This window comes from Cinclus cinclus, chromosome 4 (genome assembly GCF_963662255.1).
Source record: "Cinclus cinclus chromosome 4, bCinCin1.1, whole genome shotgun sequence".
In the NCBI taxonomy this organism is placed as follows: domain Eukaryota; kingdom Metazoa; phylum Chordata; class Aves; order Passeriformes; family Cinclidae; genus Cinclus; species Cinclus cinclus.
In genome coordinates this window covers 27,209,576-27,281,297 of record NC_085049.1, presented here as the reverse complement: position 1 = coordinate 27,281,297, position 71,722 = coordinate 27,209,576, and the positions used below count along the sequence as shown (strand labels likewise).

The following is a 71,722-nucleotide window of genomic DNA, read 5'->3' as shown; positions in this document are numbered from 1 at the left end:
TCATTCTGGGATAAAAATCTGCAGAAGTGCAAGCACTGCAGTAAGTGGCAGTAGGAAACAGAACAAGAAAAGGTATGGGGTGTTATGCTCATTATTTTTCACACTGTGGAAAATAGTGTGTGTTTATTGAGTCCTCTCCTGCTTCAGAGTGACTCATTGATCTGCTGATGTAGATTGGGTGCAGGTAGGCTGGGTGGTGGGTTTGACAGCGTTGGCAGGCTGTCACTGTGGCAGGCATGCTGAGAGAGGAGTTCACTGAGGAGACATCCCAGCGGCCTGGGGACTGCCAGGGCAGCTTCCCACTTTCTGCTGATGACAAGTTACATGGCTAGGGTTGTTAAAAAAAGTCTGATGGAGATGGAAAAACACCATAATGGAATTTCTAGAGTTGTATTTTATATTCTTCTATTAAGGCTGGTACTGGTGGCAGGGTAGAGCAGGTCCAGCTGAGGCATGCATAACCCATAGAGCTTGGAGAAGACAATTTTGGTTTGCCACAGAGCCTGCTGGTGAGCTGGGAAGATCAGGGAAATAAGGCTGATATCCTGTTTTTTGGGTGCTGTAGCCTAGAGCAGGTGGAAGAGTGGGACTGGAAAATCAGACATAGCGGTTAGGGGGAATTTGTGCAGTGTTGTTGGAATAAGGATGGGTAGAGTCTTATAACAGTGAAGAAGAGTAAAAGAGAAGAAAATGAATGCTCTGTTGGGAGAAAAAGCAGATGATGATAATCTGTTATGGTTTAGGTGATCTTTTCATTCTCTAATTCCTCTACCAGTTCAGGAATGGGATAGCTTTAACAATTTCGTAGGGTCTCAGCAGGCGTTGTGTGAACAATTTGTGCCACTACATTTTCTTTTTATTTTTTTGGCCTCAAGAGGCCAGTAAGGCCTGGCTGCGGTAAGGGAGGTAATACAGGGATCATGCTTGAAGAGCTGTTGGTAGTTTCTTTAGATCGGTCTAGGTTATTATATTGTTAGGTATGTTTATAAGCACGAAGCCAAGCAAGGAAGGAAAAGCTAACATGTAGCTGAAAGCCCAATGCAATGCATCTTGCTGCAGAGCTGGACTGTGACTATGGACATTTACTAACAGCTTGCATTAGTAAGAGGGAACAGTTTATATAGAATATAAAGACAGACATTTTCTGAGGCAGTCCCTGAAACACAACCAGGAGACTCTCTCGTGGAGGTTCCTCAAGTTTGTTAATCTTGGTGACACTTATTTCAAACAGTCAATCAGATGCTCCTTCACATACATCATGTTTCCTTCAGACTGGGACCGTCCAGTGCTGCCTGAAATAGGATGTGAGGTAAATAAATATCTCCAGCACACTAGGTTGGGAAAAGCTGTAGTCTGTAACAGCTTGCATCAAATAAATCTAAAATATATGCCTGAGTCCGGGAACTGGTTTTGTTAGTTTGCAAAGATGTTACTCCAAAATCTGCAGCTACAAGAGGGACAAGGATGGTTGAGCAGAAGAACTTTGTAGGGGACACAGATTTGTCCATTGACACCATGGTACTGTGTATCTAAATGGCCAGTGCACAGAAATGTTTGTTTCTCCATTGTAACTTTAGTTTGACCTAAATGACAGCTGATTATGTGATCTGGAGGTTGAAGCCACAGTGCTCACTATTCACAGGACCTCTTCTCCTTTAAAATTCTGCTGTGCTCTTGAATTTCAAATCAAAGCATGAGCTTTGGGAGACTATCAACTCATTTAGTATTGCTATAATAAGGTTTAGGTCCTGTGTGTTTTTGAAACATCAGGCAGAGTGATTATAAATAAAGTTGCTTTGATGACTCACTACAGTAACACCAGGACTTGTCTATGAGGATGAGTCAGTGCACAAGAAAGATAAATGTGCACTTGATATAGAACAGCAATTTCACCTCTTTCCAGCTGGACACCTGTTCTGAAGTCCCAGTGTCATTGCACAGCTTTACTTCAGCTTGCTGAGGATTGCAGATGTTCTCTGGGCAGAAGGAAGGTGCTCTTCAGAGTCCAATAGCTCCTTGTATTAATGGACAAGTTCTCACAGGAGGTGTTTAGAGCATGCTGGGACAGGCGGGAGAGTGAGGGAAGGACCATGAAAAAGTGAGAGAGGGCTTTGAAAAATCCCAGGTCACAGTTGTACCCCCAGTGGGTGTTGGCCAGGTCCTCTGGGAGTGACCAGGGAGGTGTAACCAAAACTGTTGTAACACCTTAGTCTGCGTTGCATCAACTTGTTTTCCAGCCAGTAGCAAATAGAGGCAAATTGAAGGCCTACTTCAGCAGACAAGGATTACAGAATCCACAGGGTCTGGAGGGCTCAAAGCCTGACACTTTGGCAACATTTCCAGCTGTTTGTTTCCAGTTTACTTCATTCCCTTGGGTGGCAGAGGAGCCATTCCACACTGGCTGGGCCCCCGTGGTGTTTTTGCAGTGTGTGGGTGGTTCCCCCTTGGCAGAAGGCAAACCCTGTTCTGTGCAACCCCGCATCCCAGGCGCATTCCTCGGGAGCCAACCACTCCGGTTCCCTGAGTTACGATGGAAAAAGAACCAAATCCAAAAGTGGGAGGGGACATGAAAAAAAGGAGTTGGGGCCCCTGTGGAATTAGGTCTGGATTTATAGAAAATTTATGTCTTAATTAGGAAAACCCAGCAACTGGGAAGATTTTTATTATAATGATGGCTATTATAAACCTGGGGTTTATACTTGGGGTACATTCAAATTTTGTTTTGTAAGTCTGATTTTATATAAGCCATTTTTAAAACTATCAGATTCTATGACCTTTTTTAGGAAAAAAGCCCCAGCAAGCCATTTTAAGTTCAAGTTGTACATATCCTCCCTGTTGGTAGGACAACATGAGTTGGGGGAATGTTTTCTTTACTGTTTGGCTTCTTGCAACTCTAATGTTCTCATTCACAATGGAGAAGGCCAGAACTTTTTTTTTTAATTATTTTTTTTCCCCATGAAATCTGAGAGGTTGATTAACCACAGCTAGAGAAGTGAGTGGACTGTTTCCCCAGGGTATAGAAGACCAGCATTTAGTCCTATCCTTGAACAGAACCTAAAGCTGCCTGTTTTGGGTACCTACCACTATCATTTCACAAATGGAGAGAGAACAGGACAGGATCACTTGGACTCAAGGGAAGTAACCAGAGATGCCAGTCCAGATCTGAAGTTTTCTAAGGAAGAAAACAGCATCAAAACAGAATGTTCCTGGAAAAGAAGAAGTGGTTCCAGTTGGCACAAGTGTTTTCTACAAATTCAGAAAAAGCATTTAGTCAAAACCCTGGTGGGTTGGCTCTTTGTTTTGTAGGTGTAATGTGTAATTTTGCACATTTTCTTGTGCCTAACTTGGTCACAATTGAACAGAGCATGAGAAATTAGTAGATAGGTTTGATTTAAAGGTGGGATAGGTATAACTGGTTAAATTAGTTTTACCCCTCTGATAGAGAGAGGAACTGAAAATGTTTCAATATATCTGAACAAGTGACCCTTCCAGTTCTTCTCTGAGAAAAGATATACTGCATTTGTAGAACATGTGGTCTGCTTGCTGGCCAGTGTTTTGTCAGAAAAAGCACTGTGGTCTGAGACCAAAACTTAGCATTATTGTTACTGAGAACTAGAGTTCAGGGCTGCAGAAGAGCATGAGACAGCAATATTTAACCTGTAATCTATTTTATTTATCCCCAGATGAGATGTGATTCGCATCTAGCATATTCTTTCAATTCTCTTCTTCCACATCAAGACAATCTTGTATTTATGCATTTGGTCCTGTTGTACTGGCAAAATTTATTTTAAATATATCTGAAGCACAGTGTTTTCATGTAGGTAGAAAGAGCACATGGTAAAGAGAATCCTGGGCAGGAGGTGAATGAGTGGCTCCTGTTCCACAGTATGAATCCATCTGATATGCCTGCTGTCTGTAAGCAGAATTTTGACTGAAGGATCTCTGTGAGACTCATGGGAGTCTATGGAAAAGCTACAAGGGCATGTGCTGTGTCTGCATCAAAATTCTTGGGGGTTGCCAGAATGCAGGGAAAATGCTGTGCTTCCTACTGTGTGGGTCTGATCCTAGATCTTCTGTAAGCAGTAAAGCAATAAAAATCAATGATGAAATCTGCTAGATCAGCTCCATATGCTGATGCCTTAAAACAAACTCAAGTAGAAGCAGCTGGCAAGGATGGTTTTGGAGCTACCTGGGAAGGAAAGAGAAGAAGGTGCTTGTTAAGGAGTTGGATATTTGTTACTTTGGTGAGGCACTTTCTTACCCATGTTTTTTAATGATTCTTAGGAAGCTGCTTTGCTTGAGATGCCAGTTGTTTCCATCAATGCTGTACATCCAGCACAGACCACCACAGCATGTTTGCAAGTGAAGTTCTTGTTGGAGATTTTTTTCAGGGAAACCATGACTACTATTACCTTCCAACCAGACCTGAAATTTCAAACAGGTTTTTGAATAGCTATGTAGATAATGAAGCAAATCCTTCCATCTTTGCCATCTTTGAGAAGTGCCAGATTTACCTGGTCTATATCTTGGAGGATACACATTCACCCTGATAAAGATGATGTTGCGGGTAACAATGTCTTGCCTGGAAATACAATTTCAATGTTCACCTTTTTTGAACGCTATGTTGCATATGAGAATCTCATATCTGACATTCAGCTATACTGCAGCTGTTTCACTTACAGGAAGGAAACTTGAATCTAACCTATGGAATGGCTGGGTCCACTATGAGAGTTGTTTTCTTTCTAAACAAGCTGGTAGCATTTAAATCATAATAAATAATATAACCACCAGAACGTGGTGATGATTTGGATACAAGTGCAATATAGATTTAAATGTGCCTTGTGGTTAATTTCTAAAACTAATTGCTTCCATGTAAAGTATGATACATAAGTAGATGTTTTTTAGGACATTCTTGGGGAAATGAATATAGAAATGGGGAAAATGGAGTATAAAAAGCATGTTTGAGGGGTGACTCTCTGGACTTGTTTTTCCATGGAGAGAAATCATCAGCATCTTGTCAGTGTAAGAAAAGCAGACAATAGGCTCTGAGCTGTTTTTGTCCTGTGGTTTGGCTGCTTTGAATTTTGTGGCAAGAAAAGGCTTTTAGATCATATCCTAAAGGACTGTTACATCATGTTCCCTAATTTCTCTGCTGGTCCCATTTGGTTATCTTGCAATAAGAATCATAAGGGCTTCAATTCAGATGGAAAAAAAAAATTCCTGGATAACAAAGAAGGAAATGGCTCATTGATATTCCTCAGTTTGCCTTGTCTATTGATTGTGTTCTGAAGCCAGAATGAGACCCATCTTCACATAACCTGTCTGTGAGAATGGGGAGATGCCAGAGCCTGTACTGCAGCCCAGTCATACCACAAATCAAAACAACTGTAATCTCCTGCTCTTCTAGAAAAGAGCAAAGTTGTTATTTTGAGCTGTCAACTGCAGGCTGGGCTGGGATCTTACCTTAAGGTGCTTAGACAACCTCCCTCCCAAAACGTGAAGGATGACTGCAAAACCTTCCTTGGTTTCACAGCGGGATACTGTAGTGGAGTTCTGTCAGGTGTTGCCACACAGGTGTGCAGCAGCCTGCTGTGTGCCTGGCCCTCCCATGCAATGGGCAGTGTTTGGATATTAAAATGGATCTGCTGGGGAGCAGTGGCCATGCCATTGCAGGAAACTGCTGTTCAGCTTTTGCTCACAGTGAGGGAATAGCAAGTAATTTAGGACTGAGGTCACAGTGAGCTCTCCTGTAACTTGCCTTAGGGTTGGTCATGGGTCAGCTGGAAGCAGCTCCCTTAAGTTCTGCCCTGGTGCCAGCCTGTACACTCAGCTATCCCCATGGGCAGCCCTGGCCCCTGTGGGTGTAGGAGCACTTCAGCAGGGCACCACAGCTTCTGTGAGTCATGTTCACTCTGCTGGGAATGAGGTCTTCCACTCTTGCTGGGAGCTGAATTTGGGGTCATAATGTTGGAAACACCTGAGTGTTGGAGGCCCCATTGTGACTGACTGCTGGGAAACACTGTGAGGCGTTCTGCAGCCTCTGCCGGTGGGAAACCCTGGGAATGTAGGAAACTGATACTAGAAAATGTTGTGGGAAGCCTATAATTAATGGGGGTGGAATTTGCTTTGTTCCGTGTTTGCTCTCAGGACTTCTCACCCTGTTTTTTTGTGTGAAGTCTTCCTGTTCCACTGGTGACACTCAGTCCCAGACCAGAGCTTCCCTGGGCTTAGGTGAAGAAAAGGAGGGATATGGCAGCTGCTGAGGTTAGGTCCCCACCATACCACGGCACCAGCAGTGAGGAAGTCCATGGTGAGCTGAATAATGGCACACAGCAGTGTCCCACCAGCACTGTGGAGCCAGCAGCAGTGAGCAGTGAGACACAGAGGCTTGGTGAGGGCTGGCTGCTGGCACAGCCACCTCCTTCCCACCGTGCAGGCTGACACTGGTGCTGGCTGTTTTGGATCATCCTGCTGCTGCCTGGCACTTCTCTGGGGGGACAGAGAAGTGCCCCACTGATATGTGCTGCAGTTCGGGTGGATGAAAGATTGTTCTGCCATCTAAACGTTCAGCTTTTTTCATGTTTTCTGTAGGAAATCCCCAAAGTAAATTAGCCCCTGGACTGGACTGTTGCATTTGGTTTAATTCCACCGTCTTTGCCATGTCTAAGCACAGGGTTTTTTTGAAATCAGGAGGTAAAGATGCATTGGAAGGGGTGGTATTTACTAGACAACTCTTCCAGTTGTTGATAAGATTGTTCTTTTAACTTTCCAGTAATCGGCGTGCCAAATCCAAATCTGTTCTTGCTTCTCTAGCCCACCTGTCCTGCTAGGTGATGTTGGGGGTTTGCTGGGGTGTAGGGGCTTTGTGTTGCACTGTTATCAAACCTCATGTTCCTCCCCCTGAAGTGTGCCTGCCTGTTAGGATAGCCAAGATTTCAGTTCTGTGCAGTGACAGCCTGAGGACCCCGTTTCACTGATTGAGTAGTTTCTGACCGAGGGCTAGAGGTGCATGTGCGGGTGTCTGAGATGGACTCGTGCCATTACTGGGTACAAATATTTTCTCTGCAATGCAGAACACCCCTAAGGGTTTTAGTTAACTGCTTCCTGTCACTGGCTGCACACACATAAACACACACACACACACACACACACACACACGTGCACATGAGAGTCTGCTGTTAAGTTTTTTATGGAAGTTGCTTTTCAGATTCCCAGTTTAACAAAAACACCCTGCTTTGGCAGTCTCATAACAGAGCAAACACTGTTAGTGAACAGACATGTATGCAAACAGCTCCCTTCCTTCCTGCTCTGTTGTTAAACCTGGTAGCTCAAAATCCAGCCACCTCATTTCACGTTTTTCTGAAGATGAGGAGGGAGGTGACTGTACTTAAATTTCACAAAATGCTATTGTGTAGAGCATTTTGTGTCTTTGCTAATGCAGTATTGGAGGACTGAATGTAATATCTTGCTGTTTGCATCTTCCTTGCTATCTGGCAAGCTTTCATATGTGGGCTATCACACCATTAGAGCACACTGTCCCTTCACATGGTCAAGTCTCAAGGCAACTATTATAAATTTACTGTAATATATTGATTCAATTATTGTGTGACAAAGATAAGAAGTGAATTCTGTTCTTTGTGGTGGAGAAGGAAGTGAAGGAGGTAGAGTTTGATCATTACTGGGGAATGAATATCTGCTGGGCACGCATAGATGGCACAGCTGGCTGCAGCGTATTTACTGAAAGAGGATTTGGTGTCTGACAAGTAGGTAAGATGTTTAACTACCAGGAAAGCTCCATGTATCCTAAAATGATTACTTATTTACCCACCCTGCAAATAACTCACTGTGTCCCTATACACAAAGAAATTACATCAATAAATGTAACTCTTTTCACTGCATGGGATTTATACTCTCATGGGCAAAAAAACCAGCTTTTGGTTCCTGTAGGTCTAGGTAAGCTTTCTGCAGGTTTAGGTAAGGTTCATAAAAAATGCTCCAGTTTAGTATTGGGTTCTCATATCATGATGCATCTTTTCTAGCACCAAGTGCAGGTTGGAAGTTCAAAAACCACCTTAGAATAATTAAAATTTCCTTTGAAATACTTCTGGGGGAAAAAAAAAGAAAATAAAAGAAAGATACTTGAAGAACCAGAAAGCAAAGCAGAAAAATAAAGAGAACCGGTGGCCTTTATGCAGATTTCAGAATCCCCTTTTCACTCTTTGAATTGTCTTTTTTTTTTTTTTTTTTTTTGTAAAACATGCTTCGATCCCAAAGCCACACAATCAACAGTCAAGATTAAGATTAAGGTAGTTTAATATTATCCCTTTTTAATTTAATTGCTATTCATTATCAAATATTCTGTTGTTTAAAACAATTGCAGCTCTGATCCACATTTTTCTCTTGGAGGGAGTTAACTGATCAAGGTGAAATTAAGCTCCACCAGTCAAGTTTTGTACTTTAGATTAAAACAGGAAAGAGGAACACTAAATCCCCTCAAACCTTTGCCCTCTCAAAATTGCTAGCTGGTTGGAAAGCTGACTCAAATGTTGGGTTTGACCCAGAAAGCTGACTCAGGTGGAATTGCTGAAGGTCAAAGCCTTTGCCAGGATGCCACCTGCATGAACAGCACCAATTAGATGTTCTGTCTTGTGTGAATTACTCAACTCATTTGCTGGTATTAAAATGTAGGTGTTGAGATGGCTATCACTGATACCACCAGTGTGAGAAGTTCTTTGAATATAAAGGCTGGATCTGAAAAGCTGAAATTTACAGCAGCAAATTTTAGATTTCCAACTACCCTCCTTAGTTTTCAAGAAAGAAGGAATCAAGTTTTTAAAAGCTGAAATTGACTAGGAAAAAATTCTCATGAGACAGGCAGAAGCATTTATTTGCGTGGTTCCTTGATACTTATTACTTATGGCTGGTCCCCTCCAAAGCACCCTGGAGACAGCAGATATCTAAATGTGAGCTGGACTCTGAGGTACATCATCAAGCACATTCATAATTATGTCATTGTGGCTGTTTTATATGAGTTTGCTTTGCCATCAGATACTGCAATATGAGCACAAAACACCGCCTGTTTTCAGAAGGTACAGGGCACCTAAGATAAGGAAGACAATCTAAATGTCAGTAATTAGAAAATGCATCTCCATCAAATACACCAAAATAATATTGTTCTTTCAAGTGCACCCCTCAGTCTCTACTGTTGTTCAGGTTGGTTCATTGTTCAGAAATCCTTGAATATTCCATAGACCAGAGGCTGAGATTCAACTGACCATTGCACAGAAAGGAGTGCAGGGTCAAATAAATCTCAAATGCTTTTAATATATCAAGGATCTAATAATGCCTTGTTTCCTCTGGTACATACTTAAAATTTTCTTTCTTCTCCCACTGGTTCCAGTAAGCTTCTCTGTTGTTGGTGTGAATATTCTCTGTACTGTGTTTATTTCTTGTACAGGTTACAAATGTGTTGCCTTCATGCAACTTTTACTGCATCAGAGTTATTATTGGAAGGAAAGGGAAGGATATTTCAACACACACTAAAATAAGGGTTGGAGTTTTTTTTCCAAATTTGAACTGCAATTTACTAAATTACTATGAGTTAATTCTAAGCAATTTTTATTTGAATAAATTCTGGAACTACTTTAGTTTTAGCATATTATGAACACTAAGTACATAAGCATGTGGAATTCTTCAGGCCTAACAGGACAACCCTTTCAGCTGAAGAAACTGATCACTCAATTTTTAATTTTTTCCCTATTCTTCTTACCAGGCATTTAACAAAATGCAGACCTTAATAAATGACAGAGACAAACATCTGTCCTTAAATAGAAGCAATTTCTTCTGCCAATAAAATTGGTTTTCTTTCCCTGCATTGAGCCATGAGTTAGCAACACAAAGGCTGGGCACACAGAGAGACCCCCATTTATTGAGACTGGGGACTACCATCTGGTTTTCTGCTCTTGTACAAAATGAGTCCAATAATAGGTGTGTGGGGGGGTGGTGTGTGCTCAAAACACAGAAAGAACAAAACATCCTTTCTCTAGCTGATCAGGTCTTATAATTTTTTTTTTTAAAGTAGTATTTTAAAATACTCTATTCCTTTTTAGGAGGATGCATGTTCTTTGCCTCTTTAATTGCTCCTATTTTGCAAAGTTGAGTGAGAACAAGTCCCGTGGCTTAGGTTGCACTCATCTGGATATTATTTCCTAATGCTTCTGACAAATTAGTGAGTGGCCTCTAGTGAAAGAATTCACGAGGATTCCCAGTTCACTATGCATTTATTGAACTGGTGGCTATGTTTTCTTTGGCTTTCTTAGTTCGGGTAAGACCTTCAGAAGTGATACCACTGATCTGAATTCTGTGTACCACTGGAATGATGGCTCTGGTCACTTCACTTACCAGTTGTTTCAGCTGTTTAGCAGCTGTGACGATGGTCCATCAGATCCTCAGTGTCTCTGAAGGGTTTTGAAAACTTAGTGGTTCATGTCTGCCAGCCATACCACACATGCTTTAGTACCTGCTGGTCTTTCTAGTTGCAAAATCCTTTAACAGAAAACAAGAGGTTATCTTTGTGTTTCAAAAAGCCTAGCCTGTAGTGCACCTAATCTATCTTCCACAGGCATGTTTCAGATTTTAACATCTTAGCACAGAGCTCTTCCTTTTATTTGAGCTCCTCTCTAATCTCTGGAATTAGGCACTTTCTTTTCTCTTGTCCTTCCTCCCTTCCACTCACCATGGTTTTATTTTCTATATTTTCTGACCACTAAAATATTAATTTTATTAGATTAATTCTAAGATTTTGTATGTAATGATAGGTACTTTTCTTTCTGAACAGTTTTGAGTAAACTTGTATTAGGTAAGTACACATATAATGTGAAATTTAGTTTATATTAACACAAACTTTTCTCCAAATGAAGCCTGATCAAATTTGATTTGCAGTTTTATTAGTGAAAAATGCAATTACTGATACACTGTTAGGATTTTATTTTTCTGTATGAATGAACCTGAGAGTACATGAGAACTTAGGATAAATCTTGAGTGCAGAGCATATTTCCTTTAAAGGCTAGGTGTGGATGAATATCCTAACATGAGTAAGGGGACTGTGACATACTTGGCCTGGTTTGGGAAAAGAAGGTTTTTGCTTGTAGCTCAAGATCATCAAAAGCATATTTTCCACCCAGGGCCTTCTTGTGCTCCTTCATCTTTGCCAGAGAATGGTGAGGAAGAAATTTGCATTTGTAACTGTGGACCAGCTCCCACAACGCTGCCACATCATTTAATTTTCCTGATCAAAGCCAGAACCAAACCCATTGTCTCTTCCTCAGTGGAGCAGGAACTTTGTCTGCTGCCATCCCTGTCTATAGCAGTCTGGTAGTAGCCACACTTTTCTGGGGAAAACTCTGTGGTGCAAGCAGGGCTGTCCCAGTGGAAACAAGGCTGCTCAGCCATGAGGTGTGGAGCTGGGTGCAGGGAACCAACTCTTCAGGCCTGGGTGCTGTATTAATGAAATAGCCAAGGAGGGCATACAGAAAACACCTTCCTCAATGCTGGTTTCTGTACAAGTCCCCAGGGTTGGTGTCCTGGAAGCAGCAGTAAAGAGTACACCAGGGGCTTGTCCTGCTGTAGTGTAGTTTAGTAGGAAAAGAAGGATAAGACAAAACAGACTACAATAATTGCAAAATATCCCTGCTCTGAAATGAGGCAAACTGCCAGAGAGCTCTTACAAAAAAAAAAAAAAAAAAAAGAAAAAAATTTTGGAGATTCAGCTCTCCCACATAAACAGCTTCCTTTCAAAGTCAGAGTCCAAGGCAAACAGGCACACAATTCATACACATTCTGCTCCTTGCTGCTCTTGCCCAGCAGGATTTAGATATCAAATATGTGCTGCCCAATCAGTGTCAGCGTCATTGCTGTCATAGCCACCACCAAATAGTGTGAGCTTGAAATTTAGCAGAATTTAGCACAATATGTTTGGTTTGAGTAGCTAGTTAATCTTCCCCAGTTCTGTCTTCCCATGCAGGAGGAAAGGAATTGTTATCAGGAGGTGATGCTTGCCAGAACACAGGGTGCCTGCTGACAAGCAGGACTTCAGCTCCATTAAACATCCCCACACCCTCTGAACAGAAAACTCAGTGTTCTGTATTCTTATGGCTTGGAACAAGCAAATATTTCCTCACAAGCAAATATTTCTTCCTGTACATTTCTAAAGTGATCTCTCTTGCACAACAGCCATATGCATTCAGGCAGGTCACTCTAATTATCGCTTTGTAACATTTTGCATCTACTTCTGTTGAGTCACTGAAGTTGCTAGTATGTTTTCTTGAGTAGTTTTATTTTTAAATACCTTGTTTCTGTGTCTGTCTGTCAACAGCTGCACTCTTCATTCTATGCATTTTGAATGCATTTTCTAATGTGTCTTGATACTGCAGCTCAGCTCCAAACTGGAACCCACAGCAATTCTTTGACAGGCTGTCTGTTATTCTTTCAGGTCATCCCTAATTTCAGGTTTTCTTCCAGATTCATATAATTGGTTCTTGAATAACAAATAATAAAATTTAAGCCCTCACAGAAGTGTAACAACTGCTAGTGGAATTTTTACAGGGTTTTCTCAGTGTGCCAAAAAGCTCTCCAGCTGCAGCCAAAAGCAGGCTGGAACACGTGGGTGAGATGTTTGAATCCTTGGAGTTAGCTGGTGTCACCCACTCCATCAAGGTGAGGGTCAGTCTATTTTCCCAGGTAATAAGGCGTAGCATTAGAGGAAAGGACCAGAAGTTGTACCGGGGAGTTCTGAATTGTATATTAGGAAACATTTCTTCCCTGAAGGGTTGTCAAGCACTGCAGCAGGCTGCCTGGGGAAGTGGAGGCATTTAAGAGTTGCGTAGATGTGGCACTTAGGGGCATGGTTTAGTGGTGGACTTAGCACTGCTGCTGTAATATTTGGACTCAATGATCTCAGGGGTTGTTTCCAGTCTTAATGATTCTGCTGTGGGTTCCATCTAATTTGTAGTAAAATAATGGAAATCCAAAAATCCCACAGTATAAAAATATAGTACTTTATTTTTATAGTTGCAAATTAAATGCATTTTCTATGAAATGTTTCAATCATTTAAAAAAATAAGAGTTGTATCCAATGGAAAAACTATTGTTTAATATGTCTCTGAGGCAATCTCTCTTGAAAACAGTCTACTGCAAAATTTCTGATGTTTGTGTTCCTAGATCTTGTCCTGATTTCTTTCTGTGGTTCATCAGCGCATTTTTTTAAAGTGTGAATTTGTTAGATTTAGTAGATTCTTTCCTTTCCAAGTTGTCCCCGTAATGATCTCAGATAGTGCTACACTGCCACAAACCCAGGCAGACTGGCATGCAGTAACAGTGGCGTGCTGAGACTGGTTGAGGTGCTCAAATGGATGAGGACACCTGTACACTCCATTATTCTTCTGTTGATGTTTGAGAACATTCAAGTCACTAATTAAGCAATTAGATACATATCAGTATTTCCTTGGTCTTATCTTCCTGAAAAAATATCTGGGCAGTACCAGTTTGGACAAAACTCAGGGATTAAGTTGGTATAACTGAAGCAGTAGCACATGTTGCTCTGTGTGACAGTGTTATTGCCAATGGCAGCAGCCAGCCCTGTTACAGTGCTCTTAACAGTAAGGACACTTACTAACTAAGCAAAACTCCAGTGATGTTACTGTGCTTCGTGACTTTCAAACACAAACAGGACACAGGCACCTCAGTTTTAAGATTCAGGTTTGGCAAAGTATGAGTTTGAGACTGCTCAGCATTAAAAAAGGTGTGAGTTGCCATGTATTGGTGGGATTCCATGCTGCTCATGACCGGGGAGTGACAAAGCCTGCCCTGTCCTTGACAGGTGGTGTGTCCAGAAGGCTGAGACCAGCCATATCTCTGGGGCAGAGAGGGTTAAGCCACTTTTGAACAAGGGCTTGATTAGTGTCTTTTCTTCCTCGAAGGGAATGAGAGAAAGAAACAAAATTAAGATACAGAAAAAGCTGTTGTGAAACAAGCCCATTGCTGTTCTCTGAAAAACAAGTATGTGAGGATTCATTTTTAGAGGCGTGCTGAAGCAGCGGGGCACCAGAGGGTGGCCACAGCCACTCTTCCTCCCGGGGCTGTCACTGCCCTGCCTGTGCCAAGGACTAAAATTGTCTGGCTTCTTAGAAAAGGACGTGGTCCTGACTGTGTGCCACAAAAAAAATGTCTGCTGTACAAAACCACAAAAGCTATTTCCCACTTCAGAGGAAAATGTTTAATCGTAGCAGTTCTTGCAGTAATTGAGGGATGGCTGCTGTGGGAAGAGGACTTCTTTCTGTCAGCATATTGAGGGCTGGGGGGTGTCTGCCATCTCAGACAGGTGTTTGTGTAAATGAACATTCTTTTCATGGCCAAATGAAATGTCAATTTTCAGCTGACAATTGAAAAGTTAAAATAAGCAAGTGCATCTATGAAAAACAGCTGCTAATAAGTTTCTATGGTTCATAGCAATGTTGACAAATTTTACCACAGAGAACGAGTCTATTGATTCTGCACTCCTTGACCATCAAGAAAGTAATCATTACAGAAATTTCTGGCATTGATTATTAAAGAGTGGTTATTTAGTATTTGGACATCCAGAAAAGCAAGGAGCTGCAAGGGGCTGCACTTCTTGAGGCTGGAGGAATGGTATGAATCTGCAGTGTATTGCTCTCACATGGTTGCCAGTGTGTGCATCTTAGCATGCAGTTCCAGCAGTTTCTTGCAAGTGCACCAGAATGCTAAATCAAAGTCCAGAAATAGTAATTACAGATTTCAAATAGTCCCAGGTAAGACCACAAAAGAATTTGGAATGTAGGGAGCTGTGGACTTTTATGTTTCCTTGTATATACGTATATGTATGTATTTTGAAAGCTATTAAACGAAATCACACTCCATTGGGCAAATTCTCTGAGAACACAGAATATATAAATCTTTTACAAAATATGTTTGTGAGCTTGCTACATCACAGCTTTTAAAATTACTTTTATTCTGAAAGTGCTAAACCCCATAAACTTTAAATGAGACTTTTCAAAACAGGATTCGACCTTTTCAATCCAATTGCAACATGTTTTATTTGAATGCACACACTGAAACATAAAATGATGACAACAATTATTCCTGGAAGGTATTAAAAAGTTGATCTGTATGCATAAATTGAATTATGGCTCTGGCAAATGCGCACTATAAGCAAACAGACAAAGTATAAACACTTCATACTGCTCTAACATCTGCTGCCAAGGTCCTCTAATAATTTAAAATCAGTTCATACTGTTGCTGTGAGATAGCCTGCCTGTACTTGATTACATATGCACAAAAATAGGAAGATTAAAGAAACTGTCACGGGGACAAAAGAGATTTCTTGAAAAACTTAGCGAGAGAAGGCCAGAAGCGAAGGTAGTGAAGATGGCACCAGCTGCAGTCTCAAGGACTGACTGTTCAAATTCCTGAGTGACACAGAGAAACCATAGGGGAGCCCAGCTGCCAAGAACTCTAAAGGCATTTCAACAGCACATTTGTGAAGTGCAATTTTGCAAAAGACTTATAAACTGACCACATTGGGCAGGTTTTCCTGGGATTAGCAAAAGACATGGTCTTGCCATGAAAACTGCTGCTCTGCCAGACCTGATGTTCTGTTACAAAGCATAGTTTTCCTCAGGGAATAGATGTTATAACGTTCCTTGGATATTAGTGTTGTTAAATAACAACAATTACCACAAGGAAGCATCTCTCCAACATGGAAAATTTCAATATTTGCACAGAGCAAGACTTGCTGCAGTGAAAATCAATGTTAGAATACCAGGGATGAAGCAACCCAGCAAGTGTGTGTTGTGTATTCCAGCCACCCTAGGGACAGAGGAGTGTGTGTTTTGTTGTTATGCCAGCTAAAATTCAGCACTGAAAACTCACTGCCCATCTACAACTGTGTGCTTCTAGAAAGTAATGACAATTTAAAAAAACTAATGGGAAGGTGTATCATAAAGTGGGGGTGCTGTTTTGACCCAGATGTGCTCTTGAGGTAAATGCATTCAAGACTTGGAGATACATCCATCTTGCAGTAATGAGGAACCACCAAACCTAGTGGCCTGGACTGTCAAAGGCTCTTTGCTTCTGTAAAAGTTACAGTGTCATGTAGCTCGATGTTGATCTTGTTACTGGACTCCAGGACTTGATCAGAAAATAGAGAATATCACCTAGACATTTAATTTTAATAACCTTATGGTTAGTTTGTGAAGAATAAGGCAAATTACCTAATACAACTTTTTACCCTCAGTCTGTATGAAGCTTACCCAGGGTCCAATGTGCTGTTGGCAGCAAATGTAGGATGCACTGTGAAGGTCCAGAGCTGGACCTTTAGCTCCATTTTCTCCTATGTCTTTGGAGCCTTTCTCACTAGGACATCTTTCACAAAACATGCCCAGAGTGCCAGCTATTTGAAAAAGAAGGGAGATCCTTGGAAACTGTATGCAGATGGCCTGAACCAAGCTAAAAGTGGAGAGATAGGACAGACAACCTATGTAGGTGATGAAGCATATGTTCTACAAATCCAGACTGCCTTAAGCTAAAGCAAACAAAGCAAGCTGGGGAAAGTTACAATGGTTTAGATTTCCAAAGAACAACAATTTTTATTTTATTTTGAAACAATTTTCCCTTAAGGCATGGCCTTTCATTTTAAGTTGGAGAAGGCTGACAACTCATCCTATGAAATTTTTTTCATTTTGCTGGAAAGAATTAATTCTTTTTTTTTACTAATCTGAAACATTATTTTCCTCTCTCATATTCATCACCCACTTTTCAGTATGACTCTCTCACTATTTCAGCCCACTACTTGCTGGTTATTTAGAAAAAAAATAGATTTTCTCTAATTGTTCTCTTATTGATTTTGCTAAATAAACTGATCTGATGTGGCAGTTTGTTTGCTTTAGAATTGTAACTTTCTCAGGTGCTCAGATGAGGTGGAAATAATGCCCAACTTAAGTTGCTCAGTGCCAAAACACAGGAAGGAGAATGGGCATCTCCTTGAGACTCATCCCCCTGTGTTAGTAAACTGTAAATGTCCAGTTCAAAAGTTTGCACTTCAACAGCTAAGGAAGCTTCCCAACGGCCCCAAGAAAACCTGGAGGTCTGTGGTAAAAGACCTGGCATCTTTGTGTGTTATTTGATGGGAAGAGGAGAGAGTGAGGGCATCCTGACCAGGAAGGTTGTGTGTCTGTTGCTCAGAGCAAGAGGCAGAGACTGGGATGGGCAGTAAAAGAAGATTTTAGGTAAAATGTTTTGTACCAATAAGGACAATTCAGCCCTGCTACAGAGTGCTGGGGAGTGAGGATCCCATTCAGGAAAGTTTTTATGATTACCCATCAAAATGGTATGGTTGTTTCATCCTGGAGTTGGATGTCCTTCTCTGGTCCTGTCCAGAATCTTCTCTGTATTTTTTTCTATGATTCATAAAATATTTGTTAGCTGTTCTATCCTCTTCTGCCATGACTTATCTAAAAGTGGTAAAATACAGACTCACTTCTGAAGCAGCTTTCCACCATTTCCTCTGACACAGCATTCCCCAACTGTTAGCACTCTTAGCTTCTAATCAGAGGGAAAAAAATAACAGCTGGAAGATCATCAGTCTAAGAGCATATCTACAGGCAGAGGAAATCCTCAGAAATTATAAGGACCCTGGGCACCTGAAGCTATGGCTTTCAAAGAGTTTAGCAGGATCATGCCTTCACACCTCATCTTTGTAACCATCCCAAATTAGCCTATGTGCCACCTTTTCCACTTCTGGGAGCACATCTGCTCCAGCTATGCTCAAACCTATCCCACTATCCACACACTGTCTCCAAAACCTTGCATTGATTAGCAGTTCTCATGAAGGTGGAAACTCTCTGTGATGCTTGATCCAGGAATTTGCTGGTGGGCACAGGGACTTATGAGTGCCAATGACACACAAGTGATTCCAGGAGGGTTTAGGCAAGCACATGGTGGTGGAGGTCAGTGGAAGCAGGGCAGTGATGTTGGCTGCAGCCCTGAGAGAAGCATTGGAGTATTTTGCTCTTCTGCCACCAGCAAAATGAATCACTGTAGTAAAGTTTGAGATCCATTTGTGCCTATTGCTGGGAACAGGAAGGGGAGCAAGTAAATAAGGCTGGATGTGTTATGGCTAGCTGTCTTTTGTTCTGTTTGATCACTTGACAAGACAGATGACTGCTTACTTTAGGCTATTAGGCATGTTTGTTATACATAAGGATTCATGGTTTTTCAGTTATGCTTAAAAAAAAACCAAAACAACTTCCTAGAATTTTAGTTGAGTATTAATTAAAATTCTGTGACTGCTCTGAATGAAGATAGCAGTAAGTATTTAGGCACTGGGTAAAAGCACTGCTCTCTATATTGTGCTAGTATAATGTTTCCTGATATTAAAGGACAACACAAACTCACAGAAGAGAAATGTGGGTAAATAATGTGTTAATTAGTGACAAATTTAAGCATAGACACATACATAAATAAAATCCTAATTTTATAATAATTTATTACCAAAGCCAAAATATTTCCAGAGGAGTAGTTTTCCACTGGAGGAGAAAATTCTGTGAAGCTAAAACAACATAGTAACAATTTTACCCATTGTTTGGAAAAGAAAAGTTGTATTAAAACATGAAAGGCCAAGTAATTTTATTTTGTGAATTACTGGAAATCCAGAAAACAATTAACTGTGGGCAAATCCTAAGAAATTACTTGTCTCAGAACTTGTTCAGAGATAGTTATTCACAGAAAGTTCACTTTGAGCATCACACTCAGTAACCAGCAAAATACATTTGCAGCGATGATCACTTATGGCATAGAAAAAGAAACTCGTAGGACAAAAAAAAAAAAAAAAAAGGGATGTTGCTTTGTTGCTTTGAATATAAATCTATTTTGTGTTGCTCCTTCTGTCAAAACTTTTGTGGGGCGACTGACCCCAGCAGGAAAGCAATCTTCTGGAAATTACAGCAAAGTGGAATGTTTCCCAGATGGGTGGAAAGCCCCATCTTAATGCCTGGTAGTAGTTACAAATAGGTGAGAGCTTGTAGGATCCTGGGAATGCTCTTTGGGTTTCCTGCTATAAACAGGCATAAAGACCAGCAAAGTTTAACTTTCCTGATAAACTGAAGCACTGAACTCAGTTGCTCAGAAGGCTGCAAGAGTTTTCTGGCAGAGGCTGTTTTGATTTGTCTGAACTGTATAAACTGAAAAAGCTGTGGAAGCACAAAACTCCTGAAATCTTGTGCTGGGACACATCCTCCAAAAATGTCAAGGAGAACAGATATTTTAAGGTTAAAAAAGGGTGGAAACTGAGATGTTCTTAGTATTGTTTTAATTCCCTACTCTTCTTACTGACTGGAGAAGTGATTTGGTTAAAAGGTAGTGGAATTTTTTTGTTCTTCTCACTGAATTTCTGAAAGGTCAAATACGTAGCCTGTGGATTTTTAGAGGGAGAACCTTCATGTTTTTCTTAAGAGGCAAGGTAAATTGGAAATAGGAGCCTTCCTGCAACCAAAACATGAATGTTTAATTCACTCTAAAAGTAGGCTGAGCCTCACGACTCTCTGAACTTTCTTCTGACAGCTGTGCCTCTTGGGGATTCTCTGAAGTCCTGCTGCCCACCACAGCCCCAGATGCAATCTTAGAGTCTCAAAATCTGTGGGATCAAATGTCAGCTCTGCAGTGGTTGGTACTACAACATCCAAGGCCCTCACCCTGCAAATCGAGGTTGTAACAGATCTCCTTCCACCTACATCTCTCCTACACTGGGGAGGATAACTCAAATTGTATGTGAATGGCCCAGTGCAGAGCATGGATTTAAGTCCCCTGGACACACATGTAGGAGGAATTTAGTGTTAAATGTAATTTATCTTAAGCTTCTCTTTTTGCTTTTTCTTACCTGCCTACTTTAATTTTCAAGGTCTAAGGGAACTACAAATACAGAGATCCCAGCCCCAGAGGCAGGGGCTGTGTAGGAGGTGCTCCTGTAACTGTGCAGTTCTTACAGGATGAATTCTCCCGCTGTCTCCTGGTTCTGTGTGGACATATCCAACCCCTGCCCAGGTGGTGGAGGTGCCACAGCCCATGAGCACGAGCTGCTCCCAAAGGCAGGAGCAGCAGAGCTGTGCACAGGTTGCTTTCCTGCAAAGCTGCCAGGTGAGCCAGTCGCTGACCCAGGCACGCTCACTGCTCTGAGCTTCAGCTTCCTGGACTTGGGAAATACAAGAAAGGCAAGGGGGAGGGAGTCACTTTACAGCAATTCCTGCAAAGGCTGTGATTCATTTATTTGTTCTTCTAAGAACGCCCTAGCCAGATGACTAAGGCAGATCTGCAAGCTGAAGACCCAGAAACAGTAGAGCTAAGTTTCACATGTGGTGGAAAGGAAAAGTAAGTTAAAACCATATACAGACTGCTATCTTCCTACTTTCAGTGGTTTACCTCCCAGTACAAGCCCTGGCCTACACCAAAATTATAGCCCAGAGATTTGCTCAGGGGCTTTTCTCTTTTCTTCTACCTTTTCCTCATGTCAGGATGGGGTATCTGAGATTACCTACACCTGTGACGTTTGAAATTAGCAGCACATGAACTCACCACAGCTGCTGGGTCTCTCAGGTGGAAGGGTTGGGGTGGCCTATTTCCTTTTCTTGTTGAAGTTCAAGCTGCTGAGTTGGAGGCTGCTGGGTTTACTGTACCTTTTCTTTCCCTCAGGTAAGACATTTTTCCTTGCAGGGCAGATGGAAAGGAAAAGGAGGAGTGTAAAAGTGTAATAAATCTGTTTTGGTAGCTTGTGCTACCGAGCTCCCATTGGGGAGGCAGGATCCTGTCTCTACCTTTGTCAGAGGATGAGTCTCTGAGATGGCTGCAGTAACTTCTGAGGAATTGAAGATAGACTGGATAAATGTAGGGGGAAAAGTGATTCTTGTTGCTTCAGGTCTGTTTGTGAAAGACTTCTCTTTGAACAGAAAGCACCAAGCTACACTGCCAAGTGGGTGTGAAACAATCTACTGCAAACTAACTGGTTAAACCGTGCCTAATGTCAGCCTGGTGCTAAAATAATGCAAAGGCCTTTAGTATTGTGTTTGAATTTTTAAATTTATGTTGACTGCAGTGGTATTCCCTGGGAAGTTGTCTGTGGTGCCACTGCTGGATTTGGGCTGCTGGGTTGCTCTCAGCCTTATGATTCCTTATTGCCAGTGAAGCATTGTACTTCTTAGGGTGCTCTGGGTGCCTATGGAGCCTGATGTTCCTTATTCCAACACCTGCTTGTGGAAACATGTGGCAGGACTCTGTAGAGGGCAGGATTCTGAGCCTGTGTGTGTGTGTGTGCATACCTGTAGGAGCCTGCAATCATAAATACACTCAGCTTCTTGGCTGAAAATCTCCAAATATCTCTGTTTTCTGATCTTCCTTTTGGAACGCTAGCATTTTTTTTAAGGTGCTTTTATGAAATACAACTTGAAAGCATTAAGCCTTCAAGCAGCACATGACCCTAGCACTGCAAAAATCACTTCAGAGTCCTCAGTCATGTAATCCTGTGTGCAGCATGCTGGGCAAGATGGGAAAGTTTTTCTTATCAGGTTCCTCTGTCCAGGTGACCAGGCAATATCTGACAGGCAAGTGTTGTGCACTGGCCATTACAGGAGCCACTGCCTTCAAACCCCAATTCCCTTGTTTGACCCTTTAATAAGTGTAGCCATGATTTCCAGAAAGCAGCCCTGCATAGTTTAACATTTATACAAAGATCGATATTATGCTCTTTGATTTATTCAATTTTTAAGAAATATTTTCTCAAATATATTAATGTTTTCTCATTCCTGTACCGTTATATAGGCTGTAAATGTGGAGGCTAGTGAAGGTCCCTTATTATATAATTTGCAGTAGGAGAATATTAGCTCCTCTCCGTACCACACTAAACAGGTCACTCTCCATAATCCATCAGCTGGCTTCCTCACCACCATTTTTACCCTTTTCCAATGTGGATTCTGCTAGAGAATGAATTCTGTGGGCCACATCAGGCCTTTACTCCACACAAAGTTCTTAAACCTTCACAGGGTCAAGAATACTAAAAAGCAGTAATTTTGCCTGTGCTTTTTAGTGCTTTCTCTCTTCTAATTAGTTTTGGTTTGTAATTTCTCATTATTAGCTCAGTGTATACACATTTTCATCATAAATGCTACTGGAAAGAGGTACTTCACATTTAATACTATTTTTAAATGCTGGGTTTTCCAGAGCTTTCCCTGGAGGTGGGCCATGTCAAGGCCACTTTCCTCAATGAATAAGAGGAATCCAGAAAAATTAAGGCAAGCATCCAAGTAATCTTTGCAGAGAGTGAGAATGTGTGAAGGGAACCCTCACTCAGCAGTCAAATTTGATTTAGTTTTTCATACATGTGGCAAAAAGAAACTTGGGAGAGAGGAAAGAGCAAGAATGGATGTGATTAGCTGCAAAGAGGGTCAAGGAATAAGATTTGGAGAAGACAAAGAAAGTCACAGAAGGTCAATCACTGATGTCTGTGGAGTGCTGGAACTATTGGGTGAAGAAGAGGTACAAATCAATGTGTTAATTCAGTTGTTTCTGTAGTATCTCTGTGCAGCCTGCTAGGGAGCATGTTTGCTTGAGGGATGATGCAGGACTTGCTGTCACTGTAGTAATAAATGCCAGAAATGAAGTGAAATTCACATTTACTCATATTGTGTTGGATTTGATTCTTATCCTTTCCAACTCAGACATTCAGTTTCTCTGATAACATAACTGGTTTTGTGTCCAAAAGAAACAGCAAAGGGAGCAACTCACATAGCACTGGGATGAGCCATAGTACAAAGGGGGAAAGGTTTGTTTCCCTGTTCTGTTGTTTTCCCATCACCAATGATCAGAGTGAGGTCTGGACTGCAAGTGCCCTCTTTCCCAAGAAAGTACATTATGTTTCTCAGCTATTTCCCCCTTTTGCCTTGATGAGTGGCTCATGCAAAATTGAAAAGTTCGGTGTAGTGGATGGAGCCAGATGCTTTCCATGAGACTGCAGGGCTTGCTAACTGGATAAGGTGAGGTATATAGGTTAAAACCCCCATAAAGGTTTGAACCTGACTTCCTGCATCACTTCTTGGTGCTCTGAGTGCTGAGGAAAGGGAACTACAATGCCCCCCTTCCTCCTGCCGAGCACTCTGAAATTGCTTTTATGGCCTCAAACTCTTGCACACCCAAAGACCAATTCTGGAAACACAGGGCTGTGAGCCAAGTAACTTGGTGGTCTTGGGCCTGGAGAGGTGTAGATTGCCAAGAAAATTCATGGCTCCTGGTGTGCTCTAAATGCCATGACTAGAAAAAAATTAGTAGAAATCCTAAATTGGTGCTTAACCTTTCAGCTTTGTTGTTTCTCCTACTCTGTTCTAGAACAGTACTTCACAGGGGACCAGAGAGACAGCATGTTGAATGAAGGTTGTGGCTTTTTTATTTATGACTTAGAAGAACCTTTTTGAATGTTGGAGATCTGAATTGCCTCAAGTCCACATCAATATAGCTAATAGCATGTAAAGGCAATCTCCTCATAATCTTGTAGGAAAAAAAAAAAAAGAAAGCAGGACTGCAGTCCCACCATAGTGAAAAAGCAGTGATTGACTGCAAATTATGCTGCCAAACAGCTGTTCTGGACTTCTGGGTCCATCGCTGCTGAACATGTGGGATCACTTTTCTGGGAAACCTCCCTGTTTCACACACAGGGCAAGGTGTCACCCTGTAGGTGGAAGCTGAGGCAGTGGCATGAGGAGCAAAGCAGTTTTCCTAAGAGGTCACAAAGGCAAAATACCCTTGGCTAGCTTTCCCAAGGGTCTTTCCTGGCTTGGGAGAACAACACTGGTCAGGTTAACTGGGGGAAGAGGAAACTTGGGATGAGTTTCCTTGCAGTGAGGGCATGGGGCCTCCAGTTTGTGCTTCTGTACCTTGTGTCAGCAGAGTCACTCCTGATTTTTGTGTGCTGAAATGTCAGCAGGATCCTACCCAATGCCCTCAGCATCCTGCCCTTGCACAGACTTTCATTATGTGTGAGGTTTCTCTGAGGCGTCTTCACAAGCTCTCATTTATCTTTTAATTGAGTGCAAATTTGTCCTGGTGCAGAATCTTGCCTTTGCGGTGTTCAGTGACCTTGGACTGATCTGAGACCTCCACCCAGGTAGCTCTGCAGTCTACAGAGAAAAAACTGAGCAGCTTCCTCCAGTGGAGCCTCTGGTGTCCATGTGTAAGTGTTTATACACACGTGTTTTCTTCCTTTCCAGCTCCTTCTTTCTGTCCTCTTTTCCCATTTGGTTCTGCTTTGCATTTTATTTGCAATGTGTTGTCCTGTTGTGAGTATTGCTCATGCATGTTGAGTTAGGGTTCCCCAAGGAGTCTGTCTGGCACTGGAAAATTAAGGTTTTTTGGCTTTTGCACTCTCCAAGCCCTTTATTATAAACTGGGATTTTTGCTCCAGGGTAGTAGGATGTTGGGAAGAGCTGAAATATGGCACTGCTGAGAATCAATTAGTGTAAAAACTGCACAGTACCCAACTACGTGCTGATTACTCTGCCCCCAAAGGCAAATGTGTTTGCAGTTTAGGTCACAAGTGAAATAAGCCTGCTGAATCTCATTGTAACATGTCACTCTCTTATGGACTTTCTTCTCCACCCCAGCACTTATCTCTAGACATGTGAATTTACTTGTTGAGAGCTGGGAAAAGTGTTTTCGAGCAGCAAATCCCTCCCTTCCTCTCCTCCCAAAAATAAGGAAATACTCTTGCAAATACCAAACTGATTTATTTCAAAGTGTTTTGATTTAGCAGAGAGCAACAAGGAGACTGTGGTTTTACTCACGGTAGAAAGGCGGTATCTCGTCTTAAATCTTCAAATTTGACTTACTGTATGCAAGAGATCTGAGTTTTTCCTCTCTACTTGCTGTGGAGATTTGAGAAATGTCTTGCACATCTCAGGCATGTAATTTCTTTTCCTTTAAAAGTCCGTATAAAACTGACTTTACTTCCACACTTAAATGATTCACACACTAAATTGAAAAATCAACTTTGATTCCAGTTTCAAGATGACCTTAATTAGTTAAGGAATGTATCAACCTCTCTACTGTTGAATAACTTTGCACCTCCCAAGAATGTGGTAATGGTTAAATATTCTGCCAGTTTGCTGGTTAGCAGCTTTTGGGCTTTGTTGGATTCCAGAAAAAAATGAAATTAAGAAGTGTCATTAAATGAGGATCCTGCTGCCTGCAGCCAAAGGCATTGCCTTTTGTGGTCACCTATCCTCTCTGACTGTTTGCAAAACTCACTATCAGCCATCAGTTATCATTACATTTTGACCAGGAGAAGAGATGTAATTTTTGCACCCAGGACTTACTGGCAGGCAATGGGTAAAAACTACAGGAGGACTTTGTTCCTTTACCTGTGTCCATTTCTGTCTATCCAAAATTGCATCCTAATTCTGGTTCATGGCTTGATATCCATACTCTTGTAAAGTCTCTTGGCAGCTCTGTGGTACGAAAATGTGACATAAATCCAAAGGGCATTCTTCAATGTAGGACTGTAAAAATGTACACAATGTCCATCCCATTTTGTCTCTCGGTATTTTTCCTATTTCTCTTGCACAGCATTAAGGAAAATTGGATGCATGTCCTTTCTGAAATAGCTTCCTATTCCAGATGCTTAATTTGGGGAAGAGGAAGCTCTGCCTCCCCATGGGGGAACAGATTCATCTCCCCATGCAGTGCAAGATGGCGTGATCACTGTGCCAGTGTTTTCCTGTTGCTTCACCAGCGAAACATGAGTGTGCGCATGCCCAAGGCTGCTGTGCTCCTAAGCCCTGTGATCTGCCCTGAAATTTTGTGTAACAAAATTGTGTAATAACAGGGAATACCAGGTAAGCCCAAGCTCTAATGAACTGCTGTGGCAACTGCTGTGCTTCTGGGGATGTTAGCACATCACCTGGGTTTCTGCTCACCAGACCAGCTCTTAGTCTGCTAAGAGAATCTAAAGTGCTGCATCGTTTGTTCTCCTTGCTGTGAAGTAACCTGTGCCTAGCTGAAGCAAGCATCTTCAGTCTGGATTTCACTTCATTGCAGTTATACAAAGAGTCACAAACAATTCAGGTTATTTACCATGAAAGTGAGTAAATGTTCCAGTATATTCTTGTCGTGTGTGAGTGTCATGTCAGAGCAGGAGGTGCTGGAGTCTGCTTTGCACTTGCCTGGCCCATCCAGTTGGAGCATTCCAAGTGATGTGTTTCACACCAGCCAGTGAGGCCAGTAAGACTCTGAAATACGTTAGATGGAAGCAAATCATGCTTGGGGTTGTGGTTTGGACTTTTCTCTCTCCTTTTACATCTGCTGGTAGAATGGGTTTCCCTAGCTCCCACCTCCAGGCCTGTTTATATCCCCCATCTAAACCTTTTCTTTGTAGGGCAAGCTGGAGAACAATGGGGAACAATGGTCTGAAACTGAGCAGAGTGAGGGGTAAAAGTAGGCTATGTGTTAGTAGCAGTTTCATAACTGGTGGAAACTAGTATGGGAGCATTTGCCCCTGGGAAGAGGCTGAATCTGTTCTCATCAGATACAAATGAGGCAATGCAAAAGAGGAGGAGGAGGATTCTATTAAAATTAGTGGGGGGAGGAATTTGATGGCGTGACTAGGGCAGGAGGAACTCTGTCTTGTGTTATTTAATCAGTATAGGTTGAAGATTTTATTTTATGGTATTCCCTGTTAGAGATGGTTCAGCATATTGTCTTCCTTACTCACATGTACAAGGTCACCTACTTTATTAGAATCTCCAGTGCTGTCTGACCTCGGGGAGGGGATGCCTGGAAAGAGCAGTGACCTGTGAAACTGGCTGGTGTGAGCATTTAGCTAAGCTCTAGTTGACATTTGCAGTTGTAGACAGCAAGAGCTTTGCCAAACCTGGCCTGAATGTTGGCTGTGACTGGAGAATTGCCCCTGGTCAAGTTACAGTGCAAAAATTTGTACGGTGCTACTGTTAAGCAGTTGAGCCTTGTGAGCTCTATTTAGGGCTTGTACTTATGAAGCAACTGGAATAACATGTTGGGTATGGTGGTGACTCCTCCTCTCTGGTGCTTGAATTTAGACTTGGATTTTATTTAGTTTTTTGACCAGGACCTCAAACCAGCTGTTTGCAAAGGGGCAAAGCAGGACTTGTGATAGTGGTTCTGAATCACCCCTGGGCACAGAGTTCTACCTGACCTTGGGATTTTCCTTAGGTCTACACCAGGAGGTTTCTAATATATCTGAGGAGAAAGAAGACATATATGCCCCACTTTTGTTTTTTATATCCCCCTCTGCTATAAGTGGGTAATAGAATAAAATAGGAATTGCCCTTGGGTAACCTCCAGGAAACAGAATTCTTCTTTGTTGGCATAGGTTTAGGAATGGATTTATAAATTCTATGTGAAGGCCACCCCTGCTGAAGGGGCCTGATTTCCACAGTGGTGCTCACTGAGCTCATCCAGGGATGCATTTGCACTTGACCCTATTGGGAGCCTTCCCTGCTGCTCCTGTGGTCATCCCTGTCCCTTTTTTGTCTCAGCTCTGAGGAACACACCATGACCATACAGAAGAGTTTCTGTGAACTGTACGCTCTGGCATTTTCCAGTCACTCCAGGGATAAAAAATAGCAATAGTAATAAATAAAAGCAGATGCTATAGACTGAAGCTTATGTATGACACATTTTCCAATGTACATATATTCTAGTACATTAAGTACTTCTCTCTCAGTGGGTATGGTTTAGTTTCTTCTCTGATACCTTTCCAGTGTACTCCTACATTGTTGGGAATCTGTGGTCCTTGGGTTCAGGAGGAAGGCAAAATAGCCTTCTGCAGATGTGGGTATGGGCAGATGCAGCTATAGGCTGCAAACAAATGGTCTGAAAAAGAAGTTCATGATGAAGGAGTCAGTCTTCCTTATCCTGGTGTACATGCCACTGCCTTCATGTTTATAAGAATTTTTAAGTGAACAGACATTTTCTTGGGTTAATATCAGTTAGTGGAGCATGAGAGAAGTTTAAGGGATTTTTAATCTCATGAGATGAAGACGTCCCTAGTTGTAGCTGCAGGTTGTGTATGCAATGCTAGTTAATACCACCCTTGAATAACAAGTACAATGTAATACAAGTGTCATACACTGTCCTGTGTTTTACTGAGGTCCTCAGCTGAGGGGTGTGTGTGTGTGTGTGGGAATATGAACACGCTTTTAATGCTTTAGGGCTTTAACTACTTCCATGTGGAGCCATCTGGGATGTACCTATGGAACAAAGCTCATGTGTGCAGCTGCAGAACACTCTGGTCAGTGTTAAATGGCCTTCACTGCATGAAGCAGTGCACATACCTAGTCCATACCAGCAAAAGTATGTGCATATATTTCATATTCAATTAGTTCACCACACTTGACTTTTTCTTACTTGAGCTGCAAAAGACAATGGTACTGGTTTGGACCACGTGACGCCTCTGTGGTCTCTTTGAACTTTGCCCGTGCCATGATTCTGATTCTGCCTCACACTTGCTGAAGTGGAAGGTTTTGTTTCAGATTAAGTGAAGAATATTCCATTAAGTGAAATCGATTTGGCTTGAACTAGTGAACTTGTTTTTGGGAGAAATCTTCAGTTTTATCAGCAGTCAGTCTTAAACAGCCAGTGTTCAGCATTAAAGCCTGCTAAGCCAAAACCAGAAAGTCAATGAATTAAATAGATTTGGTCATCAATAACAAGAAGAGACTGACAAGACAAAAAGAAGTAAATGTCGTGTTTTTAATGATGATGATTTGAACAGCCTTATGTGAAGACAAAGCACCAAACATCGAGTCTCTCTCAGCAAAGCCTAATAGCACAGGCTGGCTGTCCAGACCCACCTCTTTTTCAGTATTCATCACTGAAGGGATACTCTGGATGGTCACGCCACCTGTGGAAAGGTCAGATTGGACGAGTGAGCTCCTTGGGTGAAGCAAGACATCAAATGACTGCAGTCATCCTGTGCCCAGCAAACCTCTTCCTTGCAATATATATATGGCCTTCATGGTAGGCTCTTCTACTTATTCAGAAGCTGTTCTGCTTTGAGTAACTGCCCCTGAACAGTTGAAAGCAAGCCTGTGTATTTGAGGAGAGGACAGTGAAGGACCATTTCTCAGGCCTACAGACTGCATATCTTAAGGAGAGATGGGGAAAATCAATAGGATTCTGGATGTCAACTATTTTCATTATTTAACTCAGGTGAGGAGAAATGTTTTAGCAAAGGTGGATGGCTTCACCATGTGTGCACTGTAGAAGGGGAAAACTTTGTTCAGATGTCTAGAAAGACCCCTAGAAATAAGGGCTTTGTGTGAAGAAGAGGTGGAGACACCAAGCTGTTCTATTTGTTTTATGCACTTAGAGCTGGTGTGAACAGGTGAGTCTAGGGTGGTGCTTTCCCCAAGCAGCTGCCATACCTAAACTTTGTCTGACTGTCCTCTAGCTCAGCCTACATGTAGATACTCTGCCAGCCTCTACAGTGGCAGAAAATTTAAAAAAAAAAAAAATCTTTAAGATGACCCAGTTCAGGGGAGAAAGGGATGGTCATGCGTGCTTCCTAACAAAGACAGAGATATTTCAGGCTTTGTTTTAGAAACTGCATGCTCTGGGAAAATGCATAATCCAGGATCATTATAAAAGGTAAGAAGAAAATTCCAAGGGTCAACTTGAGGTGAAAAAATAACACACTGCCCATTATTGGCAGACTTAAGAGAGAGGTAGCTGTTTTCTGTTGTGGGTTTTCTTGTTTGTTTGAGATGATGCTAAATCACAAGCCCTGGCTTGACAAACACTTTCCATTAGCTAAATGAAAAATTTCTGAAGAGCATTCTCAGGTGCACCATGGCAGCTGGCTGCCTTGCCTTACAGCACAGCACAACAAATACTGGCATTTATCCAGCTGTGAATCGTTCCAGTCTGGGAAGGACACATTTCACAATATTGAAGGTAACTAACTGGAAGGCATCAAACATTTTGAATTGGTTGTGTCAAAACATTTCATTCCAATATTCAGCCAAGATCAAGTGTTTACACATTAACAGATTGAGTTGGTTGGAAAAAAAAAACCCAAAAAACAAAGCAAGCCACAACACTTTGGCTTGTTTGACTTCAGTATAATTTGATAATGTCTGAGTTGCCAGTGTCATTATCTCTACTTTTCATCTATTGAGCATGCTTGCTAATCAGATCTCACATATTCAAAAGTCTGAGTCCTTTGAGTGAAAGCGATTCACTTGAGGGATTCAGTGCAGCTTGGCATAACTAGTAAGGAAAAATACCCATAGCAGAGAATGGGAGCATAAATCAAGCAGATATATTAATGTAAAACTTGCCCTGCACAAGGCTTCTAGATTTCTCCAAGCGGAGAAGAAACAATTTCAGATTAAGATTTCCTGAAGTACTCATATTTTTATAAAACCTCCATTTCCTTCTCTGATGCTTAACTTGCTAATTCATTCCACTGATTGCATTATCCTATTTGTATGGGCTTACTCATACCATCAGAACAACAGGCTTGCACACAGTACCCTTATGGTAGCTGATAAAGGGAAGAACCAGAGCAAAGGTGGATTTTTCCATTCCTGCTGGCATGTGCATCACGGCAGTCAAAGCAGTCAATTTTTCAGGAAATTGATTCACCAAAAGTCTTTCTGTATTGCGGTTTGACTTTTTCAGATACAGATTGCTGGATGAAGTAAGAAATGTGTTTAGGCTGGTAATTTGTCTGATGCAGTGTCAATTCCAGACACTTCATTGTGGTAACACAGAATAGGCATATATATCTATATATATAAATCTATATATCTGCTCCTTACATGGCAGCATCTCTTTTCTGATGAGGCTTTTTTTCATAGCTGAGGTAAATTCATACTCAAACATTTTTCCCCAAACATGGAGCTCTTGTTAAAATTAGAGCTGCCAATGCCCATCTTATGCATCCTATTTTCCTTATCCTTGGTGGTTTCCTGAGACCAAATTCAGTCTAATAAAGCAAAGCATTTAACTTACTAGTTTTTTAGATTGGTAGCTTATAAAGTTCTTCCCCTGTGGGCATTTGCAGCCTTTAACTTTGCTTCTGGGAAAGGCTCTTGCATTTGCACCAAGGTTACATTTCAAGTATATAATATTGAAAATTTAAATGATGCCATAACTCAATTTTGCTATATAAAACCAAACTGTGTCAGATACCAAAACACACTTAAGAATCTCCTAGGCCATTTGTGAGAAGCCTTCTGGAACTAAGTACTGCTAATTGATGCAAGGCTATTTTAAGTTTTAAGAAACTAAAGCTTCAGAGCACCTGGCTGAGCTTAAATGTAAAAAATTAGCTCCATTATGATGCTTTTAACTTAGTGCATATTTTCGATCATATTTATGCAGCACAGTAAGTGGTTTGTTTGTTTCTTTGCAACATTTCCCTGTATCTTTTGAGAAATGATCCACATTTTAGAGTGCTATTGATGCTGTTTGATGCTGTTATCAATGTTTTTCATTTCATGTGCAGTTTAGCAGGAACAGATAATCTAAGGTAAAAAGAGAAATGCATGGAAGTTAATCTCTAGCATTTGGCTACTTATTGAGTGACCTGAAAAGGGGAAAACAAAGTTTGGCCATAAGCTGTAGATACTTTTGAGCTGAAGGAAAAACAAACAGCCTCATCCTTTGGATGAGGGGATGTTGAGTAGTTCTGAGCTTTCAAGTGAAGTGAAACTATATTGGGTGATAAGGTTTAGGTGACAAGCAGCAAGAGATCAAACCTTGTTAGGTCTCAGAAGAGATAATTAGGAAGTGGCCTATCAGTCAAAGAAGCTTCCAGTTCTTCTGTTTTTCTTAGAAGAAGGTGCAACTCAATTTTATTTGAAATTCAGCTTTAATAGCCACTCTTCTAGACAGGGATGATGCTATGCCTTATCAGTGTCTGAGACCACCATTCCCATATAGCAGAAGAAATTTAAAGAAATGGAGTAGAGATGGAATAGCAAGATACAGTCACTTTGTGCTAGGTGGGCTTTGAGAACCAGAGCTGCAGGCATATATTGTACACTTATTTTTGCAATGGGTCCAGGAGCATATTCAGGCTACATTAACAGTCTCTCATGTTTAAGGCTTACCTTAGAATAAGGTTGCTTATGCAAAAGTTAATGTTAAATGAAGTGATTTTTTTTCTTTTTTAATGCTCTGAAAGAAAATGAATGCTCGATGAGGATGTAGGATTTCTCCTGTACTTACATTAACAGTTCCACATAACGAACATTTTTGTTCAGGGCTTCAATTTCTTTCATCTCTTTCTCAGTGAGGGAGAAGTCAAAGATCTAATAGAGGAGATGTTAGGAATGCGTTAGCATTTCTTGTCATAGTCAACCTTCGTATTTTCCAGATTCCACAAGTACAATCCCTCTTCTCCCTGTATCTCTCCCACAAACCCACCCTTACTTGCATTTGCAGGAGTCTCGAGGGCATGAATAAGCCCAGTCATATTTGCCTGCACTTTTTTTGCAAGAAGGGGAAGGCAGTCTGGCAATACTGAGCCACCAGCTTTGAAAGCAATGCATTTCCGGGGAAAGTAAGGAGCAGTGTGAGTACTGAGTGCTGCAAAGGATTCAGGAACAGAATCACCTTTTCTTTGGGTGGTAGTCAAACCAAATATTTTCTGGTGGCGTAGTTGTGAACCTTACTGTCACACTTGTGTGCAGCAGCCCTTCCCTAGCACAGCTGTCCCATACCTGAAGACAGGGCAGAACAATCAGTCATTCCTGAGCTCCTGCAGCCTTGGGCTGCTGAGCTACTAAGTTACCTGTCTCAGTTGTGCTGCTCACTGCAGCAGCTGGTGCTCTGGGACCCACCACCAGCTGGAGCTTTAGCTGTTCCAGAGGGTTAAAAGACACCAACATTTCCTCTGTATATTGCTCTATTATTGTTATACCTTGCTACCATTTAGTGGTGGGGACAAAAAGCAACAAATGTGGCAAAGTTTGCCCTTGCTCAAGTCTTACATATATCTACAGAAAAAATGGGAAAAATTACCTTCTGTAGGGGCTAAGCCAATGTAAGTGGATTTGTCCATGTACTACTGGGGTATGCATTTACCTGGAAATTCTCTCTGATGCGTTGTGGATTGAAGCTTTTTGGGATCACCACCACCCCTCGCTGGACATTGAAACGCAAAGCAATCTGTGCCGCAGTCTTGTTGTACTTCTTGCCGATGGCATTCAGCACAGGATCCTTCAGTAAAGGAGGGGAGGACACATTTACCCTGGAAAAAAAGTGGGAAGAAAAAGGTAAAAAAACCCTCCTCATCTTTAATGTCAAAACATAGGGGCATCTACTTCTTTGTGGACAGAACACTGTACCTTTTTGACAAGTAGGGTGAAAGACAGGAGAAAAGCTTTGGCTCTTAGGTTGGTGGGTTGTCAAAGGCAACTTCCTGTGTGAAGCCTCACAAGTTCCCTATTCCAAACCCTTGCCTTCTGTGAGAGGAGACCTAAGACAACCTCCTATGCAGACACCTGGCATTCTTTGATGACAGTGTGCAGCAGGAGTGTTGAAAGTTTACACTCACAACAGTAATATTTAGACACTGAAGTTCAAAACCACTTCAAAAAATGGGGGCAGAGGTATTTTGCATGAAGGCCCAGCAGTGGAGAACTATGTTTCCCTGGATATTGTCCTCATATTAGAAAGTAATGGGGACTTACCATGATTCATCTCTTGAGGTTCCTAATGGGCTGTACCCAACAATAACAATGTCATGTTGTCTGCAAAATTCTAGGAGTTTGGGTTGGGTGAAGTAGGGATGGCATTCTACCTACAAGAGTAACATAGAGTGATTAATCAACAGGACCAGACACAGAAGCAGAAGATGTCTATAGCTCTCACAAATATTTGGATAAGGTGATGCTTTTGGGAATGGATAGATGTAAATTAGGGAATAGGGAAACTTCATCTGTGTTTATTATTCTAATTGTACATTGCTGGGTGATTTTGTTTGTTTGTTTGTGTTTTGGTTTTTTGTTTTGTTTGGGTTTTTTTGTTGGACAGCAGATCAACATCTGCAACTATAATTTGGCTGCAAGGAACATTTATTGACCTGCAGTAGAAAGGTGGCAATAAGTGGAGATTATGGAGGTGAGGCAAGCTCACTAGACAAGTAGACTGAGAAGGCGACCCATTTCATGTGGGTCAGCTCTCCATTTCTCTGCCTCTTGCTTTCAGGATGACTAATCTGATGTTGTTTTTAGGGAAGCATTGGCATAAACTGTCCCAGTTAGAAAGGCAAGGGGAGGGCGTATAAAGAAGGTGAGATTATGACCTTGTTATGAGCTCTGCCCTCCCACGTTGCAAACGCTGTTCCTTCACAGGCATGGGTTTTCTGGCTGTGATCTCAGACTCTGGGAAATGAATGTCTAAAAGGTGACAGAACAACCACTGTTTGCAGTGGTTGCTATCTGGCAAGTCTGAAGCTATCTGGCACATCTGTGCTTGCTGGTCAGCTGCCCTACACTGGGCTTAATCTTTTGCCTGGTTTTCCTCGACCCCAGTAAGCATCACCAATGCTCAGCGCAGTCTTAGGGGCACGCCAGAAACAGCAATTGCATTTTGCACCCGCTAGGCATGTTAATACCAGGGAAGGGTGCTGGAATTTCCTATTCTCTCGCCAGCCTTTCCCTCCAGGCCAACTACAGAAATGAAATCTGTGGCCAGCTTCCTTGCCCTGCCTCATGGCCATTCTAGCCCTCCAGGCCACGTGCTGGGAGCGGGAAGTTGGTCCTAGTTGGTCCCTGGCCTTTTCTGCTAACGTGGATATTTGTTTGTGCCAGATGAGTCAGAAGAGCTTCCCAGAGATTTCTAGGAAATGCAGTGACCTGCCAAATGCCAGAGCCAAAGGTACTGGACACTCAGATGGGTCACTGCCACTTGTCGCCTTCTCAGAGCCCCGCTGCTGTAATTTAACTCAGACGTGCCTGTCATCCTCACAGGATTGCTCAGCTCAGGCCAGTCACATAACAGGTCTCCTTTAACTGAGCATTTTCTCTCTCTTTTACAAAGCTCTTTTAGGAAAATTACAAGAAAGCAAGTACAGGAAGTTCAGGAATTGCTTCTAATGGCTTTCACACTTGAGAAGCCTGGAGTGACTCAGGATCTGTAGGGTTGGGCTGGTGTCAACTAAGGTAGGCATGGCTTCGTTGAGGACTGGTTACCTCTGAATGGCTTTCTTGGGGATTTTTGGACTTGAAATAAGGTACATGGCAGAGATCTAAGATCTGCTTTGACTCAGCATTCAGTCTTGTTATGGAGCTTTGGCAGAGGCACCCATTTTATAGTCCTGGAGCAGAAACTGAGGAAAGCAATTGCTCCAGAGCCTTCAAATATTGATCTTTTGCCTGGATAGGAAGAGTAATATTTTCAAGCTAGAAATGGAAGTATGGAGGGCAGCATCTGTGGCAAAGTACGCATCACCTTTCTGTACATGGTGACTTAGGCTGTTTGTTTGCATTCCCCAAAGAGCAGTGGCACCATGGCAGGCACTGCCCTTGGCTTGCAGTCGTACCTGGTTGCTGACAGGTTTGTACTTAAGTCCTGGCTTGTTCATGATCATCTCCAGTTGCCTGCGGTTGAAATTGGATACTCCAATAGACTTTGCCAAGCCTGCATCTTTACATGCCTCCAGTGCCTGCAAAGAAAGCAAAGACAAGAGGAGTCCCACGTGTTGCCTTGATTTCTTGGAGCATGCATTTTAGAGCGAGGTGGAAGATAGACCATTATTGAGACCCTTTGCTGCAGCAGAACTAACTGCTCTATTAGCATGAGGGCTGGTGTTGTCCAGACAAACCAAACTCTATTCCTGTGTCAACCTGCTTTCCAGACAAACCCCTAATGTTTTTTACCTTCTGTGAAGGTAGAATTTGTCTGGAGAGCAGAGAGATTTAACCTGAGATAGAGTTACTTAAATGCCAGGCAACCACTTTTAAAGAGTTTTGCTTTCTTTATGCTGCTTTAACAGTGCCTCAAAGCTGGAGCAGGAAAAGTGAACAAAACAGATTGCTTTCCTGATAAGTCAATTCACTCCTTTTGATTGTAAGACAGCTTTTCATATCAAGTCTTTATCCAGTGAAATCCCCTAAATATCTGGCAAGGCGCATCAAAAATCCTGTACTAAAACCTTCAGTACTGTTTTTCAGCAGGAAAAAAAAAAGGTGGATAGAAGAGAGGCATTCTAGATATTTTGCACTTTAGACAGATCCTAGTAGCTGAGAAACTCTTATGGATACTGGATATGAATATGTTCCCTGGTCTTAACAACCCAGCAGATGAAGGTAACAAAGGGGAAAGGGAGTCCTTTCCTGTGGTCTTCCCCTTTTCTGCCCAAAACTCTGCACACAAATGATTCAGTGACTGTTTGAGGCAGAGCAGACCCCACCATGGAGCTGGATGCCCTTCCAGGCTTTGTTATTATTTCTGTCTCACAGGAGCTGAAAGCAGGGAGGTAAGAAGCACTGTGTGTTTGATGACCTCTAGTTGGCCTCATATGCCTTCTATCACTCAGTGACAAGTCAGCAAATACAGTCATCTGGATTAATTTTTGCCGGCTAGCACCACACTGAGAGAGTGAAATTATCTGGATTGAGTTGAGTCATTTTAATTTAGATTAATGTTGCTATTTGCAGGCACTTCCCACCACCTATTTTTCTCTTGGCTTATTAGCTGAAAAGAGTGGCCTGCTATAGAATAACCTTTACATTAAACACCAGCTTAAAGACAAAAATATAGCAGTGTTGGGATAACTATTGCTTTCAACATCTGAGTAACCGTTTTGTGAAGAAAGTGAAATGAACTGCATCAGCCAAATTCACATGTAACATAAACAGCTAACGTGGAAGTCCCCCTTCCCCCTGTGACCCAGCCTGGATAGCTCAGCTGCCAAGGGAAAGTTCAGGACCCCCTCTGGGCTCTCTCCCCCTTCAAAACTTCACTCAGAATTTCACCATTCTTCATCTTTATCTGCTGTAACTCAAGTAGAGCTAAACTGGGATGTTACTATCCAGATCTGGACGGTTCAAGCTGAAGTGGAGCACATAGTAGTACCTTTTATCTCTCTTGGTGTGAACTGGATTTAGTTAGTGATGTTATTTCATCAGGCCTGGTGCAGAAGGAGAACTGAGTAGCTCTGGGCATAAACTAAAGAGGTGTCCATGGCTTTGAAAGGCAGAAATGTGAGGAGGTTGCTAGTCTCACTTTCTGCCTCACCCGAGGTCCTGAAGCCAAGTGACATTAGGCTTAATGAGACATCTGCCTAAAGGACTGGAGCACATCACAAATAAATGTAGGGTGCAATCTTTCAGGCAAATGCTACTTCCCTCCAACTTTTCTTACCAGAAAAGTCTCGTGTTCCCATCTGATAAGTAAATTTGGAAGTGAGTGAACTTGTTCTAATGGCAAGTGATGGCAAGGTCTTGGGCTTTGTTTTTCTGGGGTTATGAGTGGGAAGATGTTGCTTTTTTTTTATGGAGGGGTGGTTTTTAATAGGGTTTTTTTGGTTGATTGGGGCTTGTTTTATGGTGAGCTTTAGGGCAAAATCTGTTGGTTTTTTTCTGCAAGTTCGAAGATTTAATTTTTTTTCAAGATGACCTAGTCTCTTCTGAGGGCTCCAACTTTCTCGATCTGTGAAGATCTGATAAAGGGGAAGGATTGGTAAAAACCTAATGATAAAAGCTTCAAGTAGTAAATGTAGAGTGCACCCTCTTAAAGAGGGAATATGGATGTCTGATGTTTCAACAATGTTTTGTTATTAAAATAATTAAATGACAACAAAAATAAACAAGCTTAAGCATAGAAGTAAAATTTATCCATGGAGCTTGTAGAATTAGATCAATTTACCTTGGCAATTTGCTTCAGTTATGTTTATGAAAACCACAAGTAAAAATGAGAATTAGTATCTGTGGGTTGAAAGCATATATGGATGGATGTTGTGCTTGCTTACCTCCCAAGTGGCACATAAGTCTGTCTCATGGTAGATAAATTTTCCATTTTCATCTTTTGGGTAGAGTGCATCTCCAGGCTGAAAAGTAAAACCATACTGCTGTGCTTAAAAAAAAATCTTTGACTCCTTAGAGCAAAAATTTTTTCACAGACTCTGTTTCTACTAATAAACAACAACAACAAAAAAATGAATAGTTTTCTGAAACACCCTAAGTTCAGCAGGTCATTCATGCTGGGCTTACCACATCCTCGTCTGCTAGATCGTCCTTGGATACACTCTTGAGTTGTCACATGAAAGTACACTCAGGTCTTCCTCGATGGCCTTGTTTTTCAGTAAACTTTTGACCTTTATGTTATGGCATCCAAAATACTCAACTCCTTCCAAAGGGCTGGGTTAGAGTACCAGCCTATATTCTCTTCCACTTCTTCCCTCTTCTTTTGGGCCCTTCCCTTGCCTCCTGCTTGTGTCCTAGGCACTTGGGAGTTGGACTAAGCTGGTACTCTCCCCAACAGCTGGAGAGTCCAAGAGCTACTAGCAGTAAAGGGCTATGGGCATAGCTAACTTCATAAGTACATTATCCATCTATCTGTGGGCACTAGAAACTCTTTCTTCCAATCTCTATACTCTGTAGGATTCAGAGATGATTTATGAGCTGTTATCTCACAAGCACAGCTTTCTTTTATTTGCTGGTCAGTTCACTGCTGTTGCAGGCAATACATTAACACCTCTCTCCCTTGAGCCTGATCAGAATTTCACTTTTGTGTTTTGCTGTGGTTTGGTTTTTCTTTTTCTTTTTTTTTTTTTTTTTTTTTTGAGCAAAAACTCTTCAGTGATGTTTGACATTTGATCTGACTTCAAACTGCTACATTTCAAAGGCCTGGGTACAAGATGTTGATGTGGTAACTCCTTGGGAACATGCAGCTGTGACTAATATGATCAGTAACTATCACCTCCCAATTCAGACGAGTTCAAATCCAAGGCATTTAATGGGAAAAGTGAGCCTAAGGAAAACACACCCTCAGATTTCAGAGGGCCAAGGTCTCAGTTACAGGCATAAGCCTCTCTCCTCCAAATGTGCTGATTTTCCTCAGAGAATTCCACAAAAACAACTTGTTGCTTTTGTTGCTCTGTCTTTCTGGAACAAATATCTTGACTAGAAGGAGGTAGGTGGCTGTTGGGTACATTTTTTTTTCTATTAGAAGGCAAAGTGTTTGCCATCATAATGTGAGGTGGGAAAGCTTTATTTGTAAAACCATCCCCATGGTATTTTGGAACAAACCATTCATCCCATGATGCCCCAGCAGACTTTCCAAGGACTGCAAGTTCAACATATTAAACAGTTGGATGTGTTTAATTTTAGCAAATGGATCTGAATTCAGGACGTTTTTACTCTGTCTCATTTCTAATTCACTAACTTCTATTCAACTTTTTCTTTACAGTAGTCAACAGGCAGCAATTATATCAGCTAATTTACCATCCTCCCATTTTCCTCTTCATTTGTGTTTTAAAAATTAACCAAGTCAGGATGAAGGTGATTGAAGATGAACTTTTCTTGACTGAGATGTGGTGCAAACTACTGTGGATTTCTACAGTAATCAATTCTTTTTCCTACCTGCAGAGAACCTGCAAGGTGTTGAAGTGCAGTTGTCTCTGCTCAATAGTCTCCAGACAAAACTTTCTCTGTTTAAAACTTTTTAGTAACTTTAAAACTTTCTCTACCAAGCTATCTTTTTATGAAAGGGAATCTGAATGGAAGAACTGCTTGTAGATGAATAAAGTGCTGAAAGAAAGGCAGTGTATTGGTGGTGACAGAGTGATGGTTACAGAAAAGGACTTTCAGAAGTTGGTCATGTATTTTAGCTCTGGGTTCTCATGAACTACACCATACCAGTCATCCTAGACATGCTGATGTCTTGTCTTGCAGTTCTCTTGGAGTCAGCCTTGTGTTTTACACTGGATGAAAGGTGACTTGTTACCATGCTGCTGCATGAGCATTGAAATCAGTGTGGCAGCACTGTGCAGTCACTACCATTATGCAGGATCACATGTTGTCATGTCATGTCTGAAGTTGGAGGCACTCCAAAAGATACCAGGCAGCTTATTTGACAGTATAAAACCCTGCAGCTGTTAGCCACTGAGAGGAAAAGTCCTGCTCCCATTATAATAATTTTCTTACTAACACATGCAGAAAGACAAGTCTGCACATCTCCTTGCTTTTATAAAATGGTCTTTGACAAGCAGGCTTTCTCAAGAAAGCAATTTTAACAACCTGTAAATGCCTGTCCTATAAATAGAAGGGCAACAGGAAGTCAAACAGTGATGCAAATGATCTGTTTTGTGTTATTTTAAAATTACAAGATACTTAGATGATGCTTGTTCAGTGTAACACTAAAATATCTGCTTTCTTGTCAGATGACAGAATCACTCCTGGGATGGATTTGTAGATCACTAAGTGCACAAGTTGATGTCTACTTGATGAATCAGACACCTGAGAAGAGTCCCCTAAAAAACTTGCTGTTTTTTCACCCCTAAAGTACCTGCTGCATATGAGCTCCTCAGGCAGAGGGAGAGCTCATGGCCTGGAGAACTGTTCCTGATGGTTACTGCAGTGCTAGGGTGGAGAAGGTGAGTAACACTGCTGGGGCCTAAAGGCAGGAAGGCTAAAGACCACAAAAGTTCTGAACGGAGAATCTACACAGGGAGGTGTAGGCTAATGTTGGTAGATCAGAGAATAATTTCACCCCACTTGGTGGCCATTCTTGACCTGTTGAAAAGCAGTGGGACTTTGCTGAGTGCTCTTTGAAACCTTAGTCCTCTTACCCTGCCTGAAAGCCCTGTGACAAATTGCTGGCTGGGCTCTGCAGGGACATGTTTCTTACTGTTTTCAGGGTGGTACTGTAAGTTCTGTCTTACGTACATCACTGCTTCCAACCAGATACTTCTTTTGCTAGACTTCTGGGAAGGAAAGCACCAATGTTTGCAGACTAGAGGGGAGCAGGAGTTTCTTAGAGTTGCACCTGTATGCTCCTCAACAATGGCAAGCATCACAGGCAGGATGGGTGTATTTGTGAGAGAAGGAGCAAAGAAAGGAAACCTGTTACCACTGCAAAAGGATGAGATTTTTTCATTTTGCATTTGACACAGAAAAGTGTATATTTTTCAGGAAGAAAGTGAGTTATTTTTTTCTCTCCTCTCATGAGAAACATGAATGAAAGTCTAGCTCTTCTACTCCTTTAACTACTCAAGATTGTTGATACAAGCCTCAGGGAGTCAGATGTACATTACTTTAAAGCCAGATGTCTATATCTTTATATTGTGAGACAATGACCTTCACTATGTGGGAGAATGAACTACTAAAGAATACAAACACAAGAAAAAGGAAACAGGAAATTGCTAGTGGTGGGAAATTTTCAAAAATGTACCCAAAAGGATTCCATACATGTGACTGTATAAATAAAATTTTAATATCAGAGTCTGGTTACTCCTATGCAGGTCTTAATGGGATATGGCCTCCTCAGGGGAAAAAGTGGTCTGCAAGTGTAATGTGATAGCCTCATTGGTAAATTGCTTCCTATCTGATAGTTCTGGTAATTTGGACTCTGCAGCAAAACACAATTTTATTAATCAGAGATCTACCTTTCTTGCAAAAATAGGCCAGTTTAGAGCTCAAACCTTGTTCAGAAACAATTAACCAACTAATTGCCTATTCTCTCTTAGAAGAAGGATTTAATTAGTTCAAAGCCACTTAAATGTTTTGAATATCATTCTCTTAATTTCATTTGCCTTTATATCATGTACTTGTGGGGGGAAATTGTAAAGCAAGGTACAAATACCTGTGAAAACAGAAAGTTTGTGGACTTGAAAGAGGGAGGCACGCAACTGCGATGTGAGCTCCCTGCATTCAAAGGTTTTGCCTACAAGTTGCCCAGAGCCATCAGTATGAGGGAATATCAGAATTGAACATTTTAAAGTGAGAGATGGGCAACCCATGCTTGGCACCGCTGGGATCTAGTGAAGCTGAGCACTGCAGTTATGGAGATTAAGATCTTAACCACAATTTGCCCAGCAGCTTCAATTTGGGACAGAGTTAAGGAAGCCAAACTTGGTGGCTTTTTTACTTTTCCCTCTCCCCCTCTGAACTTTCCCCCTGGCCTGTTGCTGCTTTGTATGGCCCCTTTCCTCCAGTGACTCTCTGCTCATGGCTCAGAGGGGATTCAGACACATGTACTGCTCAGCTGTGGTAATTTTTCAGAGTAAGAACTGCTCAACCGCAGTTGGGAGACCTGTCCTTCCAGCAGAAAGACTCCAAGCAACATCTCTCCTGGCCTGTTCTCACATCACCTATAAGCCTCTTTTTGGGTGGTCAGTGAACAGAAATACATGTATACAGTATATATTAAAATACATATGTTATCTGCCCAAAATGATATTGGCAACATAGGTTGGAAGCTGCAAGGAATATGCTAGATGGAGACCTTGGTTCAAGCTACGTTGATGCACTTTTTTTTCTTTTTACCTTGAAAGCCATTGGCAGCTCAATAATGTAGAGGTCAACATAGTCCAGCTGCAGGATCTTCAGGGTTTTCTCCAGCGTGGGACGCACCAGCTCTGGGGGGTGGCAGGTATTCCACAGCTGGGGAGGCAAGCACAGGCTTTTTTGGGGTGCCAGGAAGAACAGTGAACCAGCTGAAGCCCCCCAATGCACAGTCCCTCCCTCCTGTCCTTCTGACAGAGCCCATTATGCAGAGTGCAAAGACATCGTGGTCTCCATGCCTTCAAGGCAGAGGTGAGGGCCTTACCTTGCCTTCTGTCAGAGCCAGGTGCAGAGGTTAAAACAGGAACTCTTGCCCAGGACTAATGAAGTCTTGACCTAGTAAGGCCATTATGTATTTTTTTATTACAATACAGGTTCTTCTGAGCTGAGTATGTTGCAAACTCTGGCTTAATTAGCATAGTCAGATTCCTTTTGTTTTCCAAGCATATGCTTTCACTGAGAAACTTTGTTGCCACAGAGGAATCTGTGGTCAGTTTTATGCTTGAAGGCAGAAGTTGGATAGTGTGAGTTAGCTATTGAACATCCAAGCACCCAGCACTAAGAGAATCTTCTGGTTTTCTCCTGTGGTTGTGGAGCCTGAGACACTGCCTGACATAGGGAAGTTTTCTCTTAATCCCCAGTCTGGAAGATGTGTTTGTGTTTAGTCACTTTAATGCAGGTGTGAGTAGTTAAAGCTGAGTCTTCTGTACCTCTTTAATGCAAACTGCTTCCTCTCAGGGTTATGCCCCGAGGTTGCTACGGAGTGTGCTTAGCTGGTGAGTGTTCAGCACTATCTCCAACTGAACTCTGCTGATGAAAGTCTCTTACAAGGATAAAACCACAGTGTGGTAATTAGTAACCAGAAGCTCTTTGTAAACCGATTGGGTTTTGTCGATTTTAACTGCAGCAGAATTAACACACAATAGAAGGTTTAAAGTGACATTTGAATGCACACAATAAGTTCGGCTATTTTCTTTTCTTCTTTTTTTTTCTTTTTTTTTTCTTTCAACTTGCAAAACTGTGTGGAGTCACGTTGAGGTTTTTGTTTTCCAACTTCGGTTGGCTGCTGTTTGCTGGTATGGTCATTGTCTAGTCAGTTCTGCCGCCAAAGCTGATAGCCACTGGATGCCAAGGTATGGAATAGACACAAAACTTGAATTATGATTTATAGGAGAAGATGTTGGTTATAGGTGTTAAAGAGCATAGCCTGTGTAAGTTTTAAGTTATCTTGGATTCTTGTTTAGTTTTTAAACTATGTTGAAGTTATTCCCTGGGAAAACAATCTGCTCAGTTCTGCCTGCAGAAGGAAAGACATTTTAAGTTGTACTGAGAGCAGGACAGCTGCCTTAAGGTGACAAGCCAAAACACCTGGAAATTCCTACTAGGCCTTTCTCAACTGTATGCTGCAAGATGTGAAGAGTTTATGATCAGCAGACAGTGGTCAGAGGCTAAGGTGTACTACAGAAAGGGGACCAAGGTCCTGTTCTCAAGAGTTTAAAGTTGGTCCCCTGAATTTACTGAAAGCCTTTGGTCTATGTGGTTTTTTTTTTTAGCATTGTACATGCAAAATGAGCTTAACTTGTATTTAAGTAAGGAACTGATTTTGTAGACCCTTCACATCCAGTTTGTTACTGTGTTTTAGAAATTTGGTAACCTGAGATATATTGCCTAGAAGTAGTTTTTCTGAGTGCCCTTTCTAGCCCAGTTCTATTGAGCTCAGCATTTGCCAGTGAACATACTTCTCTCTGAAGACTGCAGAGGTTCTGAAGAACCAGCCTTTAAAAACAGAAAATATTTGTGCTATGTCAATACGTTGATACCATGGGAACTTGAGAGTTTCATAACTGTTTTCATGATTTGTACAACTTATTGTATTATCTACCTAAGTAGAACCCATGTTTAAGCAGTCAAAGCTGCCAGCTGGCTTTGGCATTTTAGGACACCACATTTCCTGGAAATGTTACTTCTAGTTTAATGAAAGAAATATCCTGGGATGAAAGAGGAGACCAAAAAGGTCTTGCTGTATAAGCCAAGTGAGATGTTGGCAGTTGATATAAAACCTCTAAAATTTCTGGATGCTGAGCTGCTGTGCCTGATCAAGCAGCCAGCAGCGAGAGCCAAGTGCAAGTGCTGATGATTTCAACTGGCAGATGCAGCGCGATCACACCGGGTCACTGCTCCAGTAATGCTGCCACTCAGCAGGGCTGCTCTCATCAGTCCCTGCTGATGGATCAGCCTTCCATCTGCAGCATCTTTGCTTAAGGAAACATCTGCTCCAGGGGCTTGAGTCTGAAGGTTCTTGGGAATTCCCAGTACTTCTGATGTCAGTAAGGCAGAAGACATAGCTAACTTCTGTAGTGCCTGAAGTACCTACTGCGTTGAGATTTGCCTGTAGCTTGTAAGATATACCTAAGTTTGTGAGGTACATTGAACTAAAGATACATAAGGCAAGGGAGATCCACTCCTTCTGGGAAGTTCAGGGATCCTGTGAGAGCTTTGAAACCTGTGAAAATCCTAGATTGCGATGGATCGAATCAGTTGCAGAGTATTTTCCATTTATGCCTTTCAACCCTTTCAAAGATTGTAGAAATGTTATAATGGACTATCACCCTGAGCAGCTGACATTTTGTCAAGCACAAACAGGACACAGTTGTGAGAGAAATACATGTGTGTATCACCTCTCAGACACGCGGCAGGCTGAGAGCACAGGCATTGGCTGCTGTGGTACTGTGTGTTGCAGCCCTGTGGCTTGCAGGACCTACTGTTTTCCAAATGACTCAGTGTTTAAGTAGTGATTATAGACCATGAAAATCATCTGGTTATCAGATCATACAACTGAATACAGAAAGGCTTAATAAATAAAGGAAGCTTGGAAATGTTACCAGGAGGTGTGCTTTCACAGAGTCTAAAGGTTAATATGGGCAAATAAACTGCAGGGAAGCAGTTGAGAAAATTAAAATACTCAAAATTGTTAGGACATCTGGTTCTAACCTTTTGGCACAACTTGGTGGTTGTGACTTGTAATATGACTGATAATTCACAGTAATGAAACTATAAAACTGTTGAAACCAAATATGTTCTCTGATCCAAATCAACATATTTGGCATATGAGAGACCGAGAAATTCCCCTGATAAAGGAGAGAATTTGAGAACGTGAGGCTTTTCTCAGAATGAATGGCAAGGATGTTATCAGTAAAACCAAGCAGGAGACTTGTAAAAGTGGTGCATATTTTACAGATTGGAAATTGCTGTACTTGGAAATTGGTCTATAGCTGCTGAAAATCCACTTGGTCTGCAAACTATCCAATCTGAAGCTTAGTTTTCCCAGATCATAGAAGTTAACAAAATTGCTCACAGTGAGCCAGGCATCTCGTCCCATGGGATCTTTCACTCTAGGAACAGTGATATTTATTTTCAAGTCTGTTGAGTAATTGTGGATTACGTTCTTGTTTGGGAAAGGAGAAAGGGAAAATATTAGGCTGGTATGTTCAAAGAAGCACTGCAGGAAGGACTATTTGAGGCTGTAAACTCTCTTAGAAACTGGACAGGCACCATCAGTCTTTATTCTGCAATGTGCAATGAAGTCTCTTATACCTGGGGTAATTCATCATAATTGTGACAGCTTTTGTCAGACACATCCTAGAAGAAGGGATTTCATTCTTTTAGGAGAGAATCAAGTCTTAGAGTTCAGACTTAATGCATGAGCTATTTTATACAATCACTCCAGCCTCATTGCTCTAGAACAGAAGTGTAATGACATCTTGTCTCCAAGTAAGTTGATTCACCATCCTAACATTTTTTAATGACAGGTGATACAGTAACCAAGGGTGTAGCTTGGTGAATAACTTTCTGGCAGTAGTACCCATATAGGCACTTGCTGTTCTACACACAGACATTGGTATGCACGTGCTTGCTCCCACCCCTTTCATTGTGCAACCTCATGGCAAACCTGTGCAGGGAATTGCTCTAACAGAAAATAGCTCAGTTGCAGGATCATTGTTCAGCTGGGGCTCTAAGAGTGACAACACAACATGTGGCACAGTAACAGGTTAGGCAGCACTTTAGGCTGAATGTAGCTGTGCTTTTGACTTGCAGGTGCCTACAATACTAAGCAGAAGGGATGTTGCGTGGTTCCCACTGCTATCAGAGATTTAATCAGAGAACAACTGTGATTCCTGTGCCTCACAGCAAACCCAGTCTTCATAAAGATCTGCAGCATTCTGGAAATGCTAGGAAAGAAAAATAAAGGATGTTGGATCTGGAAGGAAGCATTCCAGATGTTCACTGCTGGCATTCTTAAGAAAGACCATTCACGGAAATCCTGGATTTAGTGTAAATAATCTGAGTGCAGGTTCTCACCTTGCCACAGTAAAAGATGTCTTCTCGCTTGATCTTCCCTTCAGCAATCTTCTCCCGGATGGCTTGTCCCACTTCATGCTCATTGAAGTAGACAAAGGCACCGTCGATGTGGCGGTAGCCGGCATCGATGGCAATCTTCACCGCCTCCAGACAGGAGCCTTTGGGAGTCTGATGGGAGAAGGAAAAGAACCAACACAGGATCAGCCTACTGCTTACCTCTCCTTCAGAGCTAGAGAGTCCCTGAGATATGCTTAAGATTTGTGGTGTAATTCCTCCTTGGTGACCATCCCTTACTTCCCCAGGCAACCACGTTCCAGCTTCCAAATGAAAAAGTGCTGTGCCTTCTTTCTCAAAACTGTTGAGCATGTGGGATTAGACTGGGAAAAGGCAGCAAAGCAAAAAATTGTCTCACTGTCTCTGTGAAAGAGAGAATACTAGTGTCCACAGGAAGTAGAATCGAATGCATTTGATACGAAAATAATTTCAGAATTCCTTATCTAGACAGCAAGGGCTTTCCTACAACAGCCATTTGATAAAATTACTTACTCAAGGGAAAGATGACTTTTTGGTTGAGCAGAGTTGGTCAACCACCTGCTGATCAGAGGCTGTTTGAATAGCTTGGACCTTGCAGCAGTGCAGGAATTTGGATTTGACTTCTTTGTCCTCAGGTCAACTTAACATTATTGGTATCACAATCTGAAGATCAGGACTATCTACTGGTATTCCCAGTTCTGAGCAGCTGCTTTACTCTATGGTTAAGAAACAGTAGTTGCTTTTGTGTATATTTATATATATTTTACTGCTTCAGTTTAAGATGAGCCCAAGAAACCTCCTAATAAGTGACACTTTCGTATGTGTGCTGCATTTATGTTTGCTCATCATTGTCAAAATTCAGAGTAAGCTTGTTTATTCAGAACAGTCATATTTTCCAAATTTTCCATTAGCCAGTGTGGCAAGCAAAATTACATGTGGGCCAAACTAAGCAAAAAACTGGTTACTGAAATTATTTGGTCACTAAAATTGTACTGAAAACAACTTACAGTTCCTAAAGTTTTTATAATGAGAGAGCAGCTCTCAGTGGTGGTGGCCAAGAGTGTGCAGCAATGTTATTCTCACATCCTTTTCATGGTCATTGCTCTGCTCCAACAGGGACATCTGATTCACTTTAAGAAAAACTGAGGTAGGGCAAGTCAAACTACTCTGCTGTGCTGCTGTCTGTCAACAATAAGTAGCAAGAGTTGGATTTTGCTATCTAAGTGCAGGGCCAAGACCACACTGCTTCTCCTGTGAAGAAAACAGATGCCAGAGGTGTCTGGAAATTAGATGGTATGAAGATTTTGAGAGATGGTATGATTCAAATTTGTTGGTTTTGACAATGCCAAGGGAAGAAGAGAAGAAGGATTGGCAGTAAGTATTGTTGGGAAGGACCATTTTTTTACCATAGCAATAGCTCTCCTCTCTCTCCTAGCTGTCTTTTTACAGCTGCCACTGGCCTGGCTTTCCATGAGTTTGTCATGAAAGAAATAGCTTCTGTTCCACCACCTGCTGAACTAGAAGGTGTGAAGCTCATAACTGCTGTCGGATGCTTCAATGATTAAGGACATTGATCTTCCCTTCCATGTTCATGAAAGAAAAGTCTTTGAAGGACTGCTTTGAAGGACTGGGGATATCTTTAAGTCCCAGAATTGTAGGCTGGTGACAGATCATTCTGGGATAATGGGACCATATTCCAGCCTGCTTACTCAGTGGCCCATCTTGGCTGACTCTGAGGGACACAAAATGGACCAGCTTCTGTTTGGGCTTGGGAGGAACTTTCTGCTCCAGCACGCAGTGCCTAAAGGTTACTTAAAATGCAAAGCCGCTCACACGTGCCCTGATTTATTACAGACCTGAATGAGGGCCTAGAAGCAAAACAGCACAATTTGGCACTCCAGAGTATTTACAGCAGTGATGATGCAATACTGTGTGCTTAATTGAGGAAGACAATGCAACACTTGTTTCAGTGCTTTGCTGCTTTCATTGTGGAAGCCTCCCAAAAGCACCCTCAGCCCCTGCCAGGGCCCTTTCCTGGTTGTTGGTGGGATGTAAGGAAGGCCATGGCAGCTGCCAGCTTTTCAGGCACATTCAATGGCTACTTTTCACTCGGGGCATGCTGGGCAGCGTTACAGAAGTGTGAGGCATGGAGCAATGACAACCTCCAACATGTTCTCTGCTTTGTCCCTGCCTGAACCTGCAGGAGAGGATTTGAGAGAGGCATCAGGATGAAAGCTCTGCCACAAGTATTACAAGCCTGCGGTGACTGATGACAGTAACCTCAGACCTCTGCCCCAGCAATGAGCCACACGAAGTTGAAGCCACAGTGGCACAGCTCAGGCTGACTGGCACAAAGCAGCAGGGCTCAGCTGAAAGGTCTGGGGAGCTCAAGCGTAAGTGATTATTAGTTATCTGAAAGACAAGTGTATTTCCAACAGGGCTATCAGTGTTTTTTCTCTCTGAAACTTGATTTTGCAAACAGTGTGTCTTCTAGATTTCTTCAGCCTGTTTGATTTTTACCATTCAAGTCTGTGAAAGCAGTGCATTTAAAGGACAATGATGCATCACCATGATATAGATTTCGAATAATTTTTTTTTTTATTTTTTCCATTTGTTGAACAGACTCAAAATGGGAAGTAAACCCAGTACTAGAATTTCCTCTCTTCACACTCTTGAGAGATTGCATGAACAACCCAGTTGTTTCCTGATGCTGTAAACTAAACTCTACCAGGCAAGGAAATGTTGATTATTGAGTTTTCTCAGTCACCAGGGCCAGTTTGGTCAGAAAGAAAAGCAGAAGGAATATGTGAGGAAAGAGTCTCACGTGTAAGGGAGCAGCACAGTTTCAGGCATGGAAGGAGGGCAGAATAGAGGAAAATGCTTGCAGTTACTGCATATGCTTTTGGCTGAATCAGTTGACTTGTGTTAATGCTGAACTTCTGTGAATTTCTTAATTTTTTACATGGGATTTACATCTGTACAAATAACCTCCTCCATCTCATGGAATAACCTTATTCTTTAGGGGTTGGGGGTGGCTTTTTTTGGATCAGGTCTTGATTACCAATGGCCGGAGATGGGTTTACATTATGTATATATATGTTTTTATTGCACTAGTCCATTTCATCTGATGTGGTATAGTAGTTCTGACAGATTCTGGTCTAAGGTGCTTCATATAAAAATGCAAAGCAATCTAGGGAACAGTTTTGGAAAATATTGCCTCTATTGAACCATCCCAGCTGAAGGTCTGAGACATCTGTGAGTCTGGAAACTTTATACCATATGTTTATTTTCATTCTAATGGAGAAACTATCATTTCTGGCATTTCACATATTTAATCCTTCCAACTCCTGCAGTAATGGGCTGTGGTAAACTGTGCTGATGAGTTGCACAGGCTAGTAATATTGTGGTATTGCCACTTTTTAGAAGTGTTACTTTAGGTGTCGTGTCTTATTCCATTGTTTCCTGACAGACCGTAGCAAAGTTGGGTGACTCAGATCACCTATCTTTCCATCAGAGAAGGCACAAACCTGGATCTTTCTATTTCACTGCTCAGTCTGAGATGTTTAAATCTCTTCTGTCTTTCATTGGTCTTCAGCAGTGACCAGATCAAAGGTTACCAACTGAAAACCAACTTTTATTTATGTGCAGATAGAAATTTGCAATGTGTCTATGTTGTATAAGGGTTGGCACCATGTATCACAGCAGCTGATGGAACAGGCTGACCTCCCAGGCTGTTTGACTTTATTCTACTCAGAACCCTAAAACTCTTCCCCCTCCTTCCTTCAGTACATTACCTAAACTGCAATTGCCTGTTCTGCCTGCTCATTTCAGACAGTTTTATTCTTGCACCATTCCTGAATGAGCAGGGCTCACTTTTAGAGTAGTACAAATACTGAAATGTCTCTGTGTCATTAAACCTTTGTGCTTTGTTAGTAGTAATTCAGGACTCCCTAGCTTTGGCCTTAAGACAAATCTCTGCTTCTTCATTACTTTTTATTTAAGAGTAGATAAGAAGTGTTCTTGATCCTTTGCCATAATTAATGTTTCAGCTTCTAATCACCATGCCTTGCAACTATGCTACTTTGATCAAGGACTTGTTTTAAAACTGGAGTTTTATGACCACTTGTGCACTGGGAGTCAGATATTTATCTTCAGTGCTTTTGCAGACAGTCACTAATTTGTGCCAAAGAACCATATTACATTTATTGCACATTATATGATAAAAGAATAACTGTTTGCTTGACTTGGAGGACTTGTTCAATCACTAATACATTTCTTCAATAGCATGTGTGTTATTTTTAAGGTCATAAAGTTTAAGGAAACAAGAGACACAATTATTCCCTCTATCAATCAATAATTTGTAAACCGTCTGATTTACCGTCATGCATGACAGGTTTAACTGGTATCTGTTTCCTTCAGGCTCCATGATAAATAAATCCAACAGAAGGGCTGGGGGAGCAGACTCAGATATGCACCTTCGCTGAAAGAAAGGAAGCAGCAGTTTGGCCCCTTCTCCACGGATGAAGTAGCCAATTGGCCAGTTACCACTTTCTGTGAGTCTGAAAAAGCAATGTGCTTCATCAATTCTGTCTGTCTGAAAGGATCTGCTCTCTTTTTCCTCTGAGACCATAAACTTTCCTAATTTTTAATGTTTATTCCAGACACTTCCCATCACATCCTATTTTGTCAAAAACTATTCTCCCTACCATCGCAAATGGTTCAGCTTCAGTTTTGCTTGTGAGTGCACATGACCAAGCCACAGGACAATATTTTTGTCCAGGCATACCCATGAGTTTTCTCTTCCCACTCAAGTAGAACAGCATTTGCTCAGCAGTGTTAGTGGTTGTCTGACTTATTACTGTTATTTAGTGTCACAGTTCAGTGGCCCTCCAATTATTTTGTTTTTTCTATAGCATCTTTTTCTCATCATGTTTCCACTGGCTCTCCAGCTGACTAAGAGGGTTATCTCCAAAGACAAAGCTAACGGGACACATTGGCAGTAGATTATAATCTCACAAAACCATGTGAACTGCTACTGTAGTCACTGCTTTTATGTCTTAACATCAGTATTATTATTTATTCTTTACTAGTGTGTATGGTAAAGGAAAACAGTCTGACTCAGGCTCCCAGATTCTGCTCTGCCCTGTTTTACAGGAGCAGCTTTTACAGAGTTGCACCAGTGTAAGCAGCACTTGAGGGAAGAAGCCCTTTACCTTAGTCCTGAACATCTCACCTCTTGAATGGAATGCTTTGCAGTCTCTCAGCTGGGAATAATGATCCTGAGGGGGGAAAGCCTGAAGTGTTAGGAGACACAGGGCCATCTTCTGGAAAAATCTGAGTTTAGCTGCAGCAGAATTACACAAGACATCCAAACCATAGGCCAAGTGCTCCAGTCCAAACCTATAATTTAGGATGTGGAGCCGCTGTTTAGGAATCTTAGTCAGCTAAATACAGGAAGGAGAAAGTAGGTACATTCCTGGGCTCAGAGCCTCCTTCATCAGAGCTCGGCACTCACACACAGATTCTTATGCAAGTTTCTAGAAGCCCAGTTGCTTATTTTCATTTGCCTGTTTTCTGGACAAACTGGCAAAAAGGATTGGCTTAAGATGTTAGGAACAGAGCATAGAAAGCATGTGTACTGAAGGCCCTGCAGGAAAGCACAGGTTGAGTTTACAAAGCCAGAGGATATGAGCCACACAAGGGTACATTCTTAGAATTGTTTAATCTTGTAAAAGAGAAGCTGTACTGTACACCTCTTTCTTGGAAAATGCAACCGCCAGCACATCCCTCTCTCTCTTGTACACAGGAAAATCTGGCTTTCATCCCCCGGAAGTATTGGCAGCCACCACCCAGGAAGCAAAACCCAGCAAAGGGTTCTCTGCAAAAGCAGGTAGAGCTGGGAATGGAGAACACAGCTAAGAGCCACAAGCTACTGTGCCAGCCCAGAACTTTGCATTAAGTTATGTACTGTGTTGACTTGGAAGATGGAGGACAGCAAATATGTGCAGAGAAGATGGGAGGAATGGTGTCACTTGTGGCCTTGTGTCACACCATGAATGAAGGTGAAAAAGAGGTGGCTTTCTCCTCCACCTTGCTGCTCTATCAGTGGCCTCAAGCATGGAGTTTGTCCATACAACAGAAATTAGATGGCATAACTGCAGATCTAGCATTTCTAGAATTCCTGTGAAATTGTTATTCTAGGATTTAGCCAAAACTGTCTTCAGGAAAGCCTTATTATTGTAGCTTGCAGAGGGTTCTGGAGTTATTTTTAACACTTGATTGCAGAATCTGCAGTTTTAGGAACACTGCAACTTATCACCCGATGCAAAGTCAGTTAATGCAAGGTGAAGCTAAAGAGCTTACCTTACTTCTGGCAGCAGAAGGATTAAAGTGAACAAGAATATGATGTGCGTACCTGGGTCCGTGTGCTCACAATGGTAGTGGGGTGGACTGGGAAAGTTTCCTGAAGAGCTGGAGGACACAACAGCCAGCTGGCTGGATCTGGAAAGCATGGATCTATCTGGGAGGGTGGGTGCTATCAAAATACCCTTCAGACAAGCAATGCAATCACAGGGATGTGTGAGGTGCAAGTGGAAGATAAAGCACCAGCTTGTGCAATAAAAGGGAAGAAAAGGTTGCCAGTAGCTCTTGTGCTTTATCCCCTAGAGTTAAAGGGGAGAAGTTTCTGGCACCAGTTTGAAGAAGTGTTTGCAAAGGCAAATGTAAAACTTGGGGAATTCCACCACCTAGTTAGCTGAACCAACAAGAGTTGGCTTTGAAGCCCAGAGAGGCATTTTCTGCACAGTGCTTTCAAGTTTTGACAAATCTGGCCTCCTAGGTCAACCAAAGAGACAATCCAGATGTTAGCTTCCCACATGAGCTGCAAGAACATGCTTACACTGTTTTTTGGAGAACTGTGGGGAATCAGGGACACATAGGAGTGCACAGCCATATTTAATGTATAGAGTCAGTCAGGGACATTTTAAAAATGGAGCTTTGCCTGGAAAATTGGGCTCCAAATGTTCTTGCCAAAAAGCGTATCTTCCAGCTGTGGTAATCCTGATTACTCACTTGTAGGGGTTCAGTTTTTCCCCTCATCAACAATACCAGTGATTCCCTGTCTCATCTTCCATTAAACAATCTTCTTAACTTTTATTTAGATAGAATGGCTTTCACTGTGGCTTTTGAGCAGGCTTTAAATAAACCCATCATATTTAGAAAGCCATAGGAAAAGAGAAGCAGAAAAGTACTATTTTCTGGATGTCAATATTTGGCTTAGTATTATTGCACTGGTAACAGCTCACTTTGTAGTTTTTGGAAGAGGGGTATAGTGGAACAGCTAGTGCTTGTCACTGCAGCACACAGCTATGTAATGGAAAAGGTCTGTTCTCTGGTTATTTTTCAAATAAGCATCCCTGTGACTGGTTTTTGAGTAGTGCTACTGTCCTAAAAGCTTATCTGGATTAACCCTCTATTAGTTTTTCATCTGGACAGACACGATTCTACCCTGTGTCACAGACAGACACATAGTTTGGTGGATTATTTTGGTACCTGATATCCACCATCCAAAGGTTTTCCCAACTGCCAGACAAAGTTGTCACCTCCTAAAGGCCCCCTTGTCAGGGGAGCATTTTCCTGTGGAGTGTTTTTGCTGTGTCCAAGTCTGCCTGTGTTGGTACCACGTTTGGGAGCCAAATGACACAGTGCCAGGGTGACTGCAAGAGCCAGCCCCTCTGCTTGGATTAGGCAGGCATCACTGCACGAGGCCTGGCAATTATCTGGCTGTCAATGGATTCATTAGTGCAAGTCCTCAGCTCTGTGTGTGGATACCTCTCTTGGTCCTGGAGCAGTCTGAAAATGTTTTAATGTAGTAGCTGAGATGTCATCATAGGTTAGAGATACAATCATTTTAAGAACAAGGGTTTTCGTTTTAGGCATGCTGGGGTGGCCATTGGGAGGGGAAGAAGTTCTGAGCACAATCTGCTCCTTACAGCAAACTAAAAAATTCACAGTTATCCAGGACCAACAATTTTGTGCCCATTTTGCTCAGAAGTCCTCCCTTGGTTAATGAACTGTGTAGCTAGAAAGTTAGTCTTTCATCCACACTCATCTACAAGGCTGGGCTCCTCTTCATTAGGAATTTCATATGTCGACGGCTTCAGTAAATGCAGCTTTTAATCTCTTACACATGATTAGACACTAATTGTGTTCACAACTGGAAACAGAAGCCATTAGCACAAAGTAGAGATTAGTAATACTATCAATTTGTTTTCTATTAAACTTCATGTTTCATGGAAATGAAGAATCACAGAGATTTCATCAGAGAAGATACATGGAGGGAAAAAAAAGTATTTTGTAAATTCATCAATGTCTTAGAACCATGGGTTTTGTGCAAATCAAAATATTAGGAGCAAAGCATGTGTCTCCAAGAAAGTTGCATGCAATAGTCTTTCCTCCAGGTTGACAGAGTGTGGTAAGTCATTTTATCAAATCCAAATTTAAAGTCTTGTTAAAGTACAGTTCTTATACAATAGCTAGGAGTTTCTGAGTCTGCCACATTTTGGGAAAAAAAACATCTACCTCTTCTAATTACCTGATTTTTCCAATTATATGACTTAGGCTTCCTTTCTTAATGAGGTAAAGATGCAATCTTACATTTATGCAAGCCAAAAATGTTCCATTGTATAACACAAGATTACAGGGAGCTTGCAGGAACTGAGGCATCAAGAGGCAGTTGCAGGCAGAGGAGAGGTCAAGGCTAAACATGAAGAAGGAAGTGTTGAAGGCACCTGTTGAAAGAAATGGAGGAAGACTGCTCCAGTGGCAGAACAGAAAAGTTGTATGGTTGAGGAAAAAAGGAGAATGTAAGATAAATCAGAGGTAGTAGACATGCCACTTAAGCATATAAGAAAGGTAATTTTAAAATGTGTCGCACAACAGTAAGCTTTTAGCAAAAGTCATTGATGAAATCGGAGCTTGTTCTGAGACCCTTTTGATTTAGTTTAACCTTCTAGTGTGTATCACCACCTATTTGTTATAAGTTGTTTGATCTGTGAAAGCACTCTTTCATGTGTGAAACCACTTACTCCCAGGTATATTTGCCACCTCTGTAGCAAACAGCAGGGATGAATTAAGGCAGTACTAGAGCCCAATCACTGCAGTTTCTTGACTCCTCACACAAGCTCTTGCCCAAGAGCCAAGTTGGTCTGTTGCCTGCTAAAAACTGATGCCCACTGCTGCACCTCCTCAAGGCATCTAGGCACCAAATATCAAGAAATCCTGCCTTTATCTGCTCTTGGCAACTGGTTCTTGCCAGTAATTGACTTAGTTAAGGAATAAAATCTGAGCAATTGATCTGTGAGGGCATCACTCAACACCAGGATGCCAGCCACTGAAGGAAAGGCATGCCATCTGCAGTCTGTGCAAGCAAAATTGCCTCAGTGTGTTTTAGTCCTTCAAGCACAAAACTAACTGAGTCACAACTCCTTGAGCAATCTGGCTGCAGATATTGGGTTTCAGGATAAATGTTGTTCAGTGTGAAGGCTAGGCTAAGAGTTGACTAACAGGCAAGGAGCCCTCCAGCACATGTAGCAGATCAGGCACAGTTGTCTTTCTGGTCTGCAGTAATGTATCTCCTTCCCTTCACCCCTGACTCAGGTGTACAAGTCTCCACTTGGACGTATGATTTCAGGATATCCTCAGAGACCGAGGGAATATGAGGCTACACTCTGAAACATCTCAGAAATCCCAACTCTGAGAGACCTCCTGTTGCTACGTGTCTGCCAGCCGTGGCTCCACTGCTCCAAAGCACTCCCTGAAGACAAGAAGAACTAGTACTGCATGAGATAATACTGCTGCTTAAAAAGCAAAGAGCTTGAGACAGCTAGTGGTGGTTACCAGAATGGACTGTGAAGGGACACAATGTATTTTGGAAATGCTTGTTAGGACATGTAGCCCCATAACTTAAAAAAAAGTTTCAGGATTTTTATTTACTTCTTAAATTCAAGGCATAAATAACAGGCTTTGTAACCAAATATCCCAGCTGACTCCCCCAGCTCTGTTCAAATTGGGTTCTAAATATTTTACCTCTGAAAAAAATAATTCCCTGGCCTACACCTGTGGTAATTTCATGTAGGTTCCTAAAGATCACTTCATTAGAGAGCTAACTTCATACTTGCTGAGTTCAAACATATATTCATGTGTAATCATTTACATTAAAAGGACTGAGGTATATTCTTCACATATTTATTTTAATAGAATGTCATGGGAACTAAGACAAGGCTGCCAGAACACTTGGATGTTAGAACAGGTCCTGTGCTTGTCACTGCCTCTCTCATCTCTTTCAAGAAAAAATCCAGAAGCCAAGTTTACCTCAGGAGGAAGAAAGTTGTCTGAGTCAGTGTAGAAGAAATTTATAGGTAAGAAATCAAGAAGTGGAAGCCTTTAAGCTTAACAGTGTCTGCAGAGATCTCCCTGGAATGCTCAATACATGATTTATTTTGTAGCTTTGGGTCAGGCCAGGTGACTTTCTTTCCAAGTCACCTGAAATCATTGCTGTCTTCAGCCAGTCGTGTTTCAGAAGCCAGTGATGGCTTTCCAGGAGGAAAACAGGAGGGATTAAGTCATGTGTAATTCCTTACTGCAGCTCAGAGATCCAGATCCCATCATGGGGACAAATCACTTATTACCTCTTTTGACTTTACAGCAGGCTATGGCAGCTCCAAAGGCAGGCAGCCTGCAGCAGGGGTGAAGCCAACACCGTTAAGAATGATTGAAAAAGTTTGAGCATGCACATCCTTGTGCGAGGAGCTTTTTGGCATAAATGATCCTATGAGAGCATTAGAGGCTGTTAGACCTGTACAATGAAAAATTACTCTGTTCAGCTTCTAGCTTGGGTGTAAAAAGTAATTCAGGGTGCCAAAACAGTGTTTTTACTTATCCAAACCAGATTTTTTTAACTTGGTCATTCAGACTGGATCTGGGAGCCCTGGATGAACTTTTCCTCTCCCTGATTCAAACCAGCAATTTCTTCTTAAACAAAACCCAGACTGACTGGGCACTCACAAGGGTTACTTTGTGGTAGTTAAAGATTTGGGGGAATGGGTCTCTCTTCCTCCTGGCTGGATGCCATACCAAGTTCTTCAGCATCCAGTGCTGTGGGGCTGGTGGGCAGTGTGCTTTCCCATGGGGAGGGTGCTCCTCCTGCTCCAGCCTGTGCGTGTTTCTTCTTGCCTCTCTCTAGCTATCACCTACCCCACAATCATGTTATTTCCCTGAGCTGTCTGATATGAATTTAATCCCCAGAGGCTGAGAGGAGGACTGGTTTCCCACCGCCCATGTGGATTCCCTTACCAGCAGGCTATTCAAGGAAAGGCAACTGCTACCTCCAAGAGCTTTAATAATTCTTTGATTCCTCAGCTTGTACTGCCAGTGCCCAAAATGAAATGCTTTGCCATTTGTTTTGCCTGAAACTATTCCACAAAACTGCTTCCAATTTATGAATGGATTTGGCTACCTCGGAACCTCATTTTTAGCTAAGTTGCAACTTGCCAACAGCCCTCACCCAGTGCTATTCTTGAGCACTTTGCCCAATCTTATGTTTCAGAGGCAGCGCCTGTGTACAGTGCGGTTGCTACAACCTTCTCTCCAAGCCCTGTCCTCCCTTAGTCAAAACAGGAAGGCAGGAGAGGAGCTGTGGCCAAGGCCCCTTGACCTTCCAGGGAAACAGCAAGTATTTATGTGGAGACACTGGACTGATGATCTTAGCTATGTTGACAGGGATGAGTTATAAAGTGAAGCAGGCTTAAGTGCAGTTTTAACGAGGCATAGGATTTCCAGGATTTAAGAGTGTTTTTAGCACCTTTCCCCTTTAAGACTGCTCATCCCCACACTTCCTCTGCTTCCAGATGGGTACCAGTACCACTCCATGGGCTGTGCTTGGAGCTAAGAATCAGTGCTGGGAGGTGATGGGAGCCTGCCATGGACTCATCTGGTTCTGCTGTAGCACAGGGCAATGCCTGGGGCTCATCCAGGGGCCTGTCCTCCTCTACCATTCTCCCTTGTGGGGCTGCCCTCTCCCTCCCCCCCCCCTCCCCCCCCCATCTATTTAATACCCTGGAGAATTGGGTCAACGGCTTGGGGGCCCTCAGGGAGGGGGAGCTGGACACGGTGCATCTGCTGGAGCTTTGGCAGAGCCACTCCTGCACTTGCAGGGCTTTGCCAGAAGGCTCCACAGAGCCAAACAGAGGTACAACTGGCCTCAAATTTTAAAGCTGTCTGGAGTGCATTGGTAGTCCTGATTCATAGTTCCCACTGTGGTTCCCACCCAAACCCATGAGGAGAAGGAATATTTGGGGAAGGGAAAAGAGAACAGGGGGAGAAATCAGTGACTGAGATTTCTACTTTTTCACTTGAGTCCATCCTTGGTAGCATAAACAGCCTAATTTTTTATGTAGGCAAGAATCTAATAAAAATCATATGTTTCCTTCCTTGAAGGAGAATGCAAAACCAATTTCAACACACTGAAATCTGTCTGCAAAAGAAAATTAAGCTTAATAGTTATGCAATTATTACATTCCTTTATTTTAAAATAAGGACAGGAAAAACCAATTAAACCTGTAAAAAACACAAAGTGCTTCTCTTGATAAATAACCAAAGCTTATGGCTAATTCTATTCTGTGACCCAGTGAAGATTCCTTTCTTCCTGTTAGCAGATGAACTGATAGCCAGTGGATTCACTGTACTTTCTTGCTGTGGTAGGGGAGTAAAGCAAAAAGAAACCCCCAGCATTGTACTTTTCAGCCTCAAAGAATTAGCTGAATTGTCATCCCAACCTCTACCAAGTCAGAAGAGAAGCTCTCTTACATCTAGGGGGAAAGAGTATTCAATTAAAATTAGTCTGATTATCAAACAGACCTTTTCCACAGTGGTCCAGCTCTGCTCCTGTTGTGTGATACACTACTTTGAGTCAGTAAATTTGTGCAGGGGGATTGATGTATTTTTTGTTGAGTATTTCACAACCAGAGAAGCATGACTTATCTCCCAAAGTCGTCTTTGGGAGAACAATTAAGTTATTTAAGATGAGCAAGGCAAGCTGCTGACACATTTCAGTTTTGAAGACACTACTGTTCAGTTTATACAGACAAAGCCTGAAACGTGAAAGCTGGCCTCCTGCCTTTGTTTTCTTCTAACCGACTGCTGGAGAAGCAGATTTCCCTGTTCCATGGCTAACTAGATCTGCCTGGTTGGCTTAACCAGCGAGCACATTCCTGCACTTCAGGAAGAACACTCCAGGCTCATTACGAGCTACTGGGCTCCAGCCTGACACTGAGAAAACAGATTTGTTTTGGACAAGCTGCTCTGACATGAAGGTGCCAGGGTGAATAATCTTTGGGGGAAAAAAAAATCAAAACAACAAACTAGCATAAAATCAAAAACCTGCCTCCAAGAGCAAGATGAATAATCTGACAAATGAATGGCTCTGTATTTTTTTTTTTTTTATCAAGGCACAAAATAACTAGAAGTTGCAGGGATCTGACTCATGAGCAGAAATAGAGTGCTGGGGCTGGCTTGAGCCGTCGCTACCACCAGCTGCCTACCCCCACCGCTGGAGAATGGGTGGCTCAGATGCTGATTCTTAAGCAATGCAGCCACAAAAGGCTGTAGTCAAGCATTTTAAGGGAAACGTGTCAGCGCTAGTTTATAGCCTCACTCCTTAAGATAAACCTTGAAACGGTCCTGGGTTGCCACAAAGCCTCTCAGCGGTTGAGGCAGGAGGAAAAGGACGGACACCTCGCCAGGCATCCCGGTGGAAGTTGCACCAGGCACAAGTCAGCACTCGGCAAAGCAGCTTGTCCCAGCCAAGCAGCACTCCGCTGCCACAGCAAGGACCTGACAGAAGCCTCCACCGCCCTTATCAGCAAAGGAGCCTTTTTGAAACGGGCAAATTTTAAGCCATAACCTATTTAAACATCCTGCCCCATCACCGGCCAGCGGCACAATTCTGCAACAAATCCCACAGCACGCCGTTGCCGCTGCGTCTCGCCAGCTGCTCTGTGTTACAAGTTCTTCGACTCAAATAGCAGCCGTAATCCTAGCGTAAAGCTCCAGCCGAGCCCCGCCAGATAAAATACACATTGTTTCACCTGGTCTTCTGCGGAAATGAGACTGTGGCAAGTGCCTTATCACTGCTATTTTCTCTACCTCTTCTCAGCTCCTCCTCCCACCCATAACTTTCTAACATTTTTATCATGTAGAAAGAGCTCGGAAAACGCAAGGGGAAGGAGAAAAGGTGGTTGGATATGTGCACCCATCCCCACTGAGGGTACAGTTACACAGCGGCTTCAATTGCTCTAAATCGGAGTTGCCGTAGCAATGCCTGCCCTGCTTGCATTATCCTGTCTTCCCTACCTTCTGTTAGCAGAAAACAAAGGACGTATATGTGAAAAGCAAAAAGCCAGAACCTGGGGCTGATTCGGCTGAAAACCAGCCCTACCTAAAAATTAATCATTTTGGCTCTCCATGCAAAGGCTCGCCATACACCTCGAACCATGGGAGGGCAAAGGAAGGAAGCATCAGGATTTTGCAGGATGGGGGAGGGAAAGAAGCAGATCTGTTGCTCTGTTGATTTCGGGACAGCTGAATTCCTGCAGAATGAATTCTTAGCAGGGTAACAGCAGTACCGAGAAGCTGCCTCCGTAAGGGGAATCCCATCCAGCTCCCCTCTCAGCTCCATCAGGTTACTTGCCACTCCGGGCACTCTGCCTGATGCCACAGTATTGGGCCACGGCTATTTCGGGCTGCCGGCGGGAAGTGCAGCAAGGTAGGAGCTCTCGTGCTGGTAGCTGCATTTTTCTTAAAACTAGGGCAAAAATTGCAACGTGAGGGCTGCGGGCATGATGTACACGTCCGGGAAAAGATGCTTCAAGTTCACTCAGGGCTATTTTGACACTGAATTATGCAACATTCTGTTTTGCTATATCAAAGCTCCTGTTAGAGACCTTAATTTTGTCTCACTAACCATTATTCAAAAAATGCACTAGCTGAAAATATCTCCTGAAAGTTTAGAGATCTGGGGGACAATGCTCTGAAGTCATGAATTCCTATTAATTCTCCCCATGTAAGCCAGCATCATTAACCAGTGAGATCTGCAGTCCTGGGGACGTCTTACACTCTTTCTGCATCACTCATGCACTGCCTGCAGTAGTGTTTGTTGAAGATTCGACACCGTTATTGAAGCACCGTGGTACATTTAGTGGTTGGTAAATGGCTTTAATCAAGTGTTCTCTTTAAAAGGTACTTTTAAATACCTTGTGATATGTGGAGTCATACACACATATTGCATCGCAGCTATTACACAAGAAGGGTTCTGGCCACGATCCCTCTTTTCCAACTCTTCAAACAAACAAAAAGAACTGATGAAAGATCTGGCAGTTTAGGAGAGCTTTAAAAGGCAGTGGCTACTGAATTACCTTTGCGCCCCCAGGTCCGCAGAGGGAAGAAGCATCAGGTGTGCTTCCCCAGTCTCCACGGGGCCAGCCGACCGGCACGGTCAGACGGGATGCCTGCCCGGCGCAAAACCGAAGGATGCAGAATATTTGAGTGGTTTGGCCGCTGGCAGTCAGCTGTGGGAGCCGCAGGAATCAGGATGCAGGAATTTGAGTCTTTGTTTCAGGAACATTACTTGGAAAGTATCGGGGACAGCCGCAAGACGGTCAGAAATCCCTCATTTTATCTACCCTGGGCGCAGGGGGCAAGGCAGGGGAGCCGACGGCACCGTCCCTCCTGGCTCCGGGGGTCCTATCCCTTCCCGACCCGGGCAGCGTCGCGACTCCAGGTCCCCCGCGCCCCTGCCCGTGCTCCCAGCGGCGCGGGGCGGTGGGCGACAGTGGCAGCTGCAGCACACCGCAAGCTGGGCGGGATTTTTTTTCTTATTTCTTCCCACCTTTCCTCATCTGCGTGCCGCGCACTGCCTGCACTGCTCACGGTAGAGCCGGGTCTTTAACTTCTCACGGGGAGGGGAGCAAAGAGAGAAGTAGCCGGGACGGGAGGAAAGGAAGAGGGTAGCCGCAGCTCGGGGGGCTGCAGCGAGGGCTGCCGGCACCTGCCCCCGCCAGCGGCGAGGGGCGTCCCGGCGCCCCCGGACTTACTTTCTGGGGGTCGGCGTAGGTGCCCAGCCCCAAGAGCGGGATGCTGTTGCCGTCGCTCAGCGGGATGCGGTGGCTCTCGGCGGTGAGGTTCATCGTGCCGGCAGGTAGGGCCGCCCCGGACCCGGGACTGACTCCGCAGGGGGCGGGAGCCGCCGCTTCGCAGCCAAGCGCGGCCGCTGGCACCGGCACCCACCGACGGCTGGACGGAGCGGACCGGCGGTGGCTCTGGGGGGACCGAGAGACGAACTGCCCTCTCCTGCCGCCGGGGAGCGCCTTTTTGGGGGGCTGAGCCACGTGTGCCCGCGGCTGCCCTGCACCGCGCCCCGCCGCGCACCGCCCCGGCCCCGCCCCGGCCCCGCGGCCACCGGCTCCCCTCGCACCGCCCCGCGCAGCGCCGGCCCCGCCGCGACCCCCGCGGAAAGGCTGCGCGCTCGGGAAACGCTGCTCCCTGCCAGCCTCAAGACGGGCCCGTGGGCCACCGGCACCTCGAGCGGCTTGGGGCATTGCTGCCCTACCTGGAGCTGCCGACAGCAGGGCACCGGCTTCCCGTGGTTTGGGGTGTCCGGTCTTGGAAATTTCCTTACAGAGGTGCAGAACAGTTTCCACCTCTCCTTTCCAGTAGTTGAAACCCACTACTGTAAAGGCAAAGAGGGAAGGAAGGAAATCCCAGACTGGTGAGTAGTTTCTCTGCTTCAGCGTGAGTCCCAAATGACAGTGAATGGGCTCAAGTTCCTCACGGTCTGGTTCTGCTACACAGTGGAAAAAATGTATGTATTTTCTAATGCTAATAGCCCAGAAGGAGACAATATCTTTTGTGAAATTCATCACGCAGCTTTCTTTTCTGGTCCTCATAAAACACTTTTACATGCTTTTACACCACTCTGCAGATGTACCCTGTCTGAACCACCTACTTTGTGGCATCTATTCTGGGTTCTTCCCATTTGATCTGGAAATGCATAGTCTTTTATGTCTTCGTAGATCAACCTGAAATTAAGCCCTCAGGGAACATTATTGCTTAGCCATAACAATGATCGTTGCCTGGCAGATTATTTTATCTCCTCGAATACTCCACTTGGCTTTCTGTACATGGTAATAGTTCAACAGGTTATGCAATTTTAAAAGGGGTTAATGGATCCATTATGATCAGTTATCTCTGCAGTTCTTGAAATCCACAGGTGTGTACTAGTACGCATTTGGGTAAAGGGTTTGTGCTTCTAGGGCTGGGAACCTACCTGGACAATACCTCACCGTGAGACTCTTTTAGTGTTACTGGTTAGATACCTGCAAGAGTCTCCTGAGAAGATGGGAAGAGTGCCACTTCCACATTTAGGAATGTTCCAAGAAGTTCAGGACAAAGTGCAAACCAACTAGATCCCAACCCAAAAATTTCTGGATAGTTAGGATGTCCTGCAGGACAAAGGTGCTGTGGTGTCTGTAAAATGCTTCTTGGGAAGAGGGCTGAGTGTGACTGAGGTTTTCTGAGAGCCTGTGCTTTACATGGACAACACAGTGCAAAGAGCTACCTGTAAAGGTTGCTGGGTTCCATCCCAAGGAGGGGGAACTGAGGCAAACTGCAGCCTGGCTGTAGTTACTGTGGGCAGGCTCATCCTGCTAGAGCCTGTCTGTCTGCTGCTGTGAGCTGTGGGGAAGGAAAACCAGTGACTACCTTCATACCCCCTGTTGCTCCCATATAATTGATTTCCACTTTCTCGCTACAGGAGCAGCTCAAATCTCCTCTCTCTGTGCCAAGCATGGTCCATAGGAGAACAAGTTGATGCCAGCTGAATGTCTAAGTTATAGCCATCATTCTGTTGTATTTCCAAGAGAGCTGTGAACACATGTAGAGATAGAAATGGGGTGATTAGAGAAGAGTCTGATGTGACAGAGGACGTTCAGAGACCTCCTTATTTCCAATTCCATACTTACTAGCATTCCATGAAGAGGCTTCGCTGCCCAGCGGCTGATTCCTATCCCTTAACTTCTATGCTCCACGTCCACTCCACTGTAATTCCTCTCAATCCAGCATCTTTTCCAGGGGAGTTTTATGGCACAGTTTTGGCTTATTTGCTTTGGGCTCGGAGCACATCCAGTTTACTCATGTGCTCTGGCAAGAGAGCAACGCGTGCCTGGAGCTGCTCGTGATGCCGAGCTAAGCAAAGCACAGCTGTGTCTGAAGTGCCTGTCCTGGGGAGAGGAGCAAGTGCAAGGAGCCTCTCTGGCAGGAGTACATGAGCCTGATATGTGATAGCCTTCAATGACAACTGTGAAGGAAGGATTGATGGACTTGTCATAATTCACAGATCAGGGAGCTTGGGCAGGAGAAGGACTTGTGCTTCTAGGAACAGGCAGGCAAAGTGGTCCATCACCCACGAGGCAAGCCAGCCACACACATCCAGGCGCTCCTACCCTGCCACAGACATGATGCCCCAGCACTCATCAGCATAACAGGGAAAAGTCACCTCATTTCCAACTTCACTGCTAGACTGGTCCTTACAAAATAATCCAGTGTGCTTACCCAAGAAATTGGAGGGAGACAGAGGGTTTTACAAGTTCTTCACTCCTGCATCTTAACTGACAGCAAATAGTGTGAACACCTCTTATACATGAGATTTTTAAAGACCCATAGCTCCTCTAGAACCCTTCCCTACTGTTTCAGTGCCTTTGAAGATTTTATATTAAGCCCCATAAAACAGATAGCAAAATGCATTTTTCCCCCTTTACATCCAAGTTACTAGCTAAAAAAAAAAAAAGAAAAAAATTATAATGAATGTCCTTTAAAGAACAAAGGAAGCTGAATAATGGAGCCTAGAGCCTGTCATGTGTAATTCTTGTTAGCAATAATTTCTGTTAGCTGTTCAGGGAAGCACAGTTCTCAATTTCAGAGCTTAAATGACTTAACCAGACTTTTTATGAGGACACGGTATCTAGCAACTCTGCAAAACAATGCAAGTTTCTAGAGGCAAAGCATTGGCTGCTGGTTGTTGTCGATCAGTAACAATTCAGGAGCTTTTATAAAATGCAGATGTGATCTCAGTACTTTCTCTAGGAAACAAAAACAATGAAGTTTCAGCCTGGTCTGACTAGCAAGTAATGAATGCTGCCATTCTATCAACACAAGTTTGCCCCTTCTAGTGAAGCTCTTAAATCGCACAAAAACACCTTCAGAAGTAACTAAGGTAGATTTGTGATTCATGTCTTGATGGTGCAGGGTTTTAGAATTGCATTAGTCATCTCAGACCTAAGTAAAGAGCAGGGATTTCAAAAGCAGCATCATATATGTGTTCTGTTCCCCACCCCCTGAATCTCCACACAAACAAAGTAGATTAAAAAAAATAAAAAGAAAAATTAGATCTAAGTTTTTTGCAGGAAAAGTGGGTCAGGCATTTGAGGATTCTTGCTGTTAAAAACTTGCTGAAATCTCAGGTAAAGAAAGTACTTAACGGCCTCCTTACCTGGGCAAAACTGGTCAGGGATCTTTTAAAGTAAAGAGGTCACCTTTTTACTCATTTTATCTCAAATTGCTAAGTACCCTGGGAACAGGAGAAAATGTGTGAGGCCTTTAAATATAGAATCCCCAGTTCTTGGAAGGAAGGAGAAAGAGTCATTGATTGAGAAGGGCTGGCCTTGTCATCATTTAGATTTCATGTTTCCTTGGACATTCATGGGTTGCCTCTTTCCACCCTCCCACCCCCCTTTTTATTTTTTGGACAGGAGGACATGTTAAAAATAGTATTTTCCTGAATCTTCTTGATCAAGGTGTGTTTACCCATTGTAGGTTAGTTCAGCGTGATTCTAGAGGTGAGTGACCTGTTGTGGCTAAAAATCAGCTTTTTTAAAAAAGAAAAACTGAAAATACTTTTATAATACTTGTATTTGTTAGATAAAAAGAAAAAGTACATGTTGTTACAGTTTTTATTTTCTCTGAGTCGTTCTCCACTCTGTGTAATTATCTGCTAGAATGCATACCCTGCATGTGTTTTTAGTTAAAATTTCTTAAAACAAGGTCTTAAAGCCTACATATTTTCAGCCTAATCCTTTAATAACTCACATAAAATAGCATGTGTCCATCCTGTATGTGGGATATCTACTAAGGTATTTTTCAACTGTTTATCTTGGAGATTTTGGTAGCATGTGTCAGGACTAATATTTATTTTCTATTTTGTCATTACCTATAATAAACTAACACATATAAAGGAAAATTTCTAGCTTCATTTTTAACTCTAGGAAATAAGGTGTGTGTATGCTCAGTAAAGGGCCTATAGATGAAGTGAGATTGCTTTTTAGTTCTTGCTACTTCTCCCACACATCATATAAACTGAACTGGAGAACATTTCTCTGTTAAAAAAAAAAAATCTGTAGCAGTTTTTTATTCTATTTTCACAGATTACCACAATAATAATCACATATATCCCAATATACTTCCTGAGGGTGCCTGATGAGATGAGTGGTACCTTACACTGCCTGCATGATTCCTTTATTTAGTGACCAAGGGATTCCTCATATGGAAGCATTTGTGATCTTTTCCCTTTGGTGATGTTTGTTGCACAATGAGGCTGATCACTGCCAGGATAATAGCCTGGGCTTTGTTGTGAAGTGTGATGTAATGGGCATTCCTAGCAGTTTTTATGCAAACACTCTTTTTCACTAGCTCCCACTGATGCATGTGAGCTACTTGGCAAACAATGAAATGCTTAAGTGACATGGTCTTTTTCTTATTTCCATAGCTTTTATGTCTGCTAAGGACTAGTTGTTCATAAATTCTTCTTTGAAAGACCAAAGATTGCTTTCAAACTTTCAAGACTTACAGCTTGGCAGTGATGGGAATATGATATATGTACACTTTTAGTGCAACTCTTCACTGCAAGTCCTGCAAAGCAGTCTTCCAAAGACCTCACCTGGCCTGACTTTTCTAGCACTGGTACAGCACTTCTGCTGGATCCCTAAGGAGAGCATGAGGACGGGAAGAAAATGTGCCTACCACTTGTGCCTGTGGAGAGATTTAGGAAAATACTTGATGGCTGGGTCACTTATCCCTTCTGCTTCCTATAAATGCTCTGTGGCTACAGCTGTGATAAAAGGGACATTCTGATGTATCCTTGATGCTGTTCCATTGCTTCTAGTAACATTGGAAAAGTGAAGCCACTGCAAGCCTTTGATCACTCCTGGGGTACAGGAAGAATGCCAGCAGCTGCTCCAGATTATGCTCCCACCACTCCTGTGGCTGTGGGGATGTGCTCACCCACACAGAGGCACAGGGACTTCCTCAGGGACCAGAGCCTCCAGTGGCCATCCCGATCCATCCCTGTCCCCACACTACCTCAGAGGTGGTGCAGAGCCCTGGACTGTGGCATCCCCTGGAATGCCACTGCCACAGCCCTTGTGCTGGGTGCTGTGGGGTGCTCCTCCTGGGGAGTTGACTGCACAAATAGAGGCTGCTTAGCAATTTAAGCCCCCTCTGGTTTGGGCTGTAGTCACTGACTGATGCTATGGTGGATGCTGTACTAGAAGCAGCAGCCACACAGAGAGTAGACCGAGCAAAATCTCACAACACAAGAGCCAAATTAGCCAGGCTGCTTATACACCACCACCATGTTTCCCATGGCGCAGCAGGAGAGCAGCCAGCACTAGCAGTACAGCCCCTAAAATGCACCCTTTTCCTGCTTGGTGTCCACAGCAGGAGCTGAGTTGCTCCATTAGCATCCACGGAGTGTTACTTATGAGCTGAAAATCCCTGTGGAGGATGAGGAGCTCCTTTGGAAGATCAGAAACTGCTGGGAAAGAGATGCTCAGTTTGGAAAAGTAATCCTCCTAATCCTTTGGAAAGGTAATCCTCTAGTCCCTTACCAGTGTCATTTATACAGGCACTGTTTCATGAGTTTCAGGTGCCTGCTCTCTTTTGGGCACTGTCTTCATGCTCGAGTTTGGTGTTAGTAGGACTTGCAGCAAACTGAGCCAGAAGCCAGCTTATTTCCTCCCCCTGACACTCTGTTTACTGATTTATCACTTTCTTCCAGCAACAGTGTCTTAGTTTTTGCTCCTGACTGTCTGCTCTGGCACATGACTGACCTGGGAGCTGGTGAGCACTGCCTCTCAGATCCTCAGCCAAAGGTCAGTAGCTGCATGGTGGCCTCTGGATTCCTCAGATACCAACCCTTGTCATGTGGGGAGGCATTAACCTTTGGCCCTGAGTAAGTGTCCTCATATCTCACCTCAGTTAGTCTGGCCTGCTATTTGATCCTGTCCAGTATAAACCCCTTTCTTTTGGCATCCAGTGAATCTAAGCCCTGCCTTGATGATTTCCAGCACACCCTCCACCTGATGCTGGGTGGGAGATACCCTGCGTGTTGCAGAAGGGCCAGCTCAGGAAGAGCTGACTGTGCGTTCACAACCCCTTCCTGCCTCCCGAGGGAGCAGTGGTGGTGGCTCTCTCTGTGTAGCCTCTCTTCCTCACCCAGAATAGGGATAGTTACTGTGGGAGGATACTGCCTGTATCATGCAACTAAGGTGTTTTGAGAGTTTGAGGTTTGGGGGATTTTTAACTCCTGATTCAAGGGGAGGGACTCACTGAGAGTCCCTTACTTTGAATCAGGCTCTTGGGACAGAGTTAGACTCATCACCAGATCTTAGCATGTTCCAAAAATGAGATTTCTCTTGCCTCTTTTAAATGCAGAACTTGGTCAGGGGTTCACCTCAGTGCACCACCACTATTCCTGCCAACTCCCATGTTTACTTGACATGTAACCTCACACAGCTCCCTTGGGTCTGTCTCAGGGCTGTACAGGCGTTCTTAGTTCAGCTCTGATGAATGATCATTTTACTTCCTTGCACTGGGTAAACAGCTGTTTTCCATGTTACCTGCTTTAGGAACCTCACTGGCACGTTGTTTCTTTCCTTGCCTCCAGCAACAAGCAGACGCAAGTGACTAATTGCAGCAGGACTGCACCAGCACCTTTTTGCAGTCGGGACAGCATGAAAACCTCACATCATTTTCATACAGCTCACCACATGTCAAATGGCTACAAGATAAAATAACAGGGAGCAGGCAGTTGCAGTCTCTTTTCTATATCTTTTACTATTCAAAAGAATTAAAGCAGCACAGGCTTGGAGGTGAGGGTCCTAAAGTGGCCCATCTCCTTTGGTCACAGCACTTCTAGCTTCCAGTCCCTACTGGGGAATCTCTCCATTTGAAATACATATCACTTGGGCAGGAGCCAATGTCAAGAGGAGAAAACTATTAGCTTGTAAAAAGAACCCCACTGGTGAAGTCTGACCTCCTGCTTGTTTCTTTGCTTGCAGGTATTTCCCATGGATGCTTTAAAAACAGATGGTATCGTGGGTTTTGCTAGTACCACCTGTTAGTGGGCAATGCTCTGTGTCAAAAAGACCAGGGAATTTAGAAGAGCAGGCTTTAAAACATCCCATTGATGCACTTTAGCCTGCCTGCATGCTTTTTTAATTGTGCCATTGTGCTATAAAAGGCCAGATAAGCTCATCTTTGCTGTGTTCATCCTTGTCCTGGAGCTGGCAGCTTAGGAGTAGGACAGTGCTGGTGGGAGCAGAGTGGTCCTGCCAAAAGATGTGAAGCCTCACTTGAGTGCCTGTGCTTTATGAGCAGAGGTTCTGTCAGGGCTGGTGGAATTTACAGCTGTGTTCAGTTCAGCTCTTCATTCCATTTTGTACCAAGGTGCTGCATGCAGACCACAGGGGGGTTTTTCCTCTCAGTAGGCTCTCAATTTGCAGTGGCCATGTCTTTTGTCTGCTTTGCAGAGAGAATTTTTATTTCTGTCTTCTGCTATTCTTTTCCCAAATTGCCACTGAATTTTTTATATTTGCATGTACATTGGCAGATTGAGAAATGTCCTGATCTCCATGCTTACCATATTCTGCCAAGCTCTACCAGCCTGTCACTTCCATACCACCTTCCATGCCATCTTGCCTTTGAAACTTAATTGTCAGGTTTACTCAAGCCTGTGCCCAAATATCTACATTTTATGACAGTCTCGTCCTTCTGCCCTACCCTTTTTCCATGCCTTCTGTCATCTTGTGCAATGAGGCAACATGATGTTAACCTCCTCTCTCCAAGGTGTTGTGTAGCATCCCTGCAAATCAAATGGTGATGATCCAGTTTGGGATTAGGAAATAAAAAGATGTGAAGGATTCCTTGTTTGCATAAGACTGGAAGAACTGTTGGGGCAGAGCTGGGGCTAGAACACAGAATAAGTCATGGGACTGCCTGTCATAACAAGAAAGGGGAGCTTGCAGCAGATTCTCTTTCTGAGATGATTTGTTAAATCTTCTGTAATTGGTTTAGTAAACACTAATAGATGGGACACAAAACAAAATGTTCTCTTTCAGCTTTTGTAGGCTGCATGGTATCTCTCACAGCCATATGGGATTAATGGTGGCTGTAGGGTAGGATTTTATCATAAAAGTTTTATTAAATGTTTTAAAGCCAATTAAAGAGACATTGCCAATTTGAGCTTTCTAAGATTTTACAAAGTAAATTTTTCCATTGTAGTCAAAGTGCCTTTGAAGTGCTAGATCCTGAAATTTTTAATCATTTAAGAAGTAAATTGCTAT

General features: G+C 42.8%; 1 protein-coding gene across 2 annotated transcripts; it reads right to left on the bottom strand.

Moving 5' to 3' along the window:
* Nucleotides 1-28,941: 28,941 nt before the first annotated feature.
* AKR1D1 (aldo-keto reductase family 1 member D1) lies at nucleotides 28,942-63,235 on the bottom strand. Of its 2 annotated transcripts, XM_062490966.1 has the most exons (9): nucleotides 63,143-63,235; nucleotides 46,962-47,129; nucleotides 42,585-42,701; nucleotides 38,069-38,146; nucleotides 35,639-35,761; nucleotides 33,786-33,895; nucleotides 33,178-33,343; nucleotides 32,320-32,402; nucleotides 28,942-28,984 (listed from the first exon to the last, which is right to left on the bottom strand). In XM_062490966.1, the coding sequence occupies exons 1-9, from the start codon at nucleotides 63,233-63,235 to the stop codon at nucleotides 28,942-28,944; spliced, it is 981 nt and encodes a 326-aa protein (XP_062346950.1). The 2 variants fall into 2 exon arrangements, with proteins under 2 accessions (XP_062346950.1, XP_062346951.1); XM_062490967.1 differs by lacking the exon at nucleotides 35,639-35,761.
* Nucleotides 63,236-71,722: the final 8,487 nt, after the last annotated feature.

Excerpts from the sequence above, each read along its gene's own strand:
- AKR1D1 (XM_062490966.1), bottom strand. The coding sequence starts at position 63,235 with ATGAACCTCACCGCCGAGAGCCACCGCATCCCGCTGAGCGACGGCAAC. Across the intron at positions 33,896-35,638 it reads ACAAACCTGTCAGCAACCAG|GTAGAATGCCATCCCTACTT; the intron begins GTACGACTGCAA and ends TTACTCTTGTAG. Across the intron at positions 28,985-32,319 it reads CGTTATGTGGAACTGTTAAT|GTGGCGTGACCATCCAGAGT; the intron begins GTAAGTACAGGA and ends ACCTTTCCACAG.